The sequence below is a fragment of the Dromaius novaehollandiae genome, chromosome 2, assembly GCF_036370855.1.
Source record: "Dromaius novaehollandiae isolate bDroNov1 chromosome 2, bDroNov1.hap1, whole genome shotgun sequence".
In the NCBI taxonomy this organism is placed as follows: domain Eukaryota; kingdom Metazoa; phylum Chordata; class Aves; order Casuariiformes; family Dromaiidae; genus Dromaius; species Dromaius novaehollandiae.
Window position 1 is genome coordinate 134,110,037 of NC_088099.1, and position 71,548 is coordinate 134,181,584.

The window sequence follows — 71,548 nt, forward strand, 5'->3', positions numbered from 1 at the left end:
GGAATCTCACAGAACTTGCTTTATATTTGCAACTCTCATTTAAATGCAGGTAAATACTCTAAGCTCTTTTGAGATATAATAAAGAGTACATAAAAGGAGCACTTGTGATTAAGAGCACTTTTATTATAAACTTCTACAAAAGTTTTCACAAAATATTCATAGTTACTAGTAGAACTGCATCTAATACCGGCTTTGAGTAGAAAAGCCCCCAGTCAGCTGTGCAAAGGATGGACTCAGGCTCCAGGGAGGCCCTCAGGCCTCCCGCCTACTCTAGGCTGCACCGTCATGCATCCAACCCCGAGAAAGCCTATCCAGGTACCTGCTATTGTGGAGGTAAAATGTGGAGAAGAGCAAGCTGAATATACTGCTGTGCACATGTTAAAGCAAGTTTCAGCACACGTTACCCTCCCCTGCTGCCTGGGACACAGCTATGTGATGGTGCTGGCATGGAGGCAGAGGCTGGTGGCCCTGCAGGGTGGTGGGGACAGGGAGGTGGGGCCTGCTGGCCCTGTGGGGCAGCAGGGATGGGGAGGCAGAAGCTGGTGGCCCTGCAGGGCAGCAGGGATGGGGAGGCAGAGGCTGGTGGCCCTGCAGGGCAGCAGGGATGGGGAGGCAGAGGCTGGTGGCCCTGTGGAGCAGCAGGGATGGGGAGGCAGAGGCTGGTGGCCCTGTGGAGCAGCAGGGATGGGGAGGCAGAGGCTGGTGGCCCTGTGGAGCAGCAGGGATGGGGAGGCAGAGGCTGGTGGCCCTGTGGGGTGGCAGAGACAGGGAGGTAGAGGCTGGTGGCTTTGCAGGGCAGTGGGGATGGGATGCAGGGGCTGGTGGCCCTGTGGGGTGGTGGAGATGGGGAGGCAGAGGCTGGTGGTCCTGCAGGGTGGCAGGGATGGGAAGCCACAAGCTGATGGCCCTGCAGGGCAGTGGGGACAGGAACGCAGAGGCCGGTGGTCCTGTGGGGTGGTGGGGCCACCTCTGCCCCATCACCCAGGGCTGCGTTTTCATGGCAAGCCGTGGTCTCCAGGCAGGTGCGAGCTGGGGACGTGGGTGGCCCCTGGGTGTCAGCAGTGACAGCAGCAGCTTTAGTGAGAGAGAGTGTGGGTGTGTGGGGGGGGGGCGTGAGCGCCCTGCCCCACGGAGACCCCCATGCCGCGTAGGGGACGCCCTGCCCCACGGAGACCCCCGCGCCGAGGGGCGACCGCCGCCCGGCCGGGCCCTGGGCCCGGGCCCAGGCTCAGGCTCCCCGCAGCCGCGATGGGCCGCAGAGCCGCCGCAGCCCGGGCGAGGGCGCAGAGCGCTCGGCGCCGGCAGCCGGCGGCCTCCCTTCGCGGGCCGCCTTCGCGGGCCGCCCGCGCCGTCTGCCCCCGCCTCTCCGACGTTATAAACGGGGCGGGCGGCAGCGGCCGGGCCTGGCAGAGCGGCTGCCTGCTGCCGGCTGTCGCCGCCTCCCCGGGGCCTGCAGCGGTGCCGAGGCTGGCCGTGGCGCCGGCCCCCTCCATGGCTTTCGTCCGCAAGCGGCGGCTGGAGCGGGAGCGGTACTCCAAGGAGAGGTGAGCGGCGCGGCCCTCGCCGCCCCGGGCCGGCCGTGGGGGTGCGGGGGGGGGTGTGAGGCCGCGGCTGCCGGCGGGGGCTCGGCGGGGAGGCGCGGGCCCCTGCGCAGGCCGGGGAGCGGAGGCCGGCTGCTGCTCTTCTGCCGCTGCTGTCACTGTTTTTACTGTTTTAATCGAATCAGCTGGGGCTCCCTGCAGTGGAGCCTGAGGAGACAGTGGAAATAATACCGGTTGGCTTGCTTGAACTAGGTGAAAATAGTACACGTAGATTTTTTTTTCCAGTCCTATTAGTGTATTGGTGGTGTGGCATTGCAGCTCAATATATATCCTGGTTTCTTTTTTTTTCTTTTCTTTTTTTTCCTGAACAGCATAATCAGCATATTGTCAACCCCTAAATTACAGACTCTTTGGCGGCTCCTTGAAGTGTTAAATGCAATTACCCCATTCCTTCTGTCTGACTGTAATCTCTATTTTTTGTTCCTGTGGCTAACTGAACATAGAAGAAAGACGCATCACACTCACTTCTTGTATATCCTGAATTTAGTCTCCTACTTTTAAGCAGAGCCTGGCTTTTTTTTTTTTGTGTGTGTGTGTGTGTGTGTGTGGCTTATCTACATCAAATTTGTCGCAACTTTCAAAACCCATGGCAATTTTAATACTGCCTTGTAGGAGATCTCCGTAAGGTAAGAGCGATCGGCAGAGCTCCTTGCCGGGGACGGGTGGCTCCGCGGAGGCTGGTGGGGTTTCCTGCTGGGGAGCGGTGCTCCCAGGCGGCCCCGTTGCGGCCGGACGCTGAGCCGGTCTCTTGCAGGCCCTGCGCAAGTCCCGGCTGTGCAGGCTACGCAGCACTGTTTATTGTTGGGGAGAAAACCACATGACGAGGAGCATGCCTCACTTTGTCCCTGTAAGCTCTGATTCATAGCTATTCAGCATGTTAAGCTACTGCAGCTTTTAAGGTACGTTCAAAGTGCAAGCATTGCGAATCACTTTTTCTTTTCTTGTGTATCTTGCTGCTTGCGGGGCTGCCATGAATTGAGTTACATCTGAGGGATGAGGGGGGAAAACAGACAAACTTCCTGTGCGGGAGGAAAAGATGGAGATTTTTCAATTGGAAGTAAAACATTTTCAGCCTAGGAAAATATAGAAGAATGACTATAATCATTTTGATCAGGATTCAAAGTCTCCTCTTATTGAGAAGCCTAGGAAAAGTTCAAGGCTGGTCAGATCTGTCCCAGAGAAAGTGGACTCCAAATCTCTTTCAGAAAGCCCTGAAAAACAAACCGACTTACCAGCATCTGCCAGCATTACAGATTTGCAACTAGTGAAAGTCTCTAATGAGAAATATTTTTCCTTGGTTATATTTGGAAGCCTTTTAGGATCTTTTGTCTTATTATTTGGGTTTGTAATTTGAGCACATCAAGATAAGTCTTGTTCTCATTTGTGCTTCTAGCTTTTCCCATGTAGATATCTGTAAACACACTTCTCTATTGCTTTCCCTTGCTTAAAAATATTTGTGTAAAATAAAAATAAATTTATATGCATTTTGTACCATATAATGAATCCTTTTCCCTTTCTCTGTTCTGGTGGTTTTCTAAATGAGGAAATCTTGAATTTTTTTTTGAAATTCTTTAAAGTTTTTTGGTTTTGTTTCAAATTCTGGTTTCTATTTTCCTTATAGTCTTTCCTTAAAAACACAGAAAACTTTAATTTTAAAACTTTAATTGAAGGGATAGTCACTGAGAGCTTTTCTTTCAGCCTTCTTGCTGGGTAATTGTTACAGAGACATCAACTCCTGCTTAAATGTTTTATAGGTAGATGACCAGGACTTTTTGAAACTTTGTGGCAATGGTGTTTCATAGTTCCTTTGTTGTCATTTTTTGAATAAAGCAGTGTATAAACATTTAAACTGTAAAAGATTTGGTAAGAACACAGAAATTGACTCAAAAGGAGTCGGAACAGAAAAACAGGCAGCTTCCACTGTGAAAACAGTAGGTAAAAAGTTAATCTTACATACCTGGTTTAGAGGTGAGGAGAAAGACGAAGAAAAATTTTCTGTAGAAAAATAATTTCCTCTGAACTAATTAGGTGGGCCACTTTAATATTTGGTTACATGAACCTACTTTTCTGACTATATACAGTTTTCTGGAGGAAAACAGGAAGATAGTAAATGGTTACTGTGTGTGCACAAACTGAGACTAGAGTGAGGTTTACTTTACACTTCATTAAACAGATCCAGCTCCTTATTGCGTAGGGATAATTCTGGAAGGCATCTTTAAACTTATTTGTACTGGTAGACATCCATTTTCATTTTCCCCAGGTGTTCAGTGTAAAGAAAGATGAGATATTTTCCGTTTTAACTAATGTGGTGCTGTGTGCATGCTTACAAATTTAATACTTAAAATAGCTAACGTTAGGGAGTAGAAGTTTTTTTTTAAAAAATAACTTTAATTACAAAACTTCAAATTAAATGGTGTGGCTTTTTTGGTGAGCTTGTTGCTCTCCTTACAGAGCGCTTTGTTCTGCTGACTGTGTGCCGAAATGTGGGCAAGGCTCGCAGTTGATACAGAGGCTTTTTATAAATAGTTCTGTTGGTGTGTTGTGTGCCCTGTGCTTCCTGTTCAAGGAGTTCATCTGTTTGGCTGTTGACATCCCTCACGCACGTTGGCAGCACACAGGTCCTACAGGTGGATCTTTTGTGTCTTGGGTTGGTTTCTTTGTTTGCTTTTAAATCTGTAGCCTTATCTTATCCTCTTGGGCCAAAACATACATAATAAAAGCTTTTATTCAAATGTCAGCAAATGAGTCCTATAGCTGGCATAAGCAGCAGGTATAGATACTTTGCTGCTGCTGGGATGAGGTTTAGTATTACACTTAATTTTATATAGCTGTGGGCTGCTGCTGAAGCAGGCTGGCCTGCTTGCTTGTCCCTGGCAATGTACTGCCATGGTGTTAGGTCAAGTGATTGTGTGTTTGCAAGGTGTCAGCTCAGCCCCTTCATCTGACTTAAAACCATTCTGCCCCAGTGGTTTTCCAACTTGTGCCTTGCTGGTTGCTTGGAAGTGTTGCAGAGGAGATGAAGTGAGGCCTACTGTTTCAGAGCAGCCTGTGTTTACATTGAATTAGGTGTTAGTTGGATATTTGCATGCTATGTTTTTATTTTTATTAGAACTATGCTAGAGCATAGAGGAAAAAAATAATCCTATATTTGTTGTCTAAATGCAATTCTGCAAGCTGTTGAGTTCAGTGGGACTCAGTAGAACTATTGGCAGAAGCGAAGCTTAGAAGTGCCTATGTTGGAATCTGTGACTGGAACTGCTGTGTTTTGAATGAAGGGTAAGGTTTATTTTATAGAAGACTTCAGAATCCTGATACTCTTTGCTTATTATAGATGGGTTGATATAGTAGTTTGACTGTGAGATCATCCAGAAGTGATGGAAATGGTTAAAAAATTCAATCACAGATTAAGACTTTAAAGCGGATCAGTGAGGTGTCTTCTCCTCTGGATGGTATAAACAGGATCTTGCCAGGACACCGGTCCCTGCGCATTCATTTTTGTCTGATTCTGACAAGTCTGGTCCTTCAGCTGGAAGGTGCCATTGGTATATAAAATAGAATGTGGGTTTTTCCTTGTGGGTTTTTTTCCTCTTTGTATTGCTGGATCTTAGATGAGTTCTTCGCTAACTGAAGTATGGAAAGATGTACTAATTAAGCACAAAATAAGGTTCTGAGGTAGGATAGGCCTGAAACTCCTATTTGGGGGATATTTGGTGGTATACTGGCAGGACTTCTAAACCTCAGTTGGTACTTTGTAAAATAAGAATACTGTAGTTGGCTTCTCTGCTTTAGGCTTTGAGCAATGCTGGGAATGTTTGGGTGCCATTTGGGTTCCCAAACCTTGTATACCGAAGATGACATTTATGAGGTTAAGCTTTGCAAGCGTTTTCTTGCTATGTAGTATCTGGCCTGGTTTTCATATGCCTCTTGGGTGTGTTCTTGACTCATGTTCCCTAGCCCTTCTCTGAGTGGCAATTATACAAGAGCTTTTATTAAAAAGGCAAAAATAAATGAAACACTAACATCTTTGTTTTTCAGACAAAGCCTAGAAAAGAGCAGCTGGAGTTCTTGACTGCTTTGTTTGCTTGCTACACTTGTGTGATACCCATTTCTTTCTGCTGCTGTAGAGTAACTTCTGTTTTTCTTGGCAAGGCACTCCTTTTTGAAGCTGCTTGTCTATGGTGATTCCCTTTGCAAGAGGATACCTTTGACAACATTTTCATGTGATTTTTCCAAGTTTTCTTAATCAATACATTTTTTCTGGGATAATACAAAAATAAGGATATTTAAAATAAGTCTTCAAGCAAAATTATATTAGCAAGACTTAATTTACCTCTCCCTTATTTATAGGTACTTATCTTTTCATCTCAAATAGGTCTGTCATATTATGAAAAGATTAGCCCCTAACTCCACAGGTTCTGTGTACTTCTAACACCAATTGGTGTGGACGAGAACTGAAGATGCTCCAACACAAAAGGTTAGGGCCTTCAACAAGGTTTTCTATGGAAAAAATAACACAATATAATGCTATGTAATTATCCACTGCCTTTCCCTCTGTCTCAAGCCCTCAGATAGACTGGTACAACTGTGACTGGTTCTGAGCAATTATTTAACTATCTTACTTCAATTTCAGACCTGAGAAAGTCCTTGTGTTCTTTAAAGTTGTTTGATTTTTTTTCTTCCCCAGCTATGCAAGTTCTTATGATAGGAGATGTCACCTCACCTAACATGTCCGTGCTCCATAATAGCATGTTGCCCCCACCCCCCTTCCCCCCAAGCTTCTGCTGCTGACTTCAGATGTGGGGTTTTCGTTAAATCTGAGCTGTAACAGCTGAAATGCCCTTCCACCCTCTCTGAAGTTCAAGAGCTTCCCCTGAAAGCTGTGATGGCTATCAATTCCTCTCATCCTAGAAAGTGGAACTGCAGCTTCTTTACAGCAGAACTGCTGTAAAGACTTGCTGCATCGAAGGGCGCAGGTCTCACTTCTCGCCATGGTGGGCAGGTTGGCTGCTGGCCCCAGCCCCGTCACACAGTACTGTCTCTGGTACTTGCTGGCTTGTTCAATGAACTGATTCAAATAACTACACCCACAGAAAACTACCCCGAGAAAACTCTTCTGTTCAAAACTGAAGCTTCTATTCTTGTACGTGTGCTAACTTGATAGCGTCTTTGATTGGAAGTAGCTTGTCTTCACAACTGTAAGCAGCAGTTGTTGAAGCCTTAAAAGCCGGTAGGCTAGATTGGACAGGGGAAGCAACTGCAGCTTCTTTTAAGTTCAGCTCTTCAAATGATCAAACATACTAAGCAAATAATCGTGTTCTGAAAAATTTCCTGAAAGCTTGTTTGTTATTGGTAAGACTTTGAGAATGAAGACCAAACTGTTAAGAAGCTAAAATGTAGGGCATTGAACATCTTTGAAACTCTTACCCCTTACAGGTGCTTTCATGGGATTTGAGCTTTCTTTGAAAATCTCGTCTAATTTATCTAGATCTTTGTCTTCTACAAAATGTATTGCTTTTTGAAATAGTCCAGTATGTCAAGTCCAATATACAAGATAAGTGATCCCTGAAGAGATGATTGTGGCTCACGGACTTCGTCAGTGTGTTGTGAGCAATTAAATAGCACAGGGACTACAACATTTGTGAAGAAAAGCATGTAAAATGTGTCTTGCTTATTAGTAAGCTGGCACAAATATATCCTACAATACACTAAGGTTTTACTGCTTGATTTTGATCTTGTGTCAACAGATATTTTGGTTGGTTTCCATGGGCCTTCCAGGAGAGTATGTCTAGTTAGAGGATAGTGCTATTGTTAATAAATACTAATTAAATGATTTATACTTAAGAAGTTTCAAATATCAGTTGTGTTATACATTTTGAAAATGGATTAAAATGAGCTGCTTGTCGATGCTCAGAAATATATCTCAAACTTGATCCTGTCATGTTTGCCTGAAACAGAATAATTTCTATTATTCATTTTATTACGGTGTTGCAGGAATACGAGATTTGAGAGCAATAGGCACAAACAGAATGTCCAACTAAAAAAAAAGTCAAGTGTTTGCATTAGAACCTTAAGTTTTCTCCAGATACTAGTTTTTGCTGATGATTTAAAAGGAAAAAAAATGTTTTTTTGTTTTAGATCTAATAATGTAGTCATGCATTCCCCCTTTGATCCTTTTAGTTTGCTTTTAGGAAAAAACATAGATGTTATTTAAAAAAAAAGAATGGGGGAGGGGGGCAAGGACAGGACGGATTGGTACCTTTATTGAAGTTGTCCAGTGCTTCTAACTGGAAGACATTGTTTATATGTTTGCCCAACTTTAATTGCTCAAACTGAATTTTTTGTTGCCTTAGAGTCAGCCTTAAAGGAAAGGGAAGGTAGTCTGGGAACAGATATACTTAGCCTTACGTGTCCTGATTTTGGCCCTCTGACCCTGGCTGTTCTTCTCGGACTGTATAGTAAGTCAAAGGCTTAATGCTGTGTGCTGGTTAATTGAGCAGCATACAGAACAGTACCACTGCCCAGTGGATCAAGACCAAGATACAGTTCACCACTGTTACACATTTAATCAGTTTCTTAAGCAATGCATCATACATTCTCTTGTTACTGTTTTTTTCCCTGTCTTGCACAGAAAAATTAGATTATTATAGACTTGTACATACAAATTCCCGTCATAGGACTATTTAGCAGTTGGTAGTATATAAATTTAAATGTCAGTCGTCTTTATCACGAGAGTCTTTGGAATTCCGCTGTTACTTCTTTGCAGAACAGTCATCCTGCTGGCTAGCCTGACTGCTTAGTTGCATGTGGAAGACTGCTCTAATTATACAGCTGTAGTAATTTTCTTATTTTTTCAGGCCTTCACAACACTGTTAGCCTACAGATGCAATACTCCACAGACTGATCTCTTCCTTTGCTATCTGGAAACATTTGTCAAGCCTCCTGGCAAGCCTGGAGTATCATCCTGTGTAGTGATGGTTCTCGAGAGGGACCCTGTTGATAGATTACTGTCAGTGGCTCTATTCAAATGGCAGAAGTCTGTTTTGTGAAGATAAAAGCTCTGACTGTTTTCTATTAATGTCTGATTAAAAAAAATTTTGTTTTTGACAGCCCTGTGGGTCATTAACAAACACAGGCAAATGAATGCAATTTAAATACTTAGGCAGCAAGGTTTGAGTTGAGTTGGGGAATTCCAGACGGTTGTTCCTGAGGTCATGTCTCATGATTCCTGAGGTTCTTTGTTAGCAGTAACTTGATGTGGTCTAGGTTTGTTAGCCAAACACAGCCTCTGGTTAAGATGTAGATCTGAACGTTTATGTTGCGCGTCTGGTATTGTAACTAGAACTTAGAAGTGTATTCACAGAAATGAAGATGAACAGGGACTATCCCTGGGAGCGACTGACAGAGAACAGCAAAAGAGAGGGAAATCCTAAAAGCTCCAGGGAGTTAAAACACACACTGGTAATAGCCTGAAAAAGAATGAAACATAGGTTTGACTTGTGTATTCAAGCAGTTGGACTCTAGTAGAAAGAATAACTATTTGTCTTAGCTTATATGTCTGTAATAATACATTCTTTTGTCCTGGTGTAGAAGCATACAGTGAAATCTTTTTGATTTGGGGAGTACTGCATATCCAAGATAGGTAGAACTTTTGCAATTCTTGTGATAGAATCTTTAGATTAAGCTTTGATTTGTTTAAGCTAAGATTTGTTTAAGTGAGAAAGTTGTCAGGCTGGAGAAGTGACTCTTAGCCTGAAAATACAGGAAGAAAATGCAGTTAGAATAAACAGACCTGCAAGAAGGAGAGTAGAAACCAACACAGAAATGCCTGGAAGAGACTGCAGAACCAGTTTTAAGGGGTGATGGGGAGAAGATGTCAAAACACGTATTTGGCCATATTACTTTTAGTGTTTGGGGGAAAAATGCTGCAACAGCAGCAAGAAATGAGGTCACAAAATGAACACGTTATGGTGTAGGAGGTTGCTGGTTTACGGCTAGAAGGAATTCTACAGAGATGCTACCACTAAAAACTGAACAGTGAGTGGTCCTATGGAAGAGGGCCCAAGAGAATAGCAGTGAAATAGTAAATTGGATGCTGTGGTAAGTATTTTATTTAAAAAGGAACAAACCTGGAGTTTCCCAAAATACCTCATTAAAGAGCAGTTAAAACAGCCCATGTGAAGAGTTTATCTTGAATTTTCATGCATGCCTTGTGGGTTATTTTTTCCACAAAGCCATCTGATTCAGCAGGAGCGAGGATAATGCAAAGGGCAGTATACCTCAAATCTTTCCTGGTAGCCCACTGTTTCTTGTTTTGGGAAGGCTATTTGACAAATAAGCTATGAGTATAAAGATATGACAGTTTCGAAGGGATTGTTCCCTCAATGCATGAGCGGTGCTGACATGTCTTCCTCAGTTTCTTTCAAACAGTACTTTTTAGTTTTATTTTCTAGGTTTTTTTGACCTATGGCTATTTTCTGTTGAATATTATCCAATGTTTTACATATTTGTTGAAGGTGATACATGACGGCTTATGCTTCCCAGTTATTTATATCCTTCGCAATGTATGTGTGATCGGACCGTGTCTTTCCTAGAAGAGTGCCAGCTATCCAGTTGTTCCTAATCTTTTGTGCAGCAGCTGTTCTTGGCTGGATGCTGTCTTGCTCTTGTGCAGTATGTTTTTTCCATACTGTGTTTTGGCAAGATCATTTTGATTGTTCCTGCCCTCCAATGCGTTGGGATCTGTTTCAGTTTGGCGTCATATGAGAATTTTAATAAGTATGTTTTTTGCCAGTTTGTAGTTCATGTAAGGAAAATACTGACCCTCTGGAAGGTCACTCAGTCTTATTTCTTTGTGGTGAAACACTACTAATGGGTTTGGTTTTGAAGAAGCTTTGCCCCTGCCTTTGAGTAGCTTCCATAGGCCAAATTTTACCAGTTTGCTTGAAAAAATACTCTGTGGGACCATTAACAGTATTGCTGTGACCATTAACAGCATCGCTGTGAAGCTGATTGTTTCCCTATGTCCATAGTGCCTATTTGCTGAAGAGGGAGGGGAGGTTGGTTTTCCAGACAAATCTGGGTGTTAGCTTTCTGTAGGGGTGTGTGTGTCTGTTTTTGTGTTTGGTTTTTTATATACTTTGGTCTGTGAATAAGTTGAGTATGTTTATATTTGCTAGAAATAACATTTTATCAGTGGATCATTGTTCATATATCCTGATATATGAACTTATTGAATATATAATGATTGAATTTATTGAATTGAATATATATTGATATATAGCCTTATTGAAGAGCTTTAAATCAAAATACGATAGCGCTTGCTAGATCTATGTTTGCAAGATGCACAATTCCAGAAATTTTAAATTTGTCCCAGGTGACTTCAGTTGGATGATCTGTTGAAAAATGAAGTTTAATGGTGACTGTGGGACATGCTACAGATTCTTACTCTTCTCTGCCTGTTTAGTGTGTAGACTGCTTTTCCTGAAGCTTTTTTCTCAAAATGCAGAGCTAGACCTGTTTAGCTTCCTGAAAGTGAGCGATCAAAATAAGTATGAGAAGAATAATTAACTGCTTCAAAGGCACTAAAGCCTCTAGAACTTGGAAGTCTGCTTTACACCTGATAGATACGTCATGGTTTCCTAGTTTGCAGTAAGCAAAGGGACTGATGCTGCATCTCTTGAGAAAGGAGATGTGAAGGCAAAACCCCTAAAGCTAAACTGGAAACTGGAGATAATAGACACCCATACATTAGCAGCTGTTGGGATAGAGGCTAAAGTGACTTTTGGAGCTTTGTATTGAATTTTCTTTAAGAACTTTTTGAAGGGCATATTCTATTCTAACTTGTATGTTTTTAACGTTGTAATGTTAGCCTTTTCTCAAGGGTTTCATAAAATACATGATTTCAAAATAGGCAAGGTAAAGATAGTGCACTGACCTTTTTGAGAAAGCAGCATAGCATTAGGGCAAACAGTCTTGGATATAGTGTCTCTGAAGAGGAGGATTTTTGATCATATGCATACTCTTATTTGTAGTTACAGCAAACCATTGTTACTAAGTTCTGTTTAGTGTAACACAAACATGACAAAACTTATGTGAACAAAATACATTTTCCAAGAACACTGTTTTTTCTATGTGAAATATGCTTCCTTAATGAGCAGGCCGTTCAGTATGTAGTTCATCTCGTGAGCTCTCGACATGTTCACTGCGTGCCATTTAAATACTGCTGTGGGGATACCTGATGTGTATCGTTCGCGTTGTCATGGGCATTTTGTGTAAAGCTCATCCCTTAGGCTCAAAACGTGGATGTAAACAAGAGCTGAGTACTTCTGCAAATCAGACCAGAGTTGCAGACCAACTTTTGCATTTCTAAGGGAAATGATTTAAGATGTTTCTGCTCCTCCTGCTGTGCCAATGCCCGTGCTTATCTCTGCAGGTGAAACTCACAGATTCACCCTGTTATAAAGCTAATGAACCCTGATCACTTACAGGGGTTATTTAAAATAAGTTGTTAAATAATGTAGTTTCACATTATAGCTACTCTAGCCTATTTGGGTTTACGTTGTACCAGCACTGCTCCTACTCTGATCCTGCAGTGAGCTACTTTAGAAAACTTTTTCAAAACTCTGAGGTTTGTTTTCTGTTGGATTAGTTCGGAAATACCTTTGTTGTGGGTTTGAACAAGTGCTGTCACTGGCACAAAGACGATGCAGAGGTGGGACTGGAGAGGAAGGTAATTCCTCTTAGAGCCATGGAGTGGCTCAGCTGTAATGTAAAAACTATGCCTGTGTTTTCTGTTACCACTTTAAATCGATATAATCTGGTTTTGCTTCAGAAAGATCTAAACTTGTTCATTCCAAGCTGTTAGTTCCTGCCCCTCCTTTTGTGTCATCGTGTATCTTGACTGGGCTAAGCTGATCAGATTAAACTAATATAAAATTAAAAACAAACAAACAAAAAAGCTGGGTCTATTAGGATGGTTCTCACCTGAGATATATGAAACAGACTCATATACCTAACCTTACATATACTGGGAGATCATCTATCTTCATGTGTACATGCATTTCCACATAAGTACATTCTTTTAGAAAGACAGTTTAAATGAATTCATGCTAAGGAGGGGGAGAAGGCCAAATCACTGAAGACTTCCAAACATATGATGCTGTATACTTCCTGTTCTATGATGTTTTCTTCTTGAAGAAATTATTTATTGTTTTGTAGGTTTTCGCTGCTGCTGCTTAACCTGGAAGAATATTACTTTGAACATCACACAGCTAATCATATTATAAATAAAGGTTGCAGAGATGAAAGGTACAAAGCTGTTACATACATTCATTTACTGGAGTCATTCTAGTCTCATCTGTTTTTAAAACATGTATGACTACTTTTTGTTCATTTCAGAAAAATCAGAGGTTCTCTAAAGATCTGCTCAAAATCAATTATTTTTGAACCTGATGAAAAAATCCAACCCATTATCAAGGTAAACAGTGCAATCTTACAACTTTTGGGTAAGTTCAGATTACTTTTAAAAAGCTTTTTAAGACGAGTATGTATTTTTATAACTTGTTGCAGATACCCCTGAGAGACTGCATTAGTATAAAAGCCCCAGAAGACAATGAGGGAAATAACCCTTTCACATGGTATGTGAATTTGAGTTACTGTATATTTGCATTTAACTCTTTTTAAAGACCAAATCGCCATATCTTCAGATATCTTATTTTCCTTTTAGGGATACATCTGGAGGGATTTCTGTTGTATGTAATCAGGTAAGAACTGCATATAACAGTTTCTTGATGTATAAATGAGAGAAGTTGTGTTCTGTAACGGTGTTTTTCTTGGAGTTGAAGTGTTTTGTTTTTTTGTTTTGTTTTTTTTCTAACTGGAAACAAAATTAATTAGTGTCACAAACCTAGCATTAATATGAAGCTATTGATGCTGGAAATGTCAAATTATTTATGACTTCATTAATGGATTACTTTGATAAGATGAACTTTTTGTACTGTGCAGTTTGTGAAGGAGCTTGGGGCAATTTTAGAATTGCATGGAAAAGGGAAATAGACGGTCTACTTAACAGAGATGAGTAATAATTTTGTTTATTTGTGTTGTTCTTGCTAGAGTTCTCTGTATTTTTCTCCTACTTTCTGCAGCATGTAGTGATAACGGCAAAGCCCATCTTCATCCTCTGAGTTCAGCTTTGTGAAAGCATTGGACTCTGTTGTATATGCACCAGATAATTTTCCATAGCTGCCTTGAAAAATTGGTTCAGGTTTCAGTTATGAGCTGTGTTTAACTTGAGTATGTTTGTAATTAATGTTAACCAACAGAATATACTTTAAGCTTTGTAAAATTGGAGCTGATAGGTTTTTGAAAGCTATAAAAGCTTCAACAAAATGTTCATGTTTTCATTTCAGGAAAGAACAGAGATGAGGTGGGAAATATTCTTTTAAATATGCTAACGTCTTTGTAAAATCCATTACCTTTAACAATAATGAAAACTGATAGCCTTGCTCAGTTGAGTATTGCTGCAGTCAAAAATGAATTCAAGTGCTTGCTTTTGTCTACTTTGGATATGTTTGTGGATTTTGTTAAAGTAATCAGTATATTTAATTTCATCTTTGAAACTACTTCTGTGAAGAGTATTGTTTAGTTACAGTTCCCTGTATTGGCAATTTTAATTGTGTGTTGAGGAATTTCTTTTAAGGCATTTCTAATTATGTGCCCTGCAAACTTGAAGGTGATCAAAAAAAAAAAAAAAAAAAAAGGTGAAGTGTTGCCTTTTATTTCATTACCCTGTTTCTTGGAGGAAAGGAGAACTAACTTGTGAAATGGCAAGTGTTGGTTTAGCTATGTTTAGCTTGCCAGCCATTATTATATCATTGGGGAAAAGATCTGGAATATCTTGATGGGGAGATGTTAGGTTTTCTTTTTCCTTTCCTTTTTCCTTTTTCCTTTTTCCTTTTTCCTTTTTCCTTTTTCCTTTTTCCTTTTTCCTTTTTCCTTTTTCCTTTTTCCTTTTTCCTTTTTCCTTTTTCCTTTTTCCTTTTTCCTTTTTCCTTTTTCCTTTTTCCTTTTTCCTTTTTCCTTTTTCCTTTTTCCTTTTTCCTTTTTCCTTTCTCCTTTCTCCTTTCTCCTTTCTCCTTTTTCCTTTTTCCTTTTTCCTTTCTCCTTTTTCCTTTTTCCTTTTTCCTTTTTCCTTTTTCCTTTTTCCTTTTTCCTTTCTCCTTTTTCCTTTTTCCTTTTTCCTTTTTCCTTTCTCCTTTCTCCTTTCTCCTTTCTCCTTTCTCCTTTCTCCTTTCTCCTTTCTCCTTTCTCCTTTCTCCTTTCTCCTTTCTCCTTTCTCCTTTCTCCTTTCTCCTTTCTCCTTTCTCCTTTCTCCTTTCTCCTTTCTCCTTTCTCCTTTCTCCTTTCTCCTTTCTCCTTTCTCCTTTCTCCTTTCTCCTTTCTCCTTTCTCCTTTCTCCTTTCTCCTTTCTCCTTTCTCCTTTCTCCTTTCTCCTTTCTCCTTTCTCCTTTCTCCTTTCTCCTTTCTCCTTTCTCCTTTCTCCTTTCTCCTTTCTCCTTTCTCCTTTCTCCTTTCTCCTTTCTCCTTTCTCCTTTCTCCTTTCTCCTTTCTCCTTTCTCCTTTCTCCTTTCTCCTTTCTCCCCTTTCCTTTCTCCTTTCTCCCCTTTCCTTTCTCCTTTCTCCCCTTTCCTTTCTCCTTTCTCCCCTTTCCTTTCTCCTTTCTCCCCTTTCCTTTCTCCTTTCTCCCCTTTCCTTTCTCCTTTCTCCCCTTTCCTTTCTCCTTTCTCCCCTTTCCTTTCTCCTTTCTCCCCTTTCCTTTCTCCTTTCTCCCCTTTCCTTTCTCCTTTCTCCCCTTTCCTTTCTCCTTTCTCCCCTTTCCTTTCTCCTTTCTCCCCTTTCCTTTCTCCTTTCTCCCCTTTCCTTTCTCCTTTCTCCCCTTTCCTTTCTCCTTTCTCCCCTTTCCTTTCTCCTTTCTCCCCTTTCCTTTCTCCTTTCTCCCCTTTCCTTTCTCCCCTTTCCTTTCTCCCCTTTCCTTTCTCCCCTTTCCTCCCTTCTTCTCCTCCCCCCCCCCCCGTCTGTCAATGCAGAAAAATGTTTATTTATGTAGAAGTAAGACCTGAGTACAAAGTAGGGATGTGTCTTAGTCTAGTAATGATTTTCCTATGGCCTGGTTCAGGTCTGTTAAAGTCCATGTCAGATCAAAGGCATCGATTCTGATTAATATTTAAAGTAGCACTTAAAGGCATCCCAAGTTAGTAAGCCTCTAAGCATGCCACTCAATTTCTTCTGGCAACTTGTCATGTGGCAAAGGTCAGCTCTCGTGTCAGCCCGTGTGATGTGGGATAGACTGTAGGTGCTAGATGGCTGGCTTTTGGCTAGGAGACGGTATAGTACCTGTTCTTATAAGGTTAGTATTGGTTCTTGATTGTGGATGTGACTTGAGAGTGCTGCCACAATGCCTTTGGATGTGGAATTGTAGTATGCAAACGGTAGTGCTGGGCCTGGTGGAGCTGGAGCCACGTGCCAGGTGCAGCCGAGTCTGGGCTGTGGAGTAGAAGAAAGCCAGTAGTGGAGTGCAGTATATTTTGTAGAGTCCAGAACCACACTCAGGGCTGGGAGTTAGCAAGTCCGAGCCTTTCCTCTAGACAGAGCAAAAACATGACCTATTTCTGCTGGCAGGTAATAAGGGGCTATCTATAAACCGATGTGTTAAGTCTTTACCTAGGGGGATGTGAGGAGAACCCTCTGAAGAGGGAGAGTAGTTTCATGTGTTTTCTGGGGAAGAGCCTTTCAAATCTGAGAACAGCATGAGAAAAACAAAGCTGTTCAAAAATGTGCTGTTGAATGACAGAAGAAGTGTGATGTTAGTGGCTGATTTGAAACTGGAAGCAAAATCTTCGAAAGTGGAAAAAAATTAATTTGAAAAGGCTTATAAAGTAATTTACATTGTGAATTAGCTTTATTTCAAGGCAGAACCTTAAAAGCATAAGCTGCAAAAGAAGAGGCGGGGGAGCTTTCTATTAAATGCAGTTAGACCTGTTGTCTTTAATCTTGCAAATCCTTGAAGATCATATGATTAGAATGAAAGAAATAAACTGTTTAAATAGGTAAGCCTGTGAACTAAGTTGGACACTTGTCCTTTTTTGCAATTGGTAGTTAGCTGTTATAAAGGTTACTAGTCTTTTTTGTAGTTCCACTAGGATAGTCACTTAACACAGGATATTGCAACCCAGTTTTTTACTTGCTTAAATGGTATGGTTAGCTTTGTAGTCTTTATCAGTACTTCATATTTTAAGGCCTAAGCCCTTAACATTCTTTTATTCTTTCAGGTTTTTCTCATTAAAGAAAGAAACATTATTGGACCCTATAAAACAGTAAGAGTAAGTAGACATTTTTCACTATTGTTAGGGAACTAATGATTTGAAAGAAACTATGTTCTTGTTCCTGAAAGATCAAGATAGTTAATTATCATTTGAGGAATATGACAATAAAGCATCAAGAAGTTAAGACATTTTGTATATTAGATAAAACTAGTGTCTCAGTTCTTCCATAATTTGTTTGTGACGTATTTGTTGGAGAACATACTGCTGACTTGATACTTTCTGTTTCAACAATCAGATAGAACTGTCAGCTGGCCACCACTGTTTAGTGGAAACCGCATCCTGGCTGAGAACTTCTCCTCAGTTCTCATTACATCTAACAAAAGATCTTGCTAATTGATATTTTCCAGCTGAGTGCTCCACAGTTCAAATGAATGGCAGAGAAGTCTTCTCACAGCGGAAACCAGAGCTTGCTTCTGTACGCATGGTGTCTGCTCTGATTCTGAGCCTGAGGACTTTAAGGCCTAGAAGGAAGGGTTTTTCAGCTGGAATGGGAGAGGGCTTGAGAAATGAATCCAAAGCAAAAATGCAGGGTCATTAAAACACCTCAGAAGAATATAATCCAGGTCAAGGAAAGGCAACAGAACTGTAAACTTCTGTGCTTTTCACTGTTTTTGCCCAAGAATTCTTGCCTGCGGCAAGAATTGCAACAGACAGAATTATATTGCTCAGTATATTTGTACAAATAAAAGATTTCAACAGTAATGGAGTACATATTTTTTAATACCATTGTGAACAACAAAGAGACTAGAGAAGATTTCTGATTTATTCTCTCAACTGTTATGGGTTATTTTTTATTAGATCTGACTCTGAACTGGAATTTTTGATTTTCATTTGCTTTATGCCGTTAATTCTTCATGTGCTGAACCAGCTTTCTGCTCTAGGCCTTGTATTTTCTGTTTCATCTCTATGTGCAAGACTTAAGTATTACATAAATGACCATCACACTGTCTATGCAGGGGGAGGGAGAAAAGGGCCGTTTGGAAGGCTTTTCATTTTACTCCCTTGTCCTAAGACAGCATTCATTCATTCATACTTAAAACATTCCTAACAGTAATTAGAACCTACAAATTTTTTGTTGCTGCTAAATATCTTTGACTGGAATTGTTACCAGTTCCAGATACTTCACTAAGAGCTTGAGTTTTGCTTTACATTTTAGGTGAACATATCTTCTTAACGTGTACATGAACACGTATAACATTGATAAGTTACAAAAATACTGAGCTATTGTTTTTGCATGTGTCTGGAGAGCCATCTCCAGCCATCTCCATCTGGAGAACAGCTCACAAAAGCTTTTATATTGGCTGTAAGCAGTCCTTATAAACTGCTCAATAGGATTTCTCAGATCCGTGCTGCTCCTGTTGAAGGGTAAGGATGACTCAGTGAAAAGTTACAAAACTTTCATCCAAATTAGTGCTACTGAATTTTTTGTCTCCTTTATCCCAGCCCCACTTGTTTTCTGAAGCATGTTTTTCTCTTGGATTACTGTCAGTTCAGCTCAGATAACATACAGTTCTATGAAGATGATCCAGATTTCCATGTTTTCTTAAGTTACAAGAGAGGATGTTTTGATAAATTAATCCTGCTGTATCTGCAGATCAGTGTCTTGAAATAGTCTTACTGATCACTTTTTTAAAACCTAACCTAAGAAAGGAAAAAGCCCTACAGAAATGTGTTGATATAGTTGTGTGCTATATTCGGGAATTGACAAGGGATCCTACGACCTTTGCTGAAGACAAGTTATATGTAAGAGTTAATTTTGGTTGATTTGCACAGATACCTTTAATATACCAAAATAAAAATATGAAAAAATTATGTACTGTAAAGCAGCACTTAGGAAAGCAGAAAATTTTGTGGAAGAAAAGGATTATGCCACATGTTCTGGGTGATGGAGATGATGTGTTGGCGAGTTAGAAATGGCTGGTTAAAACAGGTTGTGATTGCATTTTTGGATCATGACAGCTCAAAACAATTGCTGTAGAGAATGATAACTTGTATAGCATAATCTTTCAAGGTTTGATGGGTTAGAATTTTTTCTCTAAAAGGCGTGCAGTGACTGCCTAAATGTATCACATCACTTACTAGATGGAGCATGTACTAATTCTATATTTTACATACGTTTAGCCTCTGTTAATTTAAGTACTGCAAAGCTGTGACGTTGCATTGTATTAAATAACTGACCAAGTATTGTCCACAAAGAGCTTTACGTCAAGGAAGATACATTTGTGAATAAATTAAGATTTCACACCTATCTTCAGTATGTGTCAGGACTACTGCAACCTCTGAAAAATGTACTTTGACCAGGTTTTGTAGTGTTTTAGTTTAACTGAGGTTGGTGGGGGTTTTTTTGTTTGTTTTTTTGTTTTTAGACCTATTTGTAGTAAACATACTTTTTGTTTTAGGGTAGAACTGAATACTTATTCCAGCTGGATGTTGCTGGGAAACTGGGAGATGTTGTACAAACTCTACATCAGGTAGGTGCTGTTTGATATCGCTGCATGTTTTATCACTGCTTCTTTCTTGATGTTTAAGGGGAGCTTTCTTTAAGTATTTTGAGTAGCTTCTCATTCTCAAGGTGAATTTTTAGAGTGTCTCTTTTTAAAATGCAGCAATTGAATATACAGCCTCTAGTTCTGAGAGCAGTCTTAAGCTCCTCCTGTCAGCTGTTTTCTATGTAGAGTGGTAGTATATAGATAAAGTAATAACATGTAATGAACAAAGAAACAAAAAAGGCCAAGAAAGCATGTGTTTTCTTTTAGTACTCTATCACCAAGAATGCTAAATCCTCTAGTTTCTGTTGACTTCCGAGTCGTGTGGGAGATATCTGTGGTATTTCACTTAAAGCGTACTATTCTTTAGCTCTACAGGGCCTCTTGTCTGGATAAGCTGGGAGATCAAGCTGCCATGGTAAGTACCTGATGAATTCTATTGGAATATCACTGTTAGTAATGAAACGTTTGCATTTGGATCATGGACCATGTTAACTTTTTTCTTCTCTCTCCCCCCCCCCCCCCCCCCATTAGATAACTGCTATACTGCAGTCACGTTTGGCTAGAACTTCGTTTGATAAAAACAGGTATCTTCCTAATAACTTTCTACTGGAAAATGAGTTTCAGCATAAAGGATTAGTCTATTGTTTCGGTGTTTAATACGTATGTGTTTGAGACACCGTAAACTCTCTAATTCAGAAAATTATGATCCATCTTAGAACAGAGAATGGGAAACTCTGTGAAGATAAACCTAATACCTTTTTTGTCTCTCTTCAAACTGTTAAGGTTATCCATGAATTTGTTGTAAATGAGGCATTAATACATGCCAAAAAAGACTTTGTCAATGTAGTTACTGCACTGAGAATGGTGGAGAATGTAATAACTTCCCTTTCTGGAGCCTCTGTTGAGGTAGAGGTCTGAACAAACAACTCTTCATGCCTAAAATAGTCTCCCTTAGTAAGGGCCCAATCCAGATGTCCCAAGGTAATAATTTAACCTAATACCTTTCAAAAGGATTTCAAAGGATAGCTTTCCTTAAGTTAGATCCAGAGGTAAACTTATTCCCTTTCTTCACTTGTAGATTTCAGAGCATTTCTGAAACGCTGCATATGGAATGCAAGGCAGAAATGGTGACACCCTTGGTGACTAATCCAGGGCATGTGTGTGTCACTGATGCGAACTTGTACTTCCAGCCTCTTAATGGATATCCTGTAAGTGTCCAGTAAACAGTCTTGTGTAGATATATGCACCCTGCTTTCCCAGTGGACAGTTCTCTTTTTCTGTATTATTCCTTTTAAATGCACATGGAGCACAGCTCCTAAGAGACTTAACTTTCAATTATGACCAAATCTTTTAGTTTTCCTTTAATTTAGGCAGCTGAACTGCGTTCAGTGTGTCTCAGTACACTGAGATGTTCTGTGTTTATTGCTAGAAGTTGACCTTTTGCTGACAAAGCACCCAATGTCCTTTGTTAATTGTCTGTTAATCAAAAATATGCAGAGTAGATCACCTTTTTTAACATTTCATTCAAGATAAATTCAAAATTTTGTTCCGCAGTGCAGTTCCTACCTGTGAGAGCTTTATGTATATTTAGTTCATGTCAGAAGATCTTAGCTATGTGCAGAAGGCGGCTTTCTAATTCTTGATTAAACTGACTGTTCCTTCCTCTAGAGGAAAAATGAGTGCATGTCATAGACTGATTACTGCTTTGAAGCTTTGTTCCAGAAGTGCCAACAAAAGTCTCAGCAGACCACTGATATGTTTAAAAACGTCTGTACTAGTAAAATCTGTTTCACTGCTGAACATGAAAAATTGCCATTCAATTTCTGGCCATAAGATGGCACTATTGGTGAATAGTTTGCCCAACAGCCCCATGGCTTCCTTATTTTAATATTCTATTTTTGACTTCTTTTGCATGATTATTGTCACTGTCAGAAGACTGAAGTGGTAATGCATTATTTGTGATTTTTTTTGTAAACTGCTTTGTTATTTGGGAAAGAACCAACAGTAAAATCATGTTTCCTCTGTTAAAGTAACTACTGAAAATCACTGTTCTACTGCTAAAATGACATGGGTGGATATTGCTATCATACTGCTGGTATCTCTAGTCTAGAAAAACTCCAGATTGACTGGAAGGGGTTAATATAGAAGAATGTAAAGGCTAGTATTTCCTTTTGGAATATCTTTATCTTTTATCACAGAAACCTGTAGTACAGATAACATTGCAAAATGTGCGCCGCATCTATAAAAGAAGACATGGCTTAATGCCACTGGTAAGCTCAATTTAGAAGTTACTTCATGCTGTATATGTGTTTTCTTGAACTGACCAGCTGAAATGGTGTGTATCTTTATGTAGAAATTAGCAGTTTTTTAAGGACTATGGATTGAATAGTGAACAGCACTCAAAGATCCAGTCTGGTTTTGAAGTGTTTTAGTTCCTTGTGTTGTCAAAAAAGATGAAATGGGAAGAGTGAACTATGACAAGGATGAAAAGCTTTTCATAAGCAGTCATTGTAGAGGGAGGGAGAAGGGAGTACCTCCAGGGAGTGATTCATCCCACTTCTCTCAAACACCTATTTTAGGATAGAATGAATTGTCCTCTCATGGTGCACTTGCGCTCGGAATTGATTCATGGATGGAGCCTGAACACTAGTTTAGACTGATACTAATGTGGAGCGATGAGCCCTGCTGTAAGTGACTGAGGGATAAGGCCAGTGCTGCAGTGCAACCTTGAGCTGTGTGCTTTGTGTTTTATACTGAAATTTCAGTCTTGAGCACAAGTTTTGTCTCAAGATACACTTAAACTAAACAGACCTTTAACTGTTTGCTTCACTCTGTTCAGGATGTGAAATACATAACTTGTCCTTAAACAATTCAGATGGAGCCAATCTGTGGACAGCTATAAACCTATTTGCTCAGTTGGCTGTAAATTGAGTGCCTTTATGGTTGGGAAGGGGGGAGATGAAAAGCAAAATGTTAGACTGTATGTGGGCAAAACTGTTGCCCAGTTTATTAGTCTTAAGTTCCAGATATTAGTAACTGGAACATTCTGTAAAAGTATGAATATTATAGCTTGTCATTAATTGCTTTCAATTTATTTCACTCACCTTTAATTTCTAAGGGACTTGAAGTATTCTGCACAGAAAATGATCTATGTTCTGACATCTACCTGAAATTCTACAACTATCAAGATCGAGATGAGCTCTATTTCCTTATTGCTACATATATAGGTTTGCAGCATTTTTATTATTATCGATGTAATACTCTTGTGAGGGGAAATTTTCTAGGTTTTGCTGTCTTGATATGTGGAAAGAATTGGGAGGATAAACAGCTGAAGTTAGCACTATTATAGCAATGTATGGTAGAAGTAAGCAAAGTTCAGAATGAACGTTCCAAAGTTGCATATATTCTGTTTGTATTTGAAGACCTGAACATGAAAGCTGAGATAATATTGTTAAAATGAAACTGATTCTTTTGATTATGAAGCTTTATGTACTGTTCTAAAAAGAATAGTCTCTATCTTCAAAGCAAGGGGTAAACAAGATCCACTAAGCCAAACTCTGTTTTGCTGAAAGAATATAAAGACTGGCTTGGGTTTTGGTTTTTGTTGGGGGGGGGGGGGGGGGCAGATTTTTTTCTTCTAGTTAACTCTAGCTTAACAAGTAAAATCATGTTAAGAAAATTGCTGTAATGAATGGCTTTCCACCACACATAAATGTGGGAACTTTCCTCAGTCTTATCAATGTTTGAAAAGCACCTCTCCAAAACAATTCAGTTTTCATTTGTATTAAATCTTGTATGCATCAGTTTCTGGGAAATTATACATATCTCTTGCAGACCATGAACAGAACCTTTCTAAAAGGCTAGTGTGTATGCTGAAAAAACAAATATTAGCTTTATCCCTCACTTTCTATAATGCAGCTGCAACTGAAACATTGGAACTCATGTTTACTGCCAGTATTGAAAGTGTTTATGTAAAGTTTATAATTTCTGGTTATTGTATCAGAACTCTAGTTTTGTTGTAACGAACTTGGCTAAATATCAGTAGACATTTTCCTCACTTCACCAGAGCTTGGAATGTCCACAAAGGCTATAAAGAAATGATTGCTTACCCTGAGAAATCCTTTTTAGTTTTTCAGATTTTTCTGTTGAAAATTATTTTCACTCTACTAAATACATGCATACGGTTACTCTATTTTGGCCTTTGATTTCTGGATAACTTTTTTCTGCACTCTTTCAAAGACAATTTCCAGATGCACTGACTGAAGTAAAGCATCCAGTCCTGTGGAGATTTGAGTCCAGTTGTACTTCTCAGAGGTCGCTCATTCCTGTTTAAAAAAAAAAAAAAAAAAAAAAAAAAAAAAAAAAAAAAAGTATGCCGAAGGGGATGAGTGGAAGAGTTAAGATAGTCTTTCCTCTTGGCATCCCTTTCCAAAACAGCTCCTTATTCTGTCTTAAAGATTTGTTTTGTTAGTGATCAGAAATTTTTTAAAAAAAAGGTAAGCTCTTTTTCTAAAGGTGGTTGTGGTAACCTCAGCAGCTGTTTCTAATAGCAGAAGATTCCCTCTTGGAAGTGCTGACACTTTTTTACTTATTTGTAGAATTTCAGGAAGAGAGGTGAGGAGAGGGTTGGCATATATTTTTCCAGCTTGAGCCCACCATATCCTAACCTTAAATTTTTCTTCTACTTAGTAATTGCAGGGGCAATCTATAAGTAACTTCATGTTCCATAAAAGTCCCAACTCTGTGGCATCTGGAAATGTTGTGGCCCTCTAAGTGGTGGTAAAAGGTAATTTAAAGAGCTTGTGTCCTTTAACTGGGATAAAGAGCAACCTGTAACAAACATGCAATAAGTGTGCTGTATAACGCTTTGCATACTGAGAATGTAGTTTCCCAGTGATTACTTGATGAGGAGGTTGACTGGAGGGGCTTCTGTTACCTTGACATGGTTGCATTCCTTCAGTTCTGCTGTTTCAGGCATTGGGCAAGGCACTCACCGGCTCATTGCCTTAAATGGCCTAAAGAAAAACATAAAACAAATGACTCATTTCTCATGATAATCCTGCAACCCGTAGGACAGACTAAGAAGACAAAGAAACATCTTTAATTTCATCTTAAGATGGAGAAATAGCATGAAATCAATATGCTTGCACCAGTTTATCCTCCATCAGTGTATCTGCCTATTTTAACTATTGATTGTAGAATAGTGCAGTTTTAAATTTCTTGACTGCCTGCTCATGTTTCAGACAGAAGATCTTTGTGCATATTTCTTCCTTTCTTGTGTGGTGAATAAGTTCTGTCTTCTAGTCTGTTTTAGTGGTTCTGAAATTGTATCTCATTTACATTTATGCATGTCTCTCTTTCATAAGCAGTTGTCAGTGGGCATCCTTAGTTGTCCAGTAGGAAAATACATTTAAGTGTTTTCTCGCCTCTTAGCAGAATTGCTTCTAGAACTTTGAAATCTTAAAGGTTGCCTTGCCTGATTGCCAAGAAAGGTTCGTTGTTTGTGGTCTGCAAATGTTTTTTTCCAGAAAAGTTCAGGTTCTTTCCCGCCCATTGCTTTCATGTTTAGTTTCAACACTTCCTAGGTGATTTTGCTGTTGAATGCACTGTTTAAATAGGTCTTCTAAAATGTATGGAGTATAGCAGCCATTAAGCATAAAGTTACCAGTTGTTTAAAAGAAGAATTTAAAATTAACTGTGCTCTTTATAGTGCCTTACATAGTGTTAGTTGCACTGCAGTTTGGAGGGGGACCTTGAAATCTTTAATGTTTTGTTTTATTTTAGAAAATCATATTACAGAGCATACAGCTGAAAGTTATATGTTACAATGGCAGCGAGGGCATATTTCAAACTACCAGTATCTCCTTCATCTCAACAATTTGGCTGATAGGAGCTGCAACGATCTCTCCCAGTATCCTGTATTTCCCTGGATCATAGCAGACTATTCCAGTTCGGTATTAGGTATGTGTATGCAGAAGATAAGTTAATGCATTGTGTGCAGCCTGAAACACCGTGAGTTAAGGGTGTGTTTATTGTGTACACCTACATCAACGTGCACCTGGGGTTAGTGAACTGGATGTTATCTTGTGCACTTAGCCTTACTCTGGAATCTAGTGAACAGAATACATCACTCTTTTTTTTCCTTTGTGTGTGTGTGTGTGTGTGTGTGTGTGTGTGAAAAGTGAAATACTGAAGAGTATTTAATATCTATTTAGACACTTTGAAAATGAGTGGTATAGGACATTCAAAGATTTTCTGTGGTTCAAATAAATTCAAAAGGTTCTAATAAATTCTAATGCAAAAGAACCAGTAAACTAGCTTTTTATGGAACAAGCTAGGTGCATGTGTACAATTCAGATGTTGCAGCCTGAGATAGCTTTTACAATTCTTAATATTGCAAGTTGAAACAAAGAGGCTAACTGACAAGGTTTGTGCCCAAATAGGCTCCTTGATAAAGGGTCTCTGTGCAGTTTGTGTCGGAAGCTTGTTCTTTCAGGGAGGTGCCCCTCAGCAAGGAGGAGAACTAGATTAGGGGAATCTCATGGTGTTCTTCAGCACCTGCTCAAGCGCTCTGGTATGGTTGTTTGATGGGACTTAGCTGTAGCATGACAAAATAGTTAATGAGTAGAAAGAAGACAATACCAATTGCTCGTGCCTCAGGTGGCAGGATTCATACTGACTAGAAGTTGCTAGTTGCAATAGCTGTCAAGTATACGTAACTGCTAACTCTGAAGCAAGAGGTTTGACAGTAAACCTATGAGGAAGGAAGGAAGGACATGAGTAGCCATTTACAGTAAGACTTTTATTCTTTTACAGCTAAGAAGAAAATTCTGTCTAGTAGGAGCAATGCATAGAATCTAACTTCTGTGGTGTGGGGGGTTTGTGTGGTATGTGGTTTATTTGTTTTGTTGTTGTTGTTATTGTTGTTTAGATCTGACAAAGCCTGAAACATTCCGTGACCTTAGTAAACCTATTGGTGCCCTGAATAAGGAAAGACTGGATAGATTATTGGTATGTATGGGTTGGATTTTGCGTAGTGCTTATTATGGGCCTTAGGTACATTGGCACAAAAGGACCTCTGTTGAGCAGCCTTTGGGAATTATGCAGATATCTGGGTCACACTCTAACCTTACCAGAAACAAGCTTACCTATAAAACTATCGCACTTATTTTCACCCTGATTTCATCAGTACTGATTTTGTCAGTGCTAACTTAAAATAATATTTGAATCTGCTTCATCTCTCTTACTACCATTCTGTTTTTATAGTCTTAAAATTTTTTGTTGTTTGTAAAATGAAATCCCAAAAGCATTTAACTTTGTAACTGCATTTGTATGGCCAGCATTGAGATATGGTGAAGATATTTGGAAGTATAACACTTTAAGACCAATGGATTCAAATGTATAAAGTAAAATACATATATGAATTAAATAAGATAAATTAGTAGAAATCTTAAGTCCTTCCACTTAAGAAAAGTGCTGAATTTGAGGGAAAGCATTTCAAAGGGAGGAAATACGGTGATCAGAGCACCCACTTGAAATTTCCACATACAGATAATGGTGCACAAACTTTTTCCAGTTCTCAAAATAGGCAGGCTTTCTTTTCATAATTGGTCTAGTACATGGTTGCAGAATTAGGTCTTCAGCTTCTTTGCTTTTAATTCTTTGTATAAAATCACACTCTCCTACTCATAAGCTAATTATTCCAAAATCCCTTACAGAACATAACTGTATTCCATGTTTGGAAACCATCGTTAGTTCTTAATGAAGCATTGGAAAAGAAAATATTGCCAGACTTTTTTGCCAATGAAATGCAATTAGATGAAATACTTTCAAACCATAAAGGCTCTTAAGGTTGTGGAGAGCAAGGACATGACTGATAGCTATTACCATTTTAATAACAGCAAATGCAGATTTCTTTCTAAGGTATGACTGTTTCCTCAATCTGCTAGCCGCCTCATATTTACTTCAGTAATACACATTTTATTTTAAATGTGATAACTTTTTTGATAATGTATCTTAAGACAGGCAGGAATCTCCAGGTCGAGTTCAGTCATGGACAATTGAAAGGGTTTATATATGTTTTTTACATAAATATAGGAAAGACCAAAAGGGATCCTTTCTTCCCACTACTCTGATGTTAATCATTGCAGTCATGTGTACGTGTGTGTGGGGAGGATGTGTGGAGAAACCCTGAAATTTAACTGTTCTCCACCTATCCTCCCCTTCCTCCCCCAGCCCAAGTTCTTGTGCTTATAGAACTGATAATTCTGGAAGATATAACAGTTTTGCTTTATTGACTTAGTGATCTGATTAAAGCTGCATGGTTATTAGTATCTCTAATGCATTTTATCTAACAAAAAAGGGATTTAGTCCTAATCTGTGTCTGTCTTAAAAGACTGTATGTGTGTTTAGTGTTGAAGAAAAGGAGGAGCTCTTTAATTTTTGTTTTTGTTGTTTTAGACACGTTATCGGGAAATGCCTGACCCTAAATTCATGTATGGGAGCCACTATTCATCTCCGGGTTATGTTTTATTTTATCTTGTTAGAGTTGGTAAGATACTTGTTGCATGCTGTCTGAGCAGAGAGCTCTCTCCAGGAGTGGACAAGGTTTGATGCAAGCTGATGATTTTTTTCTCTCTCCCTAGCACCAGAGTACATGCTCTGTCTGCAGAACGGAAAATTTGATCATGCTGACAGAATGTTCAACAGGTTTGTTTATGTTTTGCCTGTAACTAGATTGTTCTTTCCTCTATTGAAGTTTGTTTTCAAACATGTATCAAGGGGGTGCAAAGTCTTAAAATATTTTTTTTAACTAATGTGTGACTGGTATGTGTTATCCAGTCTTGCAGAAACCTGGAAAAACTGTTTGGATGGTGCAACAGATTTCAAAGAGGTAAATGGCCAGAAAGTGGTTCAAGTTATTCTTGGTGTCCATGCTGAGCTTTCTCTTCTCAGATGTCTCCTGTGGGTGCTTTGTTCGTTCTTTCTTTCTTTCTTTCGTTCCCTCCCTCCCTCCCTCTGTTGGCTGAATTTTATGAAGTTTATATGGTTTTGCATTTGTTTCTTCTCTATAATTGCATGATTTCTTGTCTGTCTTTGCTTTCCATCTTTTTGTTTAACAGGAATGTCATTGTGAATGTGTTATTGGAATAAATGGGAATTACCAGAATGGATTAAGGAGAAAAATGTGCAGTTTTATGTATCAAGTTTGTCTCTGGAATCTCTTTAGGATTTGGCTACATTATAAAATTACATCTGGAGAGGTTAAGATACAGGATTTCTGTCTTGGTTTTTGAGCCTTATAGAAACAGTAACTTTTAGGTACTTCTAGAATGCATTGAGAAGGATTAACTGTCAGATAGTGGGTGCTATTAAATGATGTTTCCTTTTGATAAAGGAGTTTTGTGTGTGTGTGTTTTAATACTATAGTCAACTTATTAATGTTGGAATTAGGAGTAGTTAACTGTGGTGGTCTTAAACCAACTTAACCTGTGAGGCTTTTGTCATCGTTCTACTTAACCTGTTCTAGAGTTTTGGCTCCAGTCTTACTTGATTCTTAAAAAATGAGAAAGTAGCTATGCAATCAGAGCTCTGAAGATGAGCTTAGGTATTGTGGATTCATCTATCATATCTTACATTTTTAGAAATATTTATGCCACTCAACTATAGACACTGAATTTGCCTCACTGAATTGTCTTGTTGATATTTGAGAAGCCTAGTACTAGTTGGAAGGGTAATGGGAGGAAGTTTCCAATACCCCTCTCTGCAGACAGAGGGGAAAGCCTGGAGAAGTTAGATTAAGCCATAAAGTTGGCTAGTGTGAACATCCATCACTTCCACTTTTTACTGACTGTATGGTACTTAAAATAATCAAAGCCAGCCTAATCTCAAAACTTTTTTTTTCTTTGCTCTTTTCAGCTGATTCCAGAATTTTATGAAAATGATTCTAGTTTTCTAGTAAACAGTTTGAAGTTGGACTTGGGAAAAAGACAGGGTGGAAAGACAGTTGAAGATGTAGAGCTTCCCCCTTGGGCATCAGGTGACAATATTCATTTATACAAATAGCTTGACTGTCCTCACTGTTCCATTTCTAGGATGATTCTTCCTTTCCCCAGAATGCTGATTCTGTTTTCTTTTGAAGGAATTTTTACTCTTAAACATTGAGATCATTGATAGCTGCATTTAATTTTCATAACAAATCAAAGGCTTGTGGGTGTGGTGTGGCATTTTTGTTTGTTTTGAGCGGCAGCAGAGATGGATACCAGTGCTGAAAGGGGGTATCTTCTTCTCTAACCTTTCCCTTGCCAGGTCCTGATGACTTTCTTCAGAAGAGCCAAGAGGCTTTAGAGAGTCAGTATGTATCAGAACATCTCCATGAGTGGATTGACATAATATTTGGCTACAAGCAGAAAGGAAGTGAAGCAATTGCAGCTCACAATGGTAAATACACACTTTAAAGTATGACGACTTTTGCTATTTCTGTAATTAGGCGGGTATGGGTAACTAATAGTGTATCCTAATGCCCACTTTGTTTTAAGCATTCATGGCTATGCTTTGAATGCCTGATTCATAAAGGAGATACTGTTCTTCATCACTGGAAATAGTGACTAATCTAGTAAAGTGTATTCCGTTTACGGTGGTTTGCATCTGTGTAGATGTACTTAAAATGGTAAGCAAGAAGATTCCTCAGCATTGTCATTATTTGTTCACATAGCTCAATGTGACAATATAACATTGAAATAAGAGTTTCCCAATTACAAATGACAGTCTATAGGGGTCTCCATGTACACATGCATTTCACACTTCTACACTGTAATTGCAGTGTAAGGATTTTAATTCTTTTTTTTTTCTCCTGAGAGAATGGGCAAGGAAGGTAATAGGCTACCACTTGTTAAGATTGGGAATGGAGAAAAAAGTATGCAGGTGGCTGGGTCTGTCCTGTGCCAAAGGATCTGCAGTAGTGTGTATACTTTTTACTCTACCTATGGCAAGTTTCGTTGTTTGCAGTCTTGTTCTCAGTGTGTTTGTAGTTGTTTTAAATGCTTACAAAAGAGGATGTTACCCTGTGATTGCTATCTTAGTGTGTTTTATTTCTCTAGACCTAATAAAAATACCAGTGTTGAATTCATTCAGTAGTTTGACGTTTACCTTGAATATCTTACTATCTTACGAGGAAATGTCCCCTTTCTAAAGGAAGGTTAGCAGAACAGATTTAAAGGGTGAAGGCATTTTCTTTATTCCAGAAGGTCATGATCCTTTTAAAGGCTACAGGCAACAGACAATGTGAGATAGTGATTGGAAAGCAAAGCTTGTGCTTAGCAAGATAGAATAAGCTTAAAAACTACTTACAGCAGCTGGGAGGGAGGGAATAAGCAATTCTTTATTTTGGTAGTCAGTACTTTTAATTTGTAAGGCGTGACAGCATGCTTTCTTTAATGCTCCCCTACATGTTGTCTTTTAAGTTATGATTGGCTATATTTTAGGTTTGCAGGAATTGGTTACAATATGATTGGATGCCTTAACTGTCAGTCACAATGTGGTAGAGACTTGTGATAAGGCAAGTTGGCATTGAATTATGGTATCTATGTGTTTATTTTGCAAAGTGAGAGTGCTTTTTAAGCACATTAGGCTTGTACTGAAATGTTGATTTTGTTAGTGACCTGCAAACACTTCAGAGTAGATGTGAGGTATAGAAGGGATCTTAGCATGAATGTAGTTATGTCAAAAGGCAAAATAGATGTTCTTGTGCCAACACCTCAAAGTAATTCCATATGTTTGTGGCCACTATCCTCATAGCGAAACAGCTATGAATGCAGCAGCTTTTAATTAGATAAAATGAACAAGTGATTGGGTAGACCTTTGTGAACACTTTTGCTACCTGTTGTTACCTGTCCAGAGAATAAGACCCTGAGATTTGACACTCATGCAGTGTCAGTCTGTCTTTTGACAAAGCCTGACAGAGATCTGATTATGCAACTATGCTTTTCTTGGTATATAGTAAGGCTTAAATAAGCCATCCGTCCCTTATGGAAGGACTGACTTATTCTGAAACTTTCACTGGGTCTTTTAGAAATCATGAACTTTCCTTCAAGTAAGAAGTCCAAGATTAAAACACAAGATCTCAAATTATCTTGCCTGCCGAAAGGACTTAGCTGCTTAAGCATAAGCTAGTTGAGTAAAAATACAGCGTGTTTACAATAGATATGTGAGCCAAAGAAAATAAGCCTCGTGTATCTACATTGTACAAATGAATTTATTTTTTTCCAGTGTTTCACCCATTAACTTACGAAGGAGGAGTGGATTTAAACAGGTAATTAAAAACAAACCAGAATATTTTGGTTAAAGCAGTCAGCTAAATTTATCAGTATCCTTCCAGGTTCCCTGCTGTCTAAGTGCTCTGTATATGAATTGTGTAGATGTTACATTTTTATATTCCACAATATGCTATCAACCACTATCAGGCTGTCAATTTTAACATTTTGAAAGACTGTTACTTGAACGCTTCTTCAGTCTAATTCCTGTGAAATTGTTTCATTATTTTTTAATCGAAGAGCACACTGTCACTGTACATAAAATTATGGAACTGTTATATGAACGCTTGTTAGATCTGTGACAAATCAGTTCATTTTCAATGGCACTATAGTGCTTTAGTAACTGCACCTACAGGCCCATGCTTTCAGGAAAATAATTATTGCCTTAATTAAATGCCTTTTTTCTTTCTTTCTTTCTTTCTTCTCTTGCTTCTCTCCCCTTTAAGTATTATGGACCCCAATGAAAAAGTAGCTCTGCTGACACAAATCTTGGAGTTTGGACAGACGCCAAAACAGCTGTTTACAATTCCTCATCCCCGAAGGATAATACCGAAGTCTAAAAGCTTGTCTCGAGCATCTAGTCACGATGTTTCTATAGTTGAATCTCCAGGTAAATGTATAACAGGTAAACTGATAATACAACTGATATGTTGTTTTGAGAAGTTCTGTGTCTTTTCCTCATGGAATCTCATTATGTAACTCTCTTGCCACTTTCCGTGTAAGCCAGTTCAAAATAAATACATGAAGCAGCTGTTAAAGAAAAACTGGCAAGGCTAGTTTTAAATTTGAAAATATAGGCATTGTCCTGAGCTCTAGTTCTGTGTTTTGCCTTTTAAGACTGCTCCAACAGTCCCCACTGGGATTGTTCAACGGCATCTTCCCCAGGCATTTCCTGCCACTTCAGAGTCAAACTGATGTGATAGCAGCTTGAATGACTTTCTCTGCAACTACTCCAAATGGTGTATTAAAAAAAAAAAGTTTTAAATTTTTGCTTTTTGAACAGGGATGTTGTTGGGCCTTTCAATTGGTCTGGTCTAAGTGAACCCCAATAAATTAAGCATCTGGATATGAATGCTTTTTTCTCTTCTGTGACTTCTAAATGAAAATCTAAGAAGTCACTCTGCTTTCAATATGTAATGTAGGGGCAGTGTTGATTAACTGCTTCCAAAACAAGAAGCAGGTGTTTAATGCCACCACAGCCTTCTGTCAAATGTATGACATAGTTCCTGTGTTGAGTGACTTTTTTTTTTCTTCTTCTTCTGAAATGAAGATGCTATGGTCCTTATCATATAATTAGTAACTTACTATAAACTGGACTGAAGCTTCAGGCCAGGTATCATGTGGAAAGATAATCCCCCCCCCCCCTTTGATTATCCTCAATTTACTTACCTTTTGATGGCATTTGATTTTTAAGTAGAGAAGTGAAGATAGATGCTATTTAACATGGCAGCCTGTAGCATCTAGATGGCATGTTTGGCTTTGAAAGTTGTATGTGGTGTTAATAATGTTAATTCATTAGTACACTGTAGTAGTAGGATGCTGCCCATTGAAGTTATTAATTCACAGATCAGCAGTTCCTGTTGGGTTTTACATTTTTTATAGCAGTTGACATTTAATTGGTTCAGTTAATTTCATTGCCTCCTTATCCCTCAAATTTTAAAGTGCTGTAGTGAAACAAAGTTGTGACAGTCATAACAAGATAAAATAAACTAATAAAAGCATGTGCCGTTATGTAACAGTAGGTGGCTTTCCTGTTACTTGCCTATTCAGAAAGTTTTTGACATCTCTGGAATACCAAAGCATCCCTGCAGAAAAGTGTTTTCCATTTTGGAAGTGTATTCTGTGAAATCTTCAGTTTAAAAACCCTACTTTTCAGAGAAAGATCGTATTTTTGACTCTGTAAACCTATGTATTCAGGAAGAGATTTGGAAAAAAGGCAATAATAAAATGACTAAATACAGTAACTGAGAACCTGAAAGGAGTCTTTTCTAATTCCTGAAGTTCTACATGACTGTTTCTGTACTTTTATATTTGTATTTGCAACTTCGACTACCTAATCATTTGAAATTCATCTTTTTATTTTCTATTTATGATGAAACTTTAATGTGGCATTTTATTGTAGTTTCTCCAAATGAAGAATCATTTGAAGACTTAACAGAAGAAAGCATAACACTTGCTTGGAACAATATTGCCAAACTAAAGTTACATGAGCAATATAAAATTCACAAAGAGTAAGTACTACTTTTTCTTTTGTGGTGTATTGTTCACAGTCAAAATTTTTCCACTTAATTTGGGGGGGGGGGGGTGAGGGGAAAAGGGAGATGTGTAGGATGGGGCAGAATTCTGCATGCCAATCCAAATGATGGTAAATACTTTTCTTTGTGAGACTGGTTGATTTGGTTACACAAGATGAGTTTGAGAGATCAGTCCAGAAGAGGTATTTATCAGCTTGGTGTTAGTCCTTATACAGGTCTAGAGCTATGTTGATTAACATTTTAGTACTTAAAGCAGATATTGATTACCATTCTCTAAAACTGTTAGAGCAGCAGGTAAACAAAGATACAGAGATACAGATACAAACATATTTTTAAACTTCAAGAATCACTTAATTTTTTTTTTCTCTCCCCCCATTCTATTTGATTGAAAACTTAAGACACTTAAAGTTCAACTTCTGCATACCTAGGGCTGTTCCTGTATAAGCTGTTTGTCAGTCTCTAGCTATAAGTTGTCAGGGAATCCACATACTCAACTTTTATTCTGATGGATTCCTAGGGTGTCCTGAACCAGCAGGGGCATTTCTGGGGAACTTTAAAAATACGTAGTAATGGACAACAGCAGCCTCTTCTTAAAGAGTAGGTTCTCCTTTGGCCCTGTCCCTTATCTTGGTGGCCGGAGTAGATGTAGGATCTCTTGCTACTTTGAGTGCAGCTGCCTTCTTGGTGACTGGAAGCTCATCCAGAAAGGAGATATTCTCTTGTCCAGAAAACAAGGCAATATTTGTGGTGAGAAAGGGCCCCTGTTACCAGGTTGGTAGGGTTAGGGAAATCCTGATTGCATGGGGAGACTTGGATTTCATCTCCTTTTCTTTTTTTTTTTCTTTTTTTTTTCTTTTTTTTCTTCTTTTTTTTACTTTTTTTTCTTTTTTTTTCTTTTTTTTTTGGGGGGGGGGGGGGTTGTTTTGCTTTGTCCAAAGCAAAATAAAACGGAAGTAGTTCTGGATAACAGCATTTCAGCTTACATAGTACTTTATACTTCCTAATGACTAACTCCCTGCTCTAAGCTAGTTGATGGGTACATTTTTAGAGTGTAAAGACTCTGACAGTGCCCAGCTCGGGGAGAAGAGATGTACAAATTCTGATTTCTGACTTTTGTGGTATTCAGTATCTGCTTTGAGGCAGGTTACTTACTCTTACTGTAGTTTATCCCAAACTGGGAAGATTGGATGTGAATCTGTTTATCCTTTGACATAGGTACATCCTTTCTGATGAGCATAAAATACTGGCAGAATGATACAGGGAGCTTGTATTGGTGTTTCACATACTGTACCAAGATGTATTCTTTGTCTCCAGGCATATAACAAGCTGCTATAGTACTTCTAATCTCCTTGTATGTCTAACTCTCACAGAGGTCAAATAACAAATTTCAGCTATCATAAGTAGTCAATTTACATTATGGTGGTTAAATTTCAAACCCTATGAAATCACCTATAAGCTTACTTGTATTAAACAGGGCAATAACTGGAATAGCAGTCACTTGCAATGGGTCCTCTGTTTTCACTACATCTCAAGGTGAGTATTATTGCAGAGGTATTTACGAGATCCTGCAGTGCAAATGCTTCAGTAATAGGTTATAATGCCTAATAATGTTTTGTAAACAAAATACCACGATATTTTCAAAAGTAATTGAGATTGAATCCCTGAGCATCTTTGCTGAGAGCAAAATGAAGGCAACCTTAAACAGGACTTTTTGAAAAATCATTCAGGTCTAGTTTTTGCACACCTGTGAAAGGGGTAACCCTAGTCTTCTACCAAATGCAAGACTCATCTTTGCTTCATACTCAATTCCTTCTTACTGTTTGAGAGAGAGAATTTTCAGTATTCACATATAAAGGCTCCTTCTGTCTGACTCTTAGATTGTCAGCTTTGCAAGTCACCTATTTGGTGTATTTAACATAGTTAATTCCTCTGTCCTGTGAGTAAATTTAGTTTTTTAGTGTGTGGATTTATTTATTTATTTATTTATTTTAGATCACTCTGAATCAAGGATTTCAATACTGTATGGATCTAGAGTTGGGAGGGTGGTAATTTCTCCCTTTTGATACCAGAGTTTTCTTTTTGAATTTAATGGGCTTCGGAGTCCATGTGTAACTGATGCAAGGCAGGCTAGTTCCAGGTCAGACTTGCAAGCTTTATAACAGTTTCACAAGGATTATGAGAAACCCTTACCTGCTTTTTGTAGTTAAATATTTGAATATTCAAGCTGGAGCAAAGTTACTAGCTTCTATAATGTAAAACAGTCCTTTTGTTTATTTTGTCCATTATCCTTAGATTCAACTTTGAAGATGTTTTCCAGAGAATCAAAAACACTCCAAAGAAGTGTGTCCTTTTCAAACATGGTGAGTCACTGTCAAAATAGAAGTGTGATCATTAGGAATCTTCTGAAAGCTACCCACATAAATGGCTCTTAGCATGCATCAATGCCTTTTTCTCTTCTCTTGCCTATTCAATTGTTTTCTGTGTGAATAATTTACCAGAGTGAATTGAGACTGTCGTGCCACTAGTGAGATAGAGCACATCCTGTGAACACAGAAAGGGAGCATTAAGTGGCTGCATTTTTACTTCTGTGCTAGCTCTATTCTGAATTGCTCTGCTATCTAGGGAATGCCTTGTAGTAGGCAAAAATAGTCTGGCACATGCGGAAGGGTCTTCCTAAACAACCTTGAACAGTCATTAGGCCCAGAATTACAAGGCTTAAATTCCCTTCTGGTGCTCATGCCCAGCACTGTCCTACTGGTCCCAAGTTTTTGAAGGCTGCAAGTTGATCAGTAGGGAAAGATCAAGAACAGGGACTGGAATTTATAGTGTGTGAATTTGGGCCATCCTCTTTTGATGAAAAGTGATTTCTGCAGCTTCGGAACAACACTTTTCTTCTGCTTCTAAACCAGAACTTGGAAAGGTATTCTGTAGCTTATTTTCTGTGCTTGAGTGCTGTGGTCAGACCTGGTGTTAAAGATCCACTTGCAACTGTCTCCGCTTGCAACCTCATCCCCAGGAAAGGAAAATGCCAGATGTTGCCCGGCTAGATGCCAGGGCCTGCCATAGCACATTCCCAAATAAGCTGCAGGAACAAGACGCTGGGCGTACCATGGCAGACATGCTAGCAGGTGAATCTAGATCCAACAATTCCTAATGCTTTAGCCAAGGCAAACTTAGGAATTTCACTTCCTGACATTGTAGAAAGGAACCTCTTCTCTGAACTCTGGGCCAAAAGTCATTTTCTTATGAGTGAGCCTTGTGTACTTTTGGTTTTAGTGTTGATCTGTTCCAGCAATACTGGAAGCGCAAGTCTCTTTACTCTCCAACTGCTTACTATTTTTTAAAACAGACCTAAACCATAAACCCTAATGATACCAGTAGAAGTGCTGGCCTGATTTTTCTTTGCTTCCAGTGATGGTAATGTAACAGTGCAGTTGTCTGTAAAGAATCTTTCTTGTTGGAAATGATAGGAGTTAATTTTGTTTCTTTAAAAGAGCTAAGCTCCTAAGTAGCTGTTATGGAGCACAAACATCAGAGGAAATATTTATTTTTAGCTGTTAGCTGTTTGCATCTAGAATTGTCAGTAGCTGGCAAGATAGAGAAGTGACCTAGTTCCTCCTGAGTGAGGAATAACACACCATATCTTAATCTACCAGCATTTTGAAAGAGGAGATCATCATAGTTTAGCATGCATTTCTGAATATTAGTGCTAACTTTGTACTACTAAGGAATCAGTATTTTTGCTTTACAGTATGTTCAGTATCCAACCTATCAGGTTTTTCTTAAGTAATGTTCATATGACACCAGTAGGTTGTTAGCATAAAAGATTAAATGCTTCTTGTTCTCCAAAAGCATGTTAATATACTTTTAGTTGATTTGGGGTTAGAAGTTGAACACTGCTTTCTTTCTCTTTTTCTTACAGGCTTTGTCATCTTGTTTAATCTTACCAGGAGATACCACTGTCATATGTTCTTCATGGGACAATCATATGTGTGTATTTACTTCCTACTGACTTTACTGAATTATATCGAGTGGCTTGGTAATTATGTTAAGGTTTTGGATAATGGCACAGAAGTTCACTGTTTATAAGCAGTGACTATATTTCTCTGTTTTAATAGATTCCTGTTTAGAGATTGTAGAAACAGAGGTATTTTAATTGAGAGCAAACTGTTTTGTGAAGTGTTGTGAAGAAGTAATGCTTTTATAATGCTCTTCCTGTTAGATATTTTTATTCAATTGCATTTGGAAGACAGCAAGACGTCTTAATGGGACATGATGATGCAGTCAGTAAGGTCTGTTGGCGTGATGAGCGTTTATATTCTGCATCTTGGGATTCCACTGTGAAGGTTTGTACATCAGCTGCTTCAATAACTAGCACTTTAATATTCAGCCAGGGAAATGTTTTGGAGTGGATGTACCTGCTGTATTAGAAGCAAATAAGCCAGTATTACAATAAATTTATCTTCATTAGCTTTATGTCAACTCTATTCCAAAGCCGAAGTGCTGCTTTAAAGAAATTTCCTTCACTCTAACTTACTCCAAATGTGCTTTCTTTGGGCGAACTGTTCAAGTGTTTGAGTTTAATAGTTTTGTAGTTTATGCTCTTCAGTTAGGCAGACCAGGAGCTTCTTAACCAAAAGAGTTGGAAAGGCAACTTGCCATTTAGAGACAGGAAAGAAGGTCCTGAAACCTTTTGTATATGGCTGTTGGTAAGGATGCATTCAGTGCAGAGGTATATCTTCCTTCAGGTAGGCTTCTGTAATCCATCTAGAGTCAGCGTAGTCATGGTTAGCATGTTGTTCTGCTTAGGCTAAATGAGCTTCAGGTATCATTCATTGTTGCTGTGTTGTGCTGTGCGGACTTACACACATTTATACAAGCAGGCTTTCTTGTAATGTGGGAATTCAGTAGTGGAGGAACTTATCCAAAGAATTATCCGAATGTTTCCCGAGCATACTTAAATGTTTGTATTGTAGGTGTGGCACTGTGTTCCTGGAGAGACCTCGAGCAATAAAAAACACCACTTTGAACTGCTTGCAGAGTTAGAACATGATGTTAGTGTAAGTATGCAGATACAGATATAAAATCTCAGAATCTGAAGATTAGTCTTTAATTGCTCGTTAAAATTAAAGTCAAGATATGAGAATGCTGGAGCTAAAAGAAGAAAGAATAGGCTGAAGGAACAGTGAAAACTAACTCCAGTATCCTCTGCTTCCTTGGTTTAAATGTCTGATCTTGGACTGAAGCAGCAGTATTAAACAGAGGGAGGCTTTTAATTTGTCTTGTTCAGCTTGTACAAAGTTCCTGTGAGTCCCGTCCCCTCCCTCCAGAAAACAGATTAATGTGTTGAAGCATTTCCATTTCTCTGGCTTCATATTAAAGCATCTTAGCCAAAGGCAAGCAGATGAAAAAGAATTAATGGGAGTGGTTTACTATGCTATAAAAACCATTGCCAAGGTCAACTGTAAATATATAAACACATTCTGTGCAGTTAATCACTCTTAAATCTAAATTCATAACTGCACATTTGTACTTGTGGCATCTAATGTTACTCTTGCAGAGTATGTAGAATTACTGTATTTTAAACCTTTTAAATTTTTAGTTTAATGGACAAATACTGAAAACAGTGCATAGCATTTAAGGATTGTACCAGAGAATTGGATACAAATGATGCCTAGGAAATTTTGGGGGTCTTTTTGTTTTTTTTAACCTTTAAAGGTAAAATTCTTTACTCTTAGGTCTTCTATTTTAGATAGAAAGAGTTTGGGTATTAAAAGTAGTCTGAAAAATCAGTTTACATTTCCAGTTCAGCAAATAAATATTATTTAAAAATATCAAGAGGATTTTTTTTAGGTAGGTTTTAAGAATTGTGCTTTATTAAGGATGATGCAGAATTAAATGCAAAAGCCTTTTGTAAATAAAATGTTGTCTCATGGATGATGGGCTTGCTTTGTGCATGTTTAAAACCTATCTCAAGATGGCTCACATGAAAGAATAGGAGAATAATGAGATGTTTAACTTCCTAGGTAAATACAATCGACCTAAATGCTGCAAATACTGTACTAGCATCCGGAACCAAAGAAGGTACCGTTAGTATTTGGGATGTTACTACAGCGACAGTGTTGCACCAGTTGCCGTGTCATTCTGGGACTGTGTTCGATGCTGCTTTTAGCCCTGGTATGTAGGATTTCTGTGTCTAATATTGAACTCTGGGGAGCTGCAAAGGGAATCTTATTGCTGTGTTCAGTTAGTGTACTCCTGGTATTGGAATTATTAATATAATGAGAATGGTCAGATATGTTGGTTTGACACAGCTCTCCACTAACTTATTAGTGGTACGTAAGGCTGTACTAGACTCTAGACCTATGTTTATCATTGCTTTCTTGAAGACTTGTTTATAGATACTTTACAGCAAATTAAATAGGTCAGGCAATATCATATCCAACATGCCATGTTGCAGATTACTTTGATAATTACAACTGCATGTCTAAACATACCTTTTTTTTTTTTTTTTTTTTTTTTTTTTTGGTACAGATAGCAGACATCTACTCAGTGCAGGAGAGGACAACTGTTTTAAAGTAATAGATGTACAGACTGGAATGCTTATTTCTTCTGTAACTGCTGATGAGCCACAGAGGTAATGCTGGGAAAGTATGGAGTGTGAAGTTGCATGGCACAGCTTTGTCAGTTCTGAAAATGGCTTGATGGTTGACCACAGCAGTTTCATGAAATCTCTTTTCAGAGAACGGAAAGGGCAGTAATACTAAAGACTTCCAAGAAGTATGTCACTTAAATCAATAGATCAAAGTGCAAAGGCTAACATACTAGAATGTTCTGCGCTGTGGTCAAGGTTTTCCAAACGTGGATGCAAACAAGTATCTAAGCAAATAACTTGGTTTTTTTCAGACCAACTTTAACTTCCACAAAAAATGGTGAGAGCTATAGCTAACAAGCTCTGAGCTACAAAAATTTCTAATGGAGAGACAGTTTTTACTTGAATCATCTCTGGTAATAATCTTTATTTAGCAATGCTTCCTTTTTGTTTGGATAAACTAAGAAAAGGTTGGCTGTTATAATTAGACAGCAATCACATAATACTTTCTGTATCTTTGCTAACCGAAATACATGCAGTCTTATATAGTTCAGCAGGTGAACTGCTGGAATTTACTCAGTTACTAGAGTAAAAATATAGCAACCATACATGGAATCCTGTTATATTGCTTATCTTGCTGATTCCATCAGTATATTTTGCAAAAGCATCCCAGGAAGGTCAGCTCTTTCCATGTCAAGTGACTGTTTCAGAAGTGTGAAGTGACAAATGGAAAGTGGTAGTTCATGAGAGCCTTTGAGAACTGTAGACAAGTACAGCTGAACAGATCCTCTTGTGTAACGGGGATATATTTCATCCCCCTGGGAGAGGAAGAAGCTGTGTCTAGTGCAGTCAGCAGCAACTTTGGGCCATGACCCTTTAAAATAGTTTGGGAATGACCTTTCCCAAGGGACTGTGTTAAAAGTAGTAGCCTTCTTCAATTTTCCACATCCCTTTTTAATTCTTTTTGTTTTGCTCAATTCAGAAGTGTCCAGCTCTCATTATACAAAAGATTGAAGGGAACTGACTGGAGTTACTTTGCAGGTGCTTCAAATGGGATGGAAATACTATCTTATCAGGAAGCTGGTCTGGTGAATTGCTGATTTGGGACCTTCTTGGAGGAAAAGTTATTGAAAGAATCAAAGGACATACAGGTATTCCTGAACTATTCTTGTTCTCGAATTGAATGCAAGATTCCTGTTATCTAAATGTGTTCGCTTTGACAAGTTTGAGAATCATTTGATCAGTATGTCGTTCCTGATCACTGGAACTAAAAGTAGTTCCACTGGATTTTCCTAGGAAATTTAATAACAGTGGAGGGATCTTGCCTTTTACAAGACTGCTGACCAAAGGCAGATGACCTGGGATGGAGGGAGGGTAGAAGAGTAACAAGATAGTCAAATTTGTGTAGTATCCCAAACGTCAACATTTTCTTTTAACTCACAGCCCTAAGAATCAAATCAAATCAATATGGACCACATCATATATTTTGATGTCAAATCTGTCCAGACTGTGAGTCTAACAACAGATTAAGTACGGTTGACCAGTGAAATTGTTATGGATAGGGATTAAAAGTCGTCTTACATGCATATGCCTGGTCTTCAGTGCCTTAGCAACCAAAAAGTCTGAGCAAGCTACACTATCTCAAGGCTCTTAAGGCTGCTTTCATGAACAGCTGTTTCAAACCTCCCTGCTATAAGCTTGTACTCTTGAACTTGACCTACATAGAGATCATTCTATAGCTAAAATGGGCTTCTAGCCATATGCTAAAGTAAGATGCTAATACAGTTTTAATGGGAAAAAGTCCAACTGGCAGAGTTTAAATTTAACTTTCTGGAGAAATCTTCTCCCCTCATCCCAAGGAATCCTTTGTCACTGTGTCATTGTCTGCACTTTCATTGCAATTTACATTCTGCCTCTGGTTCCTGAGGAAACTGAGGCAATGTGGCACAAGAGTATTGCTGTGGATAAGAACAAACACCTAGCAGCCTGCTATATGGTGTATGTATGGTGTACATGCACAGCATATATGGTGTCAGTGTAATCCAGACTAATGATAGGATGATCCTAAATGGTTTTAAAAGATGTATTTTATCATCCTGCTAAGTATTCCACTTGTATTTGAATTTGAATATATTTTTTCCCCCCAGGTGCTGTAATGTCCATGTGGATGAATGAGCAATGCAACAGTGTTATTACAGGAGGGGAAGACAGACAAATCATGTTCTGGAAACTGCAATACTAAGTGCCTTTCCTTCCAGACATGTAAATGAACTATTTTAAACCAAACCTTTTTAAGAAACTTAACTGTGTGCAATGATGACTGCTGAAGTTCAAGTGGATAGGAAGCTTTGTTCACCTACAACTTTCTAATTTATGGTGACTTCACTGAGAGCTCTTAACTTCCATACTGTATGCATTTGTTTTTCATTGACTATCATACTTGAAAGTGCTTGTCTTAAATGTCATCTGAGATGAAATTAAAGACCTATTTTTCTGTAATTAAAGAGCTCTTAACTTGCAGTCTTTGTTTGATTTACATGAGATGCATCATAGCATGTTGTTTGAAGTGGTTTCAAAAAATAAGCATTTGCATTCTTAACTAAAAAAGGTTTAAGGAAGTTTGCAACTCTGTGTCATGTCTCTCTACATATGTCCAGTAGTAAACCTTTCTGCCTAGGGAAGATGTGTACAATAGCAAATATTACTTGAGCACCTATTAAGGCAGCTATTGATCAGACCAGAAGTCTCCAAATGTGGCTAGCTGCAAAGGCATAGAGAAGAATAAGAGCATATCATTTCTTTTATCTATTAAAGAAAAATACACTAATGCATTAACTTGAAAGGAAGCCAAACATAGATTTGATCCCCTAAGTTATACATGTATGTAATAGTGATATAAATTTTTCCTTAGTAGCATGCCTGTAGTTGGCCTTTTGTCTTATGCTTTATTACTTCTGCCTTTCATCACTTTTATCACTACCCATCTTCATGTTTTGTGTGTCCACAGTTCTCACCTTTCAACTCAAATCATCTTCTGGATGGAATTTAAATAGCATTTCAGAAGCTGTTTATCCAATCTCTTGTTATCTTAAATCTACTGCAGCAGTGCTTTGTTACTGGGTTGTTTTCCCTGTAAAACTTCAGAACATGCTTCCCCTGCAAAAAACTTTTCTGAGGATGAAAACTTCAAATGTTTTTGTAATGGCTGCTTCATTACAGCAACAAGGATCTGCAGATGTGATGTTCCCCAAGCATGACCACAGGATCAATATTCACTTCTCTGATGGTATTCTTTATTGCTGCTGTTAGAGGTCCTGTGAATGTGTCTAGGATAAGCATTCTTCCAAAAGAAGATATTCAATCTGTCCTGTAAGGCTGTAGATACACTGCCTTAGTTTTGACACCTAACACCTATTTCAGGAGGCAGCTTGTTACTTTAGCATTGCTTTACAGATATTTTAGGTATAGAATTTTTTTTTAAAACAGTCCTATCATTGTATTAACCTACAGGAAAATGACCATTAATTTTAAGTGATGCCTGAACTTTAAGTTTTAAGCTGCCTGGAAAAAAGAAAAACTATCACTTTTGGGTAAATGTGTGTAAGAAGGATACAGTTTTAATTGCATATTCTGCTGTAAAGCCTCAACTGATGCAGTTTCATTAGCAGCCATCCTCCTGTAAAAACTTCTAGTTTTCTAAGGGAAAAAATAAGTAGGCTAATGAATGCACTACCGGGGTATAATGCTGTAATTTATCAGCAGAGCTGTGCATAAGGAACTACTACACCTGGGAAAAAAAAGACACTGAATACTTCAGTAAAAGTCCTATGTCCTTATTACTTCCCATGGAACTCCACTGTAGTTCAAGCTGTCTGATAATGGAAAATGAAGTTTATTTTCCCCTCCTGGTTCTGCTTCTCCAACTTGTCTGTCTTTATACCTCCTTATTTAACCAAGATACCATTTAGCCACTTATAATCAGTAAGGCTAAGGTTTTAGGTGGCCAAACATCATGTCAGGTTGTAATAAGGAGTTTAAAGCCTGGTAGGTATGTGAATACATTATGCAGCATGGGCAAGGCCTAAGTAGAAGCTGGGGAGAGCAGCATTTTATAGTTAAAGAAACTCATGTGCTAAGGGACTTGATGAGCACCACTACAGGCCACAGGTCCTACCTTCAGTAAGGCTGAAATCATAGCCACCCTAAATGAAGTCACCAACTACTGCCAGCAGCTGCTTCTCACATTAAGGGTTCTAGGGATGAGTCATTTAGTATCTAAACTTAAAGCATCTCCCACAATAAACTTAATCACCATTACAAACCAAAGTAACAGAGTGAGGAGCTGTAATAACTAGGTGTAAACTAACACATTCACTTGAGAAACAAGAAGCTACAAACGAAAACAAGAGCTTCCTGCCCTCAAACCAGCCCCAGTTGTCACAGGAATAGCAAACAATACTGAACATACAGCTCACCCAGGAAGAAACCTGAGTGCAGTTCTGTGGCTCAGACAGAACTAAAATTCCTGATCCCGTCCAAGTAATTATTTTTTCTTTTTTTTGTTGTTGTTTTAAAAAACAAAGATGAAAAAAACACCACACACAAAACATTTAGTTCATAGCTTGCATGTGCTCTGCAATAATTTTTTACTATATGATTTCTTAAATCATCCTTTGAAGTGTTACTTCAGTTCAAGTGACTAGGCAAGTGAATAAGTAAGGTACCATCTTTCCCACACCAATTCTGGATCGAAGTTAGTTCAGAAAGAACATCTGAACTTCTCACACATGAACACCCCTTACCCCACTAGTAATACTTACAACTATGAATGAAACTAGACCAAAGCATTAAAAAAGAAAATCACTCACCCAAACAGGTATTTAACTTCAGATCACTTAACTTCTTAAAGTCTCAGTTGTATAAGCCCTACCTAGCAAACCATATTATATAAATAGAGTTGCAACTACACAATTAGCATTTTTTATCTGTTCAACAAGATACACTAAGAGTATATTCTTGAAATTTGTTAAAATTGTAGTCCTTAGATCTTAATACTGTAAGGGGCAAGCTTATTTAAGATCACTTTCTAAACTGTATTTTCTAGCTTGCTGCTGCTGTTGGTGAAAGATTTATTTTAAGGTAAGTTTTCTTTGCTCATCCAAATAAGCACACACACATGATCTAGAGTTTCAGTCTTTTATTTGGTTATTTCTGAATCCTCAAGAACATGGTTAAGGCAAGAGATTAAGCATATTAATTACAATTTGTATAACAAGTAATAAAAAGATTTGAGTATATCTGTACACTACTTTTAGTATGCTTACTTACTGAATGTCATTAGCTATATTCAGCTTAGCTGGTATTCTTGTACAAACAGAATCTACTAGAACAAAAACAAGCTAGTACAGCCAGATTTCTAATATGCTATTTCAAATCTACTCTTGCAAAGCAGTAAAAATACTCATTTTGTTTGAAACATACAAAGCACAGTATTGTTCTAGGTTGTGGGTAACAATACGCAACTTTGCAAGTGATACCTGGTTCCTTTCGTTGCAATGGCTTATAGTAGTAGTAGTAAACTAAGAGACCTATTAAAAGAAGTCATAACACAGCTGGAATTTCACATTTGTCAAACATAAGGCTACAAGTTTTACAGTTTGTGAATGAACAAGATAATATGTTGAACATTCCCAGCCATAACAGATGCAAATGCTTGATGCAGCATATCTTCTCTGGGCCTCCAGAAAGGCTCATGTGCAGAAGAAAGAAATCACTGAGTATAATAGCCCAAGTTTAGTGGAATTCTCATTATATATATACACACGCCCCCCCAGAGTTCAGACTTCAGGAACTGAGTGATCCATCAGACTTTTCATAATGCTAGTTGCCATCCTAAAGAAAAGGGAAAGACATTCAGTTTTGTATGACAAACATGAAATCTGTTGAAAGCTTCCAGTCACTGCAATTTTACCATAGCTAGCTCCAATTTTTGGCAATAAGTACATTGGTATAGAAAAGCTGCATCAAGTTGCACATACAAGATAAAAGCTCCTAATATTCAGCATCTTTATGAGCAACAGAGTTGTACACACCCTGAAAGATGTTGGTATTACATTTGTACAAGCAATACAGAATCACCAGTATGGGGTAAGGGGCAGAAATGGTAGTAGTCTAGACCTAAATAATTTATATAATTTATTTGATTAAGAGAACATAACAGAAGATAACATGGAGAGAGGGGGAGGCATCTGATTATACCTGAAACATTCAAAAAGCTGCAGCATTAATTTCTAGTAACTTGAAAACCATAATTTTGCAAGGAATTTAGCTACAGAAAGCTAGCTAGTGCTCTCAAGAGAACAAAAAAACCCAAACAACAGAAACACCACACCCCTACTCACTATATCCTGCCAAAAATTATGGTTATGTCAGAGTTAACTGCATTAGAAATAACATTTAGTTATAAGGTAACAAATAACTTGTGCTATCCACACACTTCAAGAGTTATTGGAGACTCAATTTTAGTCAAATTATATTTAGAACTGGTTAGGCTCAAGAGAAGAAAAAGCAGACATATGAACAGTTTAAAAACAAAACCAGACACAGTCTGAGTAAACCCATAAAGTTAAATAACTCTTCAGACTTTTCCCTTATCTAGCCTTTATGTTAAGTTCGTACTCATGACAAGACATAATTGTATTTTATTTAACCTGGAAAAAAAAATTGTCAATTATAATCAACACCATGACTGCTTTGTTTACCACCTACCTCTTTATTATATACTCATAAATACTGGAAGGCATGATTGTAATGGTCACTACATTCCCAGCTGTTGCCAAAATGTCTGCTATCTGGGGGTCCTGTTATTAAACAAGAAGTCACATAAGCAACATCACCCAAGATGATTAACAAAGCAGCAGTTAGGGAGCTTTTTCTAGACAGGTTTATACAACTTCAAAGACCCACAACTCCTTGTTCAGAATATTTAACCTTCAGGGCAAGTCACTGAACCTACAGTACTGATATATTTTCATAAATGTTTGGTAATCTTACACATCCTGACTGAAGAAGGAATACATACACAGACAAAATTCCTACTAGAATTTGACACAGGCACAGAGGAAAAGGGGCAGAGAAAGCTTGGGCTTTAGGTTTATGCCACTGAAGTTAGACTAAAGATAAACACCAAGGGTCAACCTAATAAAGAATGAATTGTTCTACGTATAGATATAAAGCTGCTAAAAAACTCAAAACATTTGTCTCTCCAATCAGGTATATTAAGAAAATAGAGATCATGAAACAATTTTATGAATATTCAGCATTACATTCTAATCTTTTTGTGTACACACACACACACTTTACCTTCAATCCAATTACATTTTGGCCATTAATTTCACAGATGTTGTGCTCTGTAAGAAGTCCATTTCTTGCAGCAGAACTGTCTTTCACTATTGAGGTTATTTTTCCATTCTTGAATATGAAACCAACATGCCCTGTACTGTCTTTATGCATAGTAATAATTCGTTCAAAAGGCCTGTGAGAAAGACAGACACTTAAAATGCAAGAACATATTCCCAGTCTACTAAAGCACAGAAAGAACCAAAACACTATTTTCATATATTTGACCTACAAAAAGGAATTATAATATAACACTCATATCTACTACTTTTCATAGTAGTTGGGTTTAACTTCATTTCTTGAAAGGACAAGTACTTGCTGCTTTAATCTCTTCTTTCCAGGCTGAAGTCACATTACATGGCTATGTAAACTTGTTTCTAATCCTATTCTACCCATATTCCACCCCCTGTGCAGAAACTAAAATAAAAATTTAAGAAGTGGTGCACTGAAATACAAGTTTTGTCTACGAGTATTAGAAGGTAGCTAAACTGGTGCAGGTAGTATTAACAGCTGTAGATAGACCACAGGACTCTGGAGATCAAGGCTTCCCCATCAACATTACTGCTGCCTTATAAACACAAAACCTCAAGGTGTGTCTTAACAAGCTGCTAAATCCAGCAAGGGGTTAAGGAGAAGAAGAGGTGGCAGGTAGAACGGGGTATCTACTGGCCACAGTACTTTGATTTAATACATGACAGAAGTAGTATGCTAGTAGTCTTACTCCATCAGGTTCAAGCTCGGTTCTTAAACAAGAAACACAACACTTAAAAAAATAAACTCTTGAAGACACATACTTAGTCAAATCACGTTATCTGTCTTCTCACAGCCTACAGGCTTTATGTTGAATTTGTCAAGATCATCATTACATACAACTAGCTACATGCTCCTATCTAGTAACAAAAGTTTTTATCAATTCTTCAAGCTTACTTTCGGTGAAGCTGGCATAAATTCATACATAAGTAGAGTTCATGAGAAAACTACCATGCCTAAATACAAATGCAAAGCAATATTTAAACTCAGTACCACAATATTCAAAATATTAGTACATCTTTTATTGCTTTTCCCATCATTATGGGCAAGAGTCAAGTTGTGTCAGAAAGAGCACAGAGTTTGTGAATTCAGAACTTAAGTTTGACTTGTGCTAGCATTCATTAGTTTCCCTCAAAGCTGTTAGGCCTCAACATGTCCAGGCAAGACATGTGCACTGAAAGTTTACAGGTTAATAATTATTTCTACAGTAACCTATGAAAGGGAACTTAGTATTAAAGTTCCTCAGAAATGTTATGCAGGTAGAGTTTGTAATGCCTGCAGTGCTTCTCAAGTGAGCAGACCCCCAAACCCCACTGAATTACTCTTAGATGAGCAACAACCACTTTCTGTATCTGTGGTTAGTTTTACCTGTCCCGAATGATCACTGAAATTCTCTCTCCAGAAGCCTGTTTCAGAACTTTATGTGCTTTATCAGAACTCCATCCTGCACAGTTTTCACCATTGATCTGCAGAACTTGGTCCCCAAATCGCAGACCAGCTAGAGACGCTGGAGAGTTTGCCTGTACTAACTGGACAAATATACCCTACAAAGGAAGAAAGGGCAAATACACAAAACAAAAATAACAATCTTCCTTAAAGATAAGAGTCAGTAACAGAACACACAGCCCTTTAGAGTTTCCCCATTATCTACGTAATACCAACCACATGGACAAAAGGACTTGTTAATCGTATCTCAAAGATGCGCTTTGGAACTTTAGTCTCTATTTCTAGATGTCTCCAAAAGACTATGAAAGATAGTTAATGCTGAAATGAAGTTAGAAAGAAGGATTTAATACTGTGTTTAATACTGTGTTTATTTGAAGGGGTAAGTACTATTCTGTTTTAATAAGAAGTCTGAACAACTGGATCAAGAAAGTACTGATAAGTTCAATAAGATCTGCTTGTGCATTTAACTAAGAATTCCCTTCTAAGCATCACAAAGTCTATATATAATTTGGAGAAATATATCAGCAGTGCTAGGAACTCTATGGCAGGTTTCTCAATCTTTCTCAACCCCATTAGTTTTCAACTGCATATTGCTAATGACTTGTTATCATCTCAGTTAATAACAAAGGTGCTAAACATTATTTCTAGTTAAAGTAATCCCCAAAAAACACAAGTAAAGCATGTCACGTCAAAAAAGGTAAATACTCCTCTCCTTACTATATGCAGGGAGAGAATTACAGCATCCAGGAAATTCCTAGCATTTCCTATGTTAGGAGGACTACAGGAGCACTTTAAGGATGTATGGCAACTTGCATTCAAGTTTTTTTTTTTGGCTGTTCAGATTAAGTGGTCTGGCAAGAAAAAAGTAGCATTTTTTCCATATCAAGAATCAAGAAATATCAAAATAGAGAAGCTCCAGAGCAGTTTAAAGATCATCTTGCAGCTGCATCCATGGTAAAGGAAACCAGAGAAAGCCTACTCTGAAATTATTCTTTATGCTTTGTGAAGATGACACTTTCACTATCCTTTTCTCACAAGTAATATATTGGAACAATACAAGAGGAGGTACTTATAAGCTACAGGTACTACCCTAGATACTGCTGAACTGCAAGCATCACCCAATGCTTTCACGAAGATAGAGGTAAGTGTCTTGAACTGCTAACAAGCATCGTTGTGACTGTGGAAGGACAATTCCATACTTCAGAGTGGAAAACACATTACACAGTTCTCAGGTGTTACAAAGTATATGAAAGTAGAAATTGCTGCTGTAAATTTAGATCCAAGTCTAAACAGCTTAAGCCCTCTACATTTCTGATCTACTGGAAGATTTTCTGAAAGCTGATAATGGATAAGTAAACTTACACAGTCACAAAAAATTGTCTAGTGTATATTAATTTCACTACTAATTTCAGTAGTAGTATTTCTACAAGCAAAAGCAACCTTCTATACTCACATTGTCAACAGACTTAAGGCGAAGTCCAATTTTGCCATCTTGGTCCTTACACAAAATTGCTTCCCGAATGCCTTGCTTAATTTCTGCTCGGCAAATTCCAATATCATTTCCAGTCACTGGAGCTACCATGTAATTAGTAGAAGGTCGAGTTACCAGTTGCTGATTAAAACAAAATAACCAGACAATTTAGTTTCAACTTTTGTAAAAAGCTACATGTGTGTTCATACCAAGCAATATTGAAAAACACAAATTAAATCACAACACCGGTTTTACTCCCCTCCCCCCAAACTGGAAATATACAGTGCTCCGTTTTTAAAGAGTAAAGCAAATAGACACTTACTTAAAACAATTCATTTACCAATTAAATATGACATTCAGTACTCTATCTAGAATTGTAGGTATACATATGGTCTTTATATTTTTGTTTACTAAAACACCCTTGACTGGTACCTACACCCTGTGACTGAGCAGCTGCTGCCATTGGCAAGTTTCTCTGCACCTCTTCTTCATTGAGGCTCAGTCCCATGTACTGAGAAAGTTCTGGATACAGTCTTGGATATAAACCTACAGGAGGGAGAGGAAAAAAGAAATGACAATATAATCATTTGTTTAATAGAACAAATTTGCTCTATTGCTTTCACATACTCACTATTTTGACAAGTCTTGTGGTATTGTAATATAGGTAATTTTGAAAATTTTGCTGAAAGATCCACTTGAACCAGGACTGTTATTCTACCTCAGTTTAGAAAAGTAACTAGACTAGACAGGTAGGTTTTTGGGGGTTTTTTTTTCCTCTTAAAGAAAACCCCCTAAACTTACAGAGAACTTCCAAGTTACATCCTTAATGGCATAAACATTAGACACATGGCAATGAGATATGAAAGCAAGGACATGCTCTAGTCTATGAAAACATGCCCTTCCTCCAAAGCTTTTGGGCAATTGGTGGGGAACTACTGAAGAATACAGGGAACATTAAGGACCACATATGAAGGCAGCAGCATAGACAGAAGGACATGTGTGAGGGCGGAACCGACACACTATGCTCTTCTGCCAAGTAAAGGACAGCATTGTTGAGAAGCATCCATGCCAAACATTCTAAATTCCAGACATGGTCATTTCCTATAAAAATGCAGGAAGTCAAGGTCTTACAGAGATTATTAAAGCAGACTTCTCTGTAGAAAGTAGTTGTCATTTTCTCACAGCTTCAAAACAAAGTCTTTTTAGACACACTTCTATATCAAGAGAATATAAACAAGGCCTTTAAAATATAGTAGAAGGTTATTCTCCCCTGCCCCAAGAGAAATGGGTTGCAGGGAATGGAAGAAAAGGAAGCTAAATTGACAGATTTGTCAGACCTTGATTCAAGCCACTTTGGAAATAAGCTTGATATGAGCTCTTAACATTCCACAGATAAGCAAAAGGTGCTATTTAACAAGTGGCAGTTAGAAGAACCAAGTCCACTGGCCATTTTGACTGAAGCAATGGGGACTAGAAAGACTGCTTGGAGAAAGCAAGGTGGTACAAAGGAAAGCCTTGAAAGAAAGCAGGCTCCCCAGTTCACAGAAAATAGCTCCCTATGGATCACTAAAGGGTAGTATGTATGAAAACAGCAAGAATCCATATTTGACCAGAAACAGAAAATGACTGTTCAGGGAAGGAACACAAAGGTGAACACCTTGGCAAGGTAAGCACTAATATAACAGAAAACCCTTTTTTGCTCCATAAGAGACTCAGGGGTCAAGTTTGCTTTCTATTTCACATGAGCTGTCTGATCTCATTTCAAGATTGAGGTAATAATATTGAGGTTTTACTGATAAACAAGCTTTTAATAAGTATTTCTTCTATGCCTGTCTTTTGCTTGCATTTTCCACAGCCCTAGGATTACATACACCTAAAGCTGTGTAAGACTTTTGCAGCTACTATATTCTTCTCTTTTATTCTTCAAGTACAACAACATAGGATGCATCTTTGCTGGCTCTACTACATTGTCATTCAAAACAGTCAGTCTTCTATTAGCGGGAAATGCCTGAAAGCTCTTGGTGTTGTATATTCTCCTGCCTCTGCCAGGACAGAGGGATTCTCCAGCAGGATTGACATGTCCTACAGATTGACTGATAGACCTCCCTTCCTTTGGGATAGTTTGAGTGATTAATCAGTTATCAGCCACACACAGCTCCCAAGCTGTTCACATACAAGTTGATGTCAAAACTATGTCATATGACCAGCAATAGGGTAGGCACAAAAACTGCAAGACAAATCAAATTCCAGGCAGCAGAAAGAATACTACCAAGAAGCTGAAGCAAACTTAAAGTCTAATCAGATAAGGTTAGGCTACATGTGTACCTATTCTGGAAAGAATCAACGACAGGTTGATCTCATGAACTATACAACCTCCTACCTTAAAGTCAGAACTTAGACACATTAATGCCAAGGTGAGAACTGGAGACAAAGTTACACCCACAAGCTTTAATATGTGATCCACCAGCATTCCCAATAGCTGTTCCAGCACTATTACTGGTCATGTTGGTGAGAAGTTTTAGGCCTTTCAGACCAAGTATAATGTACTAGCCCAGAATTCTGACCTCAAACATATCTGTGCATCTCAGAGAGCCACCTGGACACTTTCATAAAGTTAGTTTGGATATGTTCCCCCCATATGCATGGGGGAAAAGGAAGAAAAACGAAGAAGAAGAGTCAAACAGCTTTAGATCTGATGGATTTTACACCCCAGGCTCACTGATCTCAAAAAATCTGCAGGAATTTTTATGCTGCTAATGTGACAATATTAAGTTTCACTTTCCTAGGTACTTCTCCCTTGACCTAGATTTGCATTTTGTTTGTTTCTAAGATAGCTCATATGTTTGAGTGTGGAGAGGAATGACATTCAAACTCATGCTGTCTTCTAAAGCTTGAACACACAGGTGATAAATAAGGAGATCTAAGCATTGGACGCAAGAGTTAAGGAGAAGTCAAATAATACAGACAGTAGATCTTGTTATGCTAGGCTCACTTGGAAAAGGTTTCCACAAGTTAGGAGACAGGTGACTGTTTACCACAACTTGCTTCAGGAAGTAAACACTTCTGTGAATTCTACGGCTCCCCCATTGTAAGACGCTCTCCCTCAAAGTACTGTCTCACCCTTGGTAAACAGAGTATAAAGCTACATGTTTATAAATATTTTGGATTGTTCTGAAACTTCAGTTTTTCACAACTGCTTTCCAAAACATTTAGAATACTATACGGCACATAAGCTTACCTCCGTCATGAGGAACAGGGGCAGAGGCTTCCGACAAGATCACTGGATTAGCTGGGTTTGAAGAATAGGCAGTCTGAGCCTAAGAGAAAAGAAACTCGTATGCATTATCTTGTACAAGAAAAAAAGAAAAAAGAAATCTTTATTGTGAAGCCAGGAGACAAAGTATCTTTTTAAAAAATATTATCATGCATCTTGGAGCTCCGAGGTCAACCTTTTTCTTTGAAATATGTAACTTCAATGATACTGCAGCACTTTGTATTGAACTACTTCAGCAGATCAACTTCTACCTTCCTCAGAAAAGGAACTACAGTAATGCAGAAAGGCTTTACTGTCAAATCAAGTTCTGGTTTTGTTGTTTACTATTAGAGAGCATAAGATGTCCTTAAAAGACACACTGACTTTCATAAAGTTTTGTCAATGAAGCTTAACTACATTTTAAAGTATGGCCTTTCACAGAGTGTTCTGTAATCATTTTTTCCAGCTGGATCACAGCAGTTGTATATCTTTGCAATTTGCAGGGACTATTCATGAGTTAATGTGTCAGTCATTGCTTGTAAATTATAACCACCATAAAATTTAGATGCTACTAGTTTAATAACTTCTGAAAGAATTGAATAGTCTAGTTTTTTTCTCTAGAGAAGTTCCCAAATGCCCAACTTTACAGCAAGCACACTAAGCTTAGAAGTTTCTATACTGCTTATTGACTTGCAATGCAAGAGATATCATTAAAGTAGGCCTGTTTCCTTCCTTTTCCCAATATGTGAGCTATCCTCTTTTGGGCCTTGTATACTCATAACCATTAAAAAAAAAAAAACGTGCATCTTACAGAGGCTTATTAACTGTGATGGAAACAGCTATTCCAGTATCTTTACCATGGTTGAAAGGTTAGGGGTGGGGGATGGAAACCACTAAATGCATAGTGAAACATTATGCTGAACAGGATACATGAATCACCTAACTCAACACGATGGTCAAATTACTCAGTGTTTTTAAGGAAATAATGCTTTAAAATAGTAGACTTACTAGTTCTCTCAAGGGAGTTGTTTTTAGAAAGGAGTTTTAGAGCAAAAGTGACTCTTTATTTACCAATACCACATGCATTTAGAAGAAAAACCTCCAATCCAAGTGGTGGACACCAGAAATAGCTTAGAATACTTAATACGACAAGTCCCTCTAGTTTAACCAGCAGTCCCTTTAATCTCACTCATTTGTTGTGATTAGAGACTTAGTCTCTCAGTACTCTGCTCCCTCCCCCCCATAAGTTCTCTCAGTTGTATTTAACAAGATAGCATCTTCATAGTGCACTTATACAAACAGCAAATAATTTAGCCTTTGCTATCAAAATCAGCAACACAACTGAAACAGTTCACTCTTGAAATAATGACATTTTGTAACAGTGTTTTACTTCCCCTGTCACAGCTATACCTTGTACACAGCCTAGTTCCTCCTAGTAAAGCGAAACACTGTCACGTAACTGTTCAAGGGCAAGTCTTTTGCTTTGATGATAGCAGCAAGAATATCCAACTCTTTTTGCTGGCAATCTGTAACCGAATGCTCTTGACTCATTTCTATCCCACCCCCTGCATGAATTTCCTTACAGACTGTCTGGCTTGATGTCCCACTTAAGTGGTAGAACTTCCTGAAATGCTAATATAAATTTTGACTGGACAGTCTTCTTTAAGTATGACAGCAAGCATATCTCCAGCATGAAGTATTTTCTGGAAAAGTGATCTTTGAGATTACAGTGTCACTGAGGACAAAACTAAGTTAAGAGAACAATTTGTCCTGCTCCCTATGGAAATCTCTCAGAGCTTACTCTTATTCGTCTGTGAAAGAACATAATGCAGCTGATAAAGGTGTAGCCACATGAACATGAACCTCTGCCCAAGTTAATAGGCCCTGCTGAAAGTATGGGCAAGACATTATACAAGATGAATCCCTGCTCTATAAAATGATACAACGTAAATCTACAGTTTAATATTTACAGGACTCAGCATCAATACTCTCTTTGCATTTCATCACATCTTCATCAAGTAGTAACAAGACTCAAGTAGTAGAAAGACTGCATTTAATATTTTTCATTGTAACATATGAACACTAACAGTCTTTTAAAGACTGAAAGAGCATACTCTTGGCTCCAGGCTGCTTTTTTAGTTCAGTGTTACCTGACAATAGCAAGAGGACTTTGGAAAGATAAGAAGAATGCAAGGGAGCAAACACCTACTATTTCAAGACTCCCATCCCACACATATAATAGGTGAGACTAAGGCATTCTACCGTGGGGCAGCGAAGAAGGCAACAGGCTGGTCTGTGCAGTTTGCTCACTTGCTTCCCAATGAGATGGAAAAGGACACCTTAAAACTAAGCAAAACTTATTTCTGTTGTTTAAGCAGGGAAGTAATCCAGACTACATTTAAGAGAAAGAGTGGAAATTGGGTAACATGCTGAAGAAGCTAAGGAGAATCCTTTTTTTAAAGTCAAGTTTCTTGTAGAATTTTTATTCATTAAAATATCTTTCATTACTTGGTTCGACAAAACATTGCTTTTATCTTCATCTTGTCTAATAATAAAGCTACCAATGCTCTTATGCACAAAGGGATTTACACAAATGTGATAATCTAAAGTAATGAGAGAGATAGTCATGACCCTAAAGTAGCAAAGGGCAAGTGTGCAATTCCCTATGGTGTTAAGAGAGGCAGTTCTGGTTTCTGAGCCCAACTGATCATGAAAGCTTTCTGCCACAGGTTTGAACACCAGGAATGAGACATGGCAAGCTTACTAGCTCAGCCAGTGCCTATTTATCACTTCAGAGTTGCCCTGCAGTACGAGAAGAGACTATTCATGTTTGTCTAGTTAAGATCATATAAAAAATGAGGCACACATATCAACATGTTAAAGAACTGCCCAAGTTAGCAAAACAAAATGAATATATTCAACAGTGGTGAAATAAGCATTAATCACATTATACCAAACCATGTTTTTTGTTTCCTTCTTTCAGAGTGTAACAGCAAAACAAGAATTCATACCTACATTAGAAGCCCCTCTTTCCCTAGATTAGAGGTCATTAGCTCTATTATTGTCATTAAAATTCATCTCATGAAAGTCTACCACATTTTACCATACCTGAATAACTTTATCCACCTTCAGATCTTCCAGGGAAGGGTAAAGAGACATTTTGATGTAATCTCACTGGGGTAAAAGGACAAAAAGAAAAGCAAACAAACAAAATGATCAGATACATCAGAAACATTTACTCAGTATTGCAACTTAAAACAAAACCAAAAAAAGACAAGCAGCATTAAGTGAGCAAGCTGTGAAATGCTCAGCTGATCTGTGGCCTGCAAGTCTTAGCATTACAACCACCCTGCACTTGTAGTTAAACTCTACTAAGACTAACCATTTAATCTGTTATCCACAACAGTCTTTCTATAATAGGCTTTATTTACTACACTCTGTCATCAAGGCTTAGATCTCAACTATGAGGAAAGCCTATACAGAGAAATTGTGTTCCAAAAGTATTGCAAAGAAAGACTTTAGGAGGCTAGGATGCAATGATGATAACATATAACAAGAAATCTAATCATATCCCTCCTTGTAATAGCGGGGTATTTTACATATGACTGTGGAAGCTTTCACACTATCATCCAAACTACCTAAAAGTTCCCATGGGTTCTGAAGTTTCATTAAGAAGTCACTAAAGACTACTGGCTTCCTGTATCCATTTGTACCATATAAGTTTTAGCAAGAGACCATAAACCTGACAGACTCAGCCAGTGGAGAGTTTCAAAATGCAAGGAGACTTCAGCCTTGCTCTCAGGTGATGTTGGGAAAGGCCTGTGGCAACATAATGGGGCGGGGGGGGGGGGCACAACCACACCCCACAGTTTCACACGATCTTCTCAGGCACCCTGTTGACACGCAGTTCTGCTACAACTAATGGAGGCTTTGGGAACTATTATGTTCATGAACTCCCTCCCTCACATTATTGAGGAGGTCAACAGAAGAGCAATTCATTGTACAAGGGCAATAAGATGCTCAAACTATGTAAGCATTTAAATTGGGGGGGGGGGGGAATGGAAGACAACAAAATAGCACACAATTTTCACAAGTTATGTGAGGTACTGAGAATGAAGTTAACAGCAGCCCTATTAAAAGGTTCCAGTTTGGGGATTAAACTAGTCATTGGATGACAAAATTAAAGATCCTTATTTGTATAACAATTTAGAAATAACTCCAGACTGAAAGTGACCACTACATATTTGTATGTAGAGAAGCTCTTGAATTTAGGCTGATGAAAAAACCTTGATGCCTAACATTATATTGCAGTAACAGAGGAGACATCTCTTATCACACTAAGGTCATCAACAATATTTCTGCTTGTTCAGCAAACTGCCTGACAGCTCCAGTATCACATCAGACTACAATCAGAACATCAAAAAGAGTGCCAAAAATCTGATAAGAGATACCAATTTGATAAACTATGTGCATGTGGCCCGTTATGTTGTAAAAGCTATTTGTGACCGATGCTTTTGTCAAACTGCTGCAACTAAGCCAAACAAAAAAGAGCTTCCAGGTCTCAACTATAGATTAAGCATACACTTAAAAAAAAAGTCTAAAATTCTGTTTTAAGCCAGTGTTGACCTGAAACAGTCACATGCTTTCACTCATCCAAAACAAACAATAGCAAACACAAGTCCAAATCCAATGAAACCCTCACTCAGGTAAGCAGTCCTCTGCACTTGGCATTCTGCTGCCAATACCTCTAAAACCATCCACAGCATCAGGCATGCAGTCTACTTCTAAGCTACATCTGTGCTGGTAAATTTAACTCCAGGTTCAAGCATTGACACACAGTCATTCAAAATTAGTATGCTCCCCAGCACTGCAAAGGCATGTTCCCCACAGACAGCAAAGACACCCTGTTTTAGGATGATGAGGGGAAGGAAAAGTGTTCTGCTAACAGCAAGCTATGACTTCATACACTGGGTAGAGAACAGCACAAGGTCTGTTGGGTTCCTGGTCTCAGTGACCAATTTTCACACTCTAGTTAGTTTAAATCTCCACCAGCTTTAATTCTTCTCCCACAGACCACTCCCACTCTGCACTGTGACTCCTGATCACGTTTGTCACATAGGGCCATCTCAAACTTCTAGTTTACCAGAGGAGTGTGGTACTTCCTGCAGGACTGCGCTAGCAAAGCTAAACATGCATTTGTTCTCTGATCTCTTAAGGAAATATTCCAAGAGCTTATCCTGCCATTTTACAGTCATATAGGCCACCCTGTCTCCTCCAGTAGAAGGTCACAAAATCCAAGCATTTGTCTAAACTACTGAGGAACTGCTCTTATCTTCCTGGTTATAAACTTAATGGTTACTATTCTTGGGTTTCCAACTAAATAGCTAGAATAACTGTCACCACTGTAATTACATGCATCTTTGTTGCTTTTAGGTCAAAAGGGAGTATTTTCAACTTCTGCACCAGCAAATTTAACACTTAACTTCCTTCAGCTAATTACACATCAGATAAGAATGTAAGACACCGAAGACCAGCGTATTTACTTTAAAATATGACCATTTGATAGCCATTTTCACTGTAAGAGACCACCAGTAATTTCAGGAACAATCTGTCCATGACTTGTACCTAATGTTATCCACAGTATAAACAAGAGTTTAAACAGACTCTGAAACAGCCTTAGACAGGAGCTAGATAGAGGGTTACTGCAAAAGAGGAGTCAATAGCTTCCTTTCCTCTCAGAAATCAAGGCAAATCACTGTAGATCATTTATGTACTCCTAAATCTTGTAAAGAATACATGCAGTAACCTGTGAAAGTTTTAGGACAGCAAAAAGTGAAGACTGAAAATAAAAGGAAAGAGCGGAGCAGGAAATACATTCATAATTTGGCTAGCAAACCCACAAAACTCTTCTGTAAAGACCTCTCCACTTTGAGTATTTTTGGCTTGGAAATGCTGCTACGCAGCAGTCAGCACTTCTGACTAAGTAGATCTTATTTACTGAAGGAGAGTAACCAGTCACCGGCCGGAGGGACCATGGAAACACAGCACTCGTGATATCCTTAGGCTACTTCTACTTCCAAAACTTCCTGCTGATAATCTCTAACATAACAAAGTGGCATAGCTGGAAGAACCCAGGGTTTCAACATATTTTTCAAGTCGGAAATGACAAAGCTAAATGCAGTTTAAGAACTGAACTCTGAGCCTCACCAGCATGTAGCAACTGCTATCTCTGAAAGAAGCAGCAGCCAGGACTTGAGGAGGGGAGGAGGAAAAAAAGAGGAGGGGGGAAAAAAAAAAAAAGGAAAGAAAAAAAAAGGCATTTTATGACTGTGGCATATGAATAAATTACAGTGGGCCATAAAACCAATGCTTCTCTTAAGCCTTGGCTTTGACCTCCAGAACAGCTAGAAACCTATGAACTAAAAATTTATCTTTAAAGGAGATACAGGACAAAACCTCAAGGTCAGGCAGAGACATCAGGAAGAGAGCAACTGTTTTGCAAGACACGTTCTCCACTAATAACTGAGGGTTTTTTCTTCTGATACATGTCTAATTAGCTTCTGAGCAGCTGCTCTCATTTTGCATTTAGCCCCGAAATCTGCTGCTATTTCAGACCCGAAGAAGGGCCCCCTAGCCCAAAAAAGCACCTCTATCCCACCCTTAAAACAGTATTAAATCGGCCTAAAAGAAGGTATCACGACGGCCTACAAGTCTTCTCACGAAAAGGCAGGCCGCAGCGGGGAGGTACAGCTCGCACAACGAGCCTGACCGAGAGGCCAGGAACCCCCCGAACAAGTCTCGCTCCTAACAAAGACTCAAAGCTACCCTTGCGGCCCCGAAGCCAGAGCGCTTCCAGGGCGGCACCGCAGGCTCCCTCCGAGCCGGGGCCCGGGGCAGGGCGCCCCCGCACGACATGGCGGCCCGGCGGCTCCCCGCGCCCCGGCGCTGCGGAAGGGAGGAAGAGGAGAGAGGAACGCGCCGCTTCCATGGGCGGAAAACCGAAACTGCTTCTCCCTCTCGGCGCCGTCGCCGCCCGCGCTCCCCCGTGCCCCGGCAGCCCCCCGCGGCGTCGCCATGGTGCCGGCGGCGCCGCTTCGCCTCGCGCAGGAGCCGCTGGCGCCGCCGCCGCCGCGCGCCCCCGGCGCGAGCCCCCCCGCCTCGCCCCGGACCCGCACACAAAGGGCGGCGGGGGGGGAGGGGATCGGGGGGAGCCCAAAGCGGGGCGCAGGCCGGCAGCTCCCCGCCTCTTACCTCGCCCAGGCGGCGGCCGCAGTTCGCGGAGGGGCCTCAGCACACGGGGGCGGCGGCGGCAACGGCAACAGCTCCCGCAGGTCCCAGCGGCGCCGCTATGAGGGAAGCGGAGGCGGCGGAACAACTGGGGCGGCCCCGCGCATGCTCCGGCCGCGGGAGCCCGTGACACGGCGGCGGGGCGGGGGCGGGGCCGGGGCCGGGGCCGGGCCAGGCGGCCACCTCTGTGGGACAGGGCCGGCCGTGGGGCAGGGCCCGCCGCGGCTGGGCTCCCCGCGGGGTGGCCCGGAGAGACCGGGGCCGGCGTGTGCCTTTGCTGTTCATTTTCCACGTTTTTTAATGAAATGTATGCTGTATGCTTTATATCAGTTACTGATTGTTTGGGGTTATTCTTCTTTTTCCCTCTCTTTGTATATTTATAAATTCCAGCGGCGCAGAGGCTCCTGTGTTCCCATGGCCTGACGCGGGGTTTAGCACTGCACGTAGGGCCTCCCTGACCGGTGTTCATCTGAAATAAAGCACGTCTCTCAGGGAAACACCCCGAGAGAAATCACGATTTAAAGTACCCTAGTTACAGAAAAATTCTGCTACAAACTAGGAAAGCAGCTCTCAATTACTATAATTATTACTCCTTTGCCTTATTTATAGCGTTAACTTCTCCAGCATCAATTTTCAGTCTTTTAAATCCTTCTTTGCAAGACTGCCTGTTGTCAAAGTTTGTTCCTCATGTAGGTAACTATTCTGATTGGCACCACCAGTGCCAGAGCAAGGGAAGGGAGGGTATTGCTGGAAACAGGAGAGAAGAGGAAGAGGAAGGAAAGGGAAGGTCCCTCCGTTTTAACAGCAGCAAGCTGTTACATCATTTCCACTGCCTATGAAATTACAACTGTATTTAAACAGATCTTGTTATAATGTTTTCCAGCCCTCCTAAGCTTTTGGATCTCTCTGGCTGTTAGCATCTTCAGTGAGCCTCACGGGGTGCATCGTATTCTGGCAGCAGTCACAGCTGAATTCGCTAAATTTGGAGGTAGTGCCTCTCTCCAGCTGCTCAGAGGTTTGTTTTTATATCCAGTCATCAGGCAGAGCTATCTTAACCATTGACTCCTGAGCCATGCAACTACAGATCACTACATACATTTTTAAGTGCGATTTTGGGCTTACATGTAAGTTCATAAAAATTCTGTTAGGTACCTTTTGGGCAGGGAGGAGGGAGAGAGAAAGGGAGGGAATCTAGCGCTGACTTAATACTAACAGACGATTATTGCTTTTGTAGTGCTAAATTTTTTGTGTAGTCAAAAGTGACTTTTAACATAAGTGAAAGGCTTAAAAGTGTGTATGTAGCTTTTCATCCTGCAATGAGCTCAGTGCGGGTGAAGCCCTGTTCCCATCCTGGGTAGGGGTGGTCATCGAGACCACGGTAGTGTCCGTATAGCATGGAAATAGCAGACGTGATTGACTGAAGCACTTAACACGACTGTGCATTGTCCAGGTGGTGCAACTCTGCTGAACGTTGGTGCTGACAACTGAAGGGCAATACCTTCTTTTGTTTTTACTTCAAATGCCCCTCTTGTTCCAGGGACACTGCTCTTATTTCCAGAAAGCTAGGCTGTTATTTGCTGTTTTCTGCATTACTTTATCCCTTGTCGCGATCTTTTGAGACATTCTGCTATCAAGGTAGCAGCATTTGTCTGTAGACGTCAGACCTGCATTGTCAATGCATGTCTTGATTTTACCCAAGAGGCGGTAATAGAACATGGGTTTTTTTAAAATTTATAGTGATGTCCTAGCCAAAACACTGGGCTTCATACAGTCTATTATTTGTTGGGCATAGTTTGTGTGGACTATTAACAACACGTAACATAAAAATAAGCAAAGACCAGGCAGGCCAGCAGCTCTGGCACCACATCCAGCCAGGGGACTGAAAATCCCTGTATGGTAATGGAAGTGAATCTCATTATATTCATCTCTGAATGTACCACAAAACACAAGTTATTAAAGATTTTAAACAAGAACAGTATGAAGATGCAGCCTTGCTTAAGACCAGGTTTTGAAAAGAGAAAGATTAGCCTTGTTGTGCTGAAAACTGTTCTTAAAATTATTGTTCAGTTAAATATAGGAGTGAAACGTAACAAAACAGAAAGATAATTATTAGAAAAAGGCTCTGTCTAGTCTGTGCAGCAAATGCATTGTTTAACATGTTTCAGTCTTGATTCTTTGAACACAGAGACCAAAGGGTCTTCGAACCACAATTCCACTCTATCCAAGAAGTCTGGGTTTCCTTCTCAGAGAAGCTGAGACATGGAAGGAGATGGCACGTTTCTCAGTCTCTTTGTGAGCTGAATTCAAAATCTGGGATAGGGAAAATACTCTTGTGCTCCAGAATTCAGACACTGGCAGCAGAAGGGCATGGTTGTACCTTTCTGTGAACTCTGTGGAGACTGGGGAGCTCTAAAGAATCAGAGCTAAAACACCCAAACAAGCAGCTCTCAACTAGTTCCTGAAGTATCTGCAGGAAGGTTTGCACGATTACCTATTGTTTGAGAAAAGTGGAACAAATGGCAATGTTATCAGACTTTGCTTGCTGAAATTAGAACACCCGTGGGCAATAGCATGGTAATTTTCCATTGTTGATACAGTTATTTTTTTTTATTACTTGTATGCCAAGTTTCAAAGAATAATAGAAACCACCAGATCAATATCAGCGTCAGCAGCTGCAAAAATCTTAATAAAATAATACATGGTAATCACCCCAAAGTTTGTATTTCTCCTTTGAACCTGGAAGTAAATTGTGCTTGTGTTTCTTAGGAAGCTCTCCACCCTTGCAACAATGAGACATTAAAAATGGTCACTCAAAACACATACAAATTGTGCGAGAGAGCACCCTGGCAATACTGGAAGTAGAATAACTGTATTAAAGAGGTTCTTTGCCTCTAGTTAGAGTATGCTAGAGTGAGTTAACTGGTCCTGCTCTAAACTGGGTACAAACAAAATCCTGACGTACTGTTTACATTCCTAGAACAAACCAGCTCCAAGCCAGTTTAAGTAGCTCTCTGGTGCTGCATTGCACTTAGCACTGATACACTTCTAGATTTTGTAAAGAAGAATTTGGGGAGTTTGCATATAGAAAAAAGAATTCCAGCATGAAAAAAATTATTATACAGAATAAATTACATTAGAAGAGCTTCGCCCAAGTCAAGCATTTAACATTAGAAACGGACAGAATTAAAATTGCCTGGGTCACTTGGTTTCCGACTCCCTGTTTGTATATCAAAGATCCAGTCTTTTAATGACAATATAACGTATTATTTCCACTCTCCCCTCATCAGCCCATGGAGTGGATGGTGCGCAGTGAATGTACAATTTTCCAGTGTCCAATCTGCAATCCCATGCCTGGTTTCCTGCCTGCTATTCAAACTCTGCTGTAAAGATGGAAATATTAATATTGTCACAGTCTTTTCTGAGTAACACTCTAGTATTTGATTGCTGTGCAGACAATTACTAATAATTTTTTTTCTACTATAATTCCCAAGATACAGTCAGAGAATTGAGGCATTTAATTTGAATGTGCTCATAATGCATTATTTCGAGCTCTCAGTTCTACAAACTTTCTGTGAGAATTATTGAACAATATTTGTTAAATCAGCACCTAAGTGACTTCAGTCACAGTCGTGTGTGTTGAACACTTCTGCAAATTAAACTCCATGGCCTCTATGGGGCAATTGGAAAGTGAGAAAAACACGGTGGTCACTTGAGAAGAGTCTGGTAAAGGACTTTTTTGTCATTACGCAGGAACCCTGCGGCAGAGGTGAGAACAGCATCGGATTCTGCAGACTGGCTTTCCAGGGCTTAAGCAATATGGCATTGCTCTCTCTTCCTGTGGTCCCTCTCCTCATTCATTAGATACCTTTCAACTTTTATTGCAGATGAAGCAACGATCCTGAAGACAACAGGCTCCTTCATGCGCAGCCGTGAATCAAGCCTTAGGGAGAGGAGACAGGAAAGGAAACTCAGGAAGTGGGTGGAATTGAGCTCTGTGCTTAAATACAGAAGGGGTGACTGTGCTTTTCCTGTACCTAATCCACAAATGGTACTTCATTGGAAAGGACTTTAATGAACTAAACAGCTCTGTTCTACCTCTGACTTACACATTTCTGTGTTTTTAAATCTATATCCTATGTTTTAATGTTGTAACAACTAGAAACAGAAGCTAGGCATAGTAGAAGTGAGGCATATATTTAACAGTAACAGTAATTTAACCATTAAATCCTGCTTCCCCAGGAATTTAGTGGTTTTCCTTTCTCTTGATTTCTCTAAACCAACATTTTGTATGTTCACATTGGATATGCTCTAGTTCAGGCAGAAGTTATGGTCCATGATTCAGGCACCACTGGTGAAATTCTGTGGTCTAGATGAAGCCTAACTAGAGGACTACAGATAGATTCTGCTGTCCTCAAAGTCTGCAAATAAAATAATCTGACTTTTTACTGGATCCCAATGATAAAGTGGACTCAGCTGAAAATGAAAATACAGCAGGAATGTAAAGGTTATAATCCAAGAGATTTCACTGAAATCATTAGGCAAATCTTGCTGTGGCCATAGCCAAAGGGAGGTAGCTACAGGGAGATAGCTATCCTCCCCAGGGAGGATACTCCCGTCCCAGCTCTCTGTCACACTTTGCTAACGCAGGGTTCAGTGCTGGTAGCAACAGTGGCATGAGGAAACATGGGCTCTGATGCCTTAGTGGGAGTCTGGCATATTGTCTTAAAACACTAATGAGGATAAATTTGAACAGACACCAGACACTGAACTGGGGTAGCTGAGACAGATTCAGATGTTCTCCGTGTTGGCTGCTTTTGCTATGGGAACTGTAATCTCTGGCAGAAGGGGAAAAGAAAAGCTAAGCATGACAGTGACTGCAACTGTTACAGCAATATTCACCAGAAGGCATCTGTCAGAACTGGCATTCTTCAGGCCTGCAGAGTTAACATTACAGTTTTCATGAAGGCTGCCTTCGGAACTTAAATTACCTTATGTGATCAGAACCTCACTTTAGTTATGACTCATCTGAAGGCATGCTTTGCTGGCAGCACAGCACACTTGTGTGCCTGAAGAACTGTCTCCACCCTGACTCAGAACTCAGTAACTCAACACTTTTTTGTGCAGCACAGTTTTTTTTGGAAGTCTGCCACGGTACTTCTGACGACACCAAACCTGTTTAACTTATGAGAACAAACTCTTGAGCCATATGGCTACCGAAGCACCTATGTTTGTCAGCTTCTTAAGAAAAGCAATTCTTTATTCCCATTTGTAAACTTTCTGGCTGTTTCAATACTTCTGTCTACCTGTCATCCCTCATCCGTTAGTTCTTTCTTTTACCTACAGTACCATGTTCCTTTTGTGTATCTCTTTTTCACTTCTCTCTTTCTCCTTGTGGTTTAAGTCTTTTCATCTGCAAAGCAAAGCCATGACAAAAGGTAGTTTTGTGATCTTTGCCTATTTAAGTTAAAAAATAATATAAAAACATACAGAAAGAGATAGGTAGTATGCAATATTCCAGCAATTCTGATACTAAATAGTTAGAATTACTTGTTGAACATCGGCACAGTTAGATAGTTTTCCAAAATATCCATCTGCATTCAGTTGCAATTCAATTTTCTCAGGCCAGAAGGCTGATTCACATGTAAATCTAGTGGATTGTGCTTTAGATGGCTTATTTAAGTAGTTCCATCTTCTTCTGTCTTCAGTCTAGTCTGGACAGTTGGACACTTTCAAGGTGCCTTCAGATGACTTTTACAACAACATACCTTATTTTTTCTTTCTTCTGCACAGTGAAGACATTGTTTACTGCCACAGTTTCCTTTAACCAAAAAAAGCTTTGGCTGCATAGATGTATGATTATGAAAGAGAATATATCACAGAAGAGGATTCAAGCCATGGTTGGTGGATATCTGCTGCAATACAGGATGGAACTAACTCTTCAATTCTTTCATATCCTTCAATAAATGCTTTGAAACAAAAAATAGCCCATAAAGATGGGGAAAATATAACATTCAAGCAATTCTAGTACTAGGACATATGTATTTTTTCTTGGAAGAGTAGAATGTGGACCAACAGCATAGCTGTGTGCCTACAGCATGGACAGCCCACCCTTTGTCTAGTTCTTTGCATATTGCACAGTCCAGTAAAGCTCAGATGTACATTAAAAGACACATTTATGTACCTCCACTCTAGGATTTCCCATACCGAGGCTACCTGTCAGCAGCCATCCACAAAGGGCATTCTCAGAGAGTGATCCTGTGTTTGTATATAGATCTGAAGGAAAAGTGATAGAGGTTTCTGAAACAGCAGAACAACTGTCCAAGGAAATATGTGACAATAACTTCTGTCTGCCCACCAGGCAGCCCATTGCTTCCATGCTGAAGAACCTTTCCAGCTGGTGTTGCTAATCCAGCTGCTTCATTTCCCCCAAACTTCCCCCTAAAAATTCTCCAATCTCTTAGCATCTAAAGTGGCCACAGTAACAACTGAAACCACCACGAAGGGGAAGAGGAATCCACTGACAGCTTCAAATTACCTCTAACCCCATCAACCCCTTATCTCCCCTCAGATCTGCAGCAGGCCACAGCCTGAAGAAAGAGTCTCTCTTTCAACCACAGGTCATAAGCTGGCTCCCTTCTCCCAGCATCCAAATACCATCCTACAGTGGATGGAAGGAGGAATATGGAGGACCTCTTCATTTCCCTTCCATAGCACAGCTCATGGAGGATGCTGCTGCGCAGGCTGATCACTTGAGGAGCAAAATGAGTGCATAGCCAACCTGCTCAGCAACCTGATGAGAGACTGTGATGAACTGGCACAAACCCAAGCTGTAGGGCTAGAGGGATACCAACACATGCATAAAAAGCATGGAGATTTCTGGAAACATTAGACTGGTTTTGAAGATGCCATCCTTCTCACAGTATAAGGGTCACTTATTCGGGTCACTGGTTATTTGTTCAATGTTCACATACGTGCCTGCCCAGTCCTTCACAAACTGGCAGCCAATCTCTGCCTTCTCCTATAATGTTGCCAAAACCCTGCAACTATCTTCCAGTCTGTTGAAGCTGAAAAGGAACTAACTTCATCTAGGTGGCTTTTCTCTTGGTTGGGAGGAAAACATTAAAACAACCTTTCTCTCTTACTGTCCTTCTGTCTCCATTTAAGCTGTTTGCTAAACCAACAGCGAGGATAACTGTGAATGTGTTTGGTGCTTTCTTGTTAGTGGTTGAGCCTTTTTGCTTATTTGGAGCTTTTATTTTGACTTGCTTGGTTGCGCTAATCATGGCTTAAGACTAAGTAGAAAGGCTTTTTATCTTTTCCCTGACAATAGTGGATTTAGATATTCTGCAAGGCATAGACAATAGTACCTTACTCAGGTAGGCAGGCAGAAAGGGGCAAGGTCTTAAGAATGTGTGAAAAGCATTTTAGTTTGGCTGAGGAGTGCAAAGCAAATCTCCCAAATGTCCCCTCTTATAATACTTTGGTTTGCATTTGGTGAAGCAGACTTGGAGTTCACAAACTGCATTGTTTGATTTTAGATTAATATAAACCTTTGCAGGCTATGAGCACATCTGGTCTGTTCCACTAAGGGGTATTCAGTCCGTTTGGCCAGACCACTAGCGTGAAGTAAAACAAAACCAGAAACAAAATACAGATAGAGCAGGCATTAGGTCTTCAGCACCGTTTCACTCTATGGATTTACTCCTATTGTTTTACACCACTTCCTACTGCTGACATAAAGTTGGATGGTTAGGGACCTCCCAACAACTCAACCTCCATGACGGCTAGACAAAAATGTTTAGTTGTAAGTATGATGGAGTAGGGGACATGAATTAAGAGGTATCCTTATTCTTTAGAGCAGGATGTCTTAACTCAGGGAAATGAATTCATGCAATGAGTTGCAGAAGAGCAACTAGTAGACTGAAATAATATGTGGGAGGCAGGAGGGCTGTGCACAAGAAAGAGGGAGAGTGAAAGGGAGGAAGGGAGAAAGAGAGAGAGAGTGAGAGGCAGTGAAAGAAAAAGAAAAAGAAAGGAAGAAAGAAAGAAAGAAAAAAGAAAAGAAAGAAAGAAAGAAAGAAAAATAAATAAATAAATAAATAAATATGTGGGGAAAAAAGCAAAGGAAAACAAAGCAAAGCAGAAGGTTCTTCTACATTCCCTGCTCCATCTGCTGGGGCAGCCCAGAATAGCTTGTTACATTCTTCAAGCAGATTGTATTGCAGTAATTTTTTACTGACTTCTTATGTAACTATCTTTCTCTGAATAGTTATTTAGTAATAGTAAGCAGTGTCTTTTTTGTAACCAGAGCTGAGCTTTGCTGGATTCCTCTCTGTTCTGTGTTCAAATGCCTGTAATTAGGCTTTTTAGTATAACAGAATATTTTAGAAACTGTTGTTTTGTTATCAAATGCTGTTACTCAACCACAAGTTTAAAAGAAAAATGCTTGCTTTAAGGACATGCAGGTCGCTGCTCTGAATGAGTAGTGGTAACTCTTGATTTTTTATTCTGTGTCCAGTATCCATTTTGTTTCCGTGCTTCAGTCCCCAACTCAAATCTATTTTGTCACCACTCTCATTTTTGCTCTTCTTTTCAGGTTGTTGTCCATGGCACCTAAAAAAAGTAGTTTACTTAAATCTTGCTACTCTGAATTGCTAATCATGCAAACATAGATTTTGTAATTCCCTTTTCTACAGTTTTAAGGAAACCTATCAAGACTGCAGCATATTATTAAAATACTCTCATTCAAATGAAAGAAAGGATGGTGTTTGTTCCTGAGATTTAGTTTATAGCACTTCATATTAGAGGGAAGATAATGTCATTATGTGATCCAGGTTTTGATAGAAAGGCTCATAAATTTTGAATTGACATTCCAAAAGAGCAAAGAAAATCCCTGAGAGAAAATAAACTGATATGGTGTAAGCAAACCAAGTTCAGTGTTTGATATATAAGCACATTCGGAGGATGCTCTGAGATAAAAATATAAACATATAAACATTAGCTTGTTCATTCAAGGAAGTATTTTCCCCTACATTGTTAAACTCAATTTGAAATGTTCAAAGGCAACTGTCTTGAAACAGGATTCAAATAAACCCATTTCCCAAGCCTGCCTAACTTGATAATCAATCAGTGTCAATTATCCCAAAGCAGACACAATGCATTGTACATGCAGAGTGCTTCATAATAAAAAACCCGACAGGTTCAGAGAAGGCACAAAGGTCTCAGAGGACAGAAGAGCTGTATCTCTACCATACTACATTCAAACAACCTACAAGAAAAGAAAATAGGTACAGTATTTTCCTGGAGCTAGATGACTCTCAAATTTTGCAGAAGGCAAAGTACAATGTAAGCAAAATCTGCCCTTTGAACAACTATGACAGTTGCTACCATAGAATGGCAGAATGCTACTGCAATAGCATTAAATTATTATGGATTATATAGATCGCTAAATACTTAAATGGACCAATGAAGCATTATTCTTTATGGCAAATTTAATACCATTTTATTCAGATTCTTGTAAATACTCAGTCCTTGTTTAGGTACAGAAGATTACCAGCATTTACATTAGCCTAAGAAAACAGAGGAAATGGTGAACAGAATAGTTTAGGGATTTGCTGGGTTTACTTCTGGGGTTACAGTCTCTGTGCAAGAGACTACACTTCTGGCATGATCAGTTGATAACAGCAGCTAGTTTACACTGTTGCTACAGAGCTCTAAAATGGTGATTGAAAAAAAGGTGGGATCTGAAAAGGCAACAATCAAGTGGTGTCATAATTCCATTCCCCAGGACCATTTTTTCCTTAAGGGGAAGCACAGAAAAAAATGGAGCGCAGCAGCGATGATGCACTGTACTGCTTGACTACCCTTAACTGCTCACTGCCAGGGTGAGCATGTGCCCGAGTGCAGCCGGGAACCAGTGCTGACCTCTGGAAAACAGAAGAGGTTGATGAGCTGGATTGATTTCTGGACATATGGTGTCAAGTCAACACTGATACTGGACAAGGATCTTCAATTTCTAGACTGTCCCTTCAATAC

At 39.1% G+C, this 71,548-nt stretch overlaps 2 protein-coding genes across 3 annotated transcripts; one reads left to right on the top strand and one right to left on the bottom strand.

The window, feature by feature from the left end:
- The first annotated feature begins 1,236 nt into the window (after positions 1-1,236).
- Positions 1,237-43,148, top strand: NSMAF (neutral sphingomyelinase activation associated factor). 2 transcript variants are annotated; one of them, XM_064507507.1, is made up of 31 exons: positions 1,237-1,544; positions 12,819-12,908; positions 12,999-13,077; positions 13,170-13,237; positions 13,327-13,363; positions 16,928-16,978; positions 19,381-19,452; positions 19,838-19,885; positions 20,002-20,054; positions 20,549-20,678; positions 21,669-21,740; positions 22,589-22,697; positions 25,255-25,431; positions 26,402-26,481; positions 27,931-28,021; positions 28,116-28,179; positions 28,312-28,363; positions 29,389-29,509; positions 29,779-29,910; positions 31,738-31,780; positions 32,228-32,406; positions 33,904-34,012; positions 35,511-35,569; positions 36,329-36,396; positions 37,959-38,026; positions 38,259-38,382; positions 39,013-39,096; positions 40,063-40,213; positions 40,571-40,673; positions 41,670-41,779; positions 42,776-43,148. In XM_064507507.1, the coding sequence occupies exons 1-31, from the start codon at positions 1,249-1,251 to the stop codon at positions 42,868-42,870; spliced, it is 3,015 nt and encodes a 1,004-aa protein (XP_064363577.1). In that variant the 5' UTR covers positions 1,237-1,248; the 3' UTR covers positions 42,871-43,148. The 2 variants fall into 2 exon arrangements, with proteins under 2 accessions (XP_064363577.1, XP_064363578.1); XM_064507508.1 differs by having other exon boundaries at positions 32,228-32,391.
- A 2,662-nt stretch (positions 43,149-45,810) lies between these two features.
- Positions 45,811-61,641, bottom strand: SDCBP (syndecan binding protein). Its single transcript, XM_026102384.2, has 9 exons — positions 61,478-61,641; positions 57,335-57,400; positions 54,212-54,290; positions 51,410-51,519; positions 50,956-51,114; positions 49,425-49,600; positions 47,991-48,162; positions 47,397-47,488; positions 45,811-46,520 (listed from the first exon to the last, which is right to left on the bottom strand). The coding sequence occupies exons 2-9, from the start codon at positions 57,383-57,385 to the stop codon at positions 46,466-46,468; spliced, it is 894 nt and encodes a 297-aa protein (XP_025958169.1). The 5' UTR covers positions 57,386-57,400; positions 61,478-61,641; the 3' UTR covers positions 45,811-46,465.
- Between the last annotated feature and the right edge of the window lie 9,907 nt (positions 61,642-71,548).

Bases quoted from the DNA above. Each gene is read 5' to 3' on its own strand.
- SDCBP (XM_026102384.2), bottom strand. From the start codon at position 57,385: ATGTCTCTTTACCCTTCCCTGGAAGATCTGAAGGTGGATAAAGTTATT. The intron at 51,520-54,211 runs GTAAGCTTATGT...TCCCTCCTGTAG, and splicing joins CCCTGTTCCTCATGACGGAG to GTTTATATCCAAGACTGTAT. The intron at 46,521-47,396 runs GTAGGTGGTAAA...CCTTTTCTTTAG, and splicing joins TATGAGTATATAATAAAGAG to GATGGCAACTAGCATTATGA.
- NSMAF (XM_064507507.1), top strand. From the start codon at position 1,249: ATGGGCCGCAGAGCCGCCGCAGCCCGGGCGAGGGCGCAGAGCGCTCGG. The intron at 16,979-19,380 runs GTAAGTAGACAT...TTTTTGTTTTAG, and splicing joins GACCCTATAAAACAGTAAGA to GGTAGAACTGAATACTTATT. The intron at 41,780-42,775 runs GTATTCCTGAAC...TTTTCCCCCCAG, and splicing joins AAGAATCAAAGGACATACAG to GTGCTGTAATGTCCATGTGG.